This window comes from Balaenoptera musculus, chromosome 6 (assembly GCF_009873245.2).
Source record: "Balaenoptera musculus isolate JJ_BM4_2016_0621 chromosome 6, mBalMus1.pri.v3, whole genome shotgun sequence".
NCBI classification, from domain to species: Eukaryota; Metazoa; Chordata; class Mammalia; order Artiodactyla; family Balaenopteridae; genus Balaenoptera; species Balaenoptera musculus.
This window is the reverse complement of record NC_045790.1, coordinates 113,099,154-113,169,573: the sequence shown is the minus strand read 5'-3', so window position 1 is coordinate 113,169,573 and position 70,420 is coordinate 113,099,154. Positions and strand designations below refer to the sequence as shown.

At 55.2% G+C, this 70,420-nt stretch overlaps 1 protein-coding gene across 2 annotated transcripts; it reads left to right on the top strand.

The window, feature by feature from the left end:
• The first annotated feature begins 30,314 nt into the window (after positions 1-30,314).
• OLFM1 (olfactomedin 1) lies at positions 30,315-68,481 on the top strand. Of its 2 annotated transcripts, none has more exons than XM_036856725.1 (6): positions 30,315-30,768; positions 42,833-42,982; positions 48,872-49,027; positions 51,596-51,815; positions 60,276-60,382; positions 66,790-68,481. In XM_036856725.1, the coding sequence occupies exons 1-6, from the start codon at positions 30,703-30,705 to the stop codon at positions 67,462-67,464; spliced, it is 1,374 nt and encodes a 457-aa protein (XP_036712620.1). In that variant the 5' UTR covers positions 30,315-30,702; the 3' UTR covers positions 67,465-68,481. The 2 variants fall into 2 exon arrangements, with proteins under 2 accessions (XP_036712620.1, XP_036712619.1); XM_036856724.1 differs by lacking the exon at positions 30,315-30,768 and adding an exon at positions 40,652-40,862.
• Positions 68,482-70,420: the final 1,939 nt, after the last annotated feature.

Below are 70,420 nucleotides of genomic sequence, written 5' to 3'. Positions count from 1 at the left end.
CTCCCTCGCCCTCCCGTTTGCAGCAGCTTCCTGGCTGCCCTGGCTAATTGGGGCCCGTTGTCCCTGAGGGAAAGGGAACCCCCCCTGCCCTTGCTGGCCATGGTCAGGGCCTGGGATCTGCTGTCCAGGCCCCGCACTTAATAACAGGCAGACTGACAGCTGCCGCCTTGAAATGGAAATAGCGATCTACATGCTCCATGCAAGCAGGGAGACGGGGTTTGCCAGGCCACCTTCCCTGCCACTGCCTTTGCCATCATAAAGAACCGTGAGGGCTTCCCTGGTGGCGCGGTGGTTGAGAATCCGCCTGCCAATGCAGGGGACGCGGGTTTGAACCCTGGTCTGGGAGGATCCCACATGCCGCGGAGCGGCTGGGCCCGTGAGCCACAATTACTGAGCCTGCGCGTCTGGAGCCTGTGCTCCGCAACAAGAGAGGCCCGCGCACCGTGATGAAGAGTGGTCCCCGCTCGCCGCAACTGGAGAAAGCCCTCGCACGGAAACGAAGACCCAACACAGCCAAAAATACGTAAATAAATACATAAATTTTTTAAAAAAATTAAAAAAATAAATGAACCGTGAAGGGCACTTGTTCCCAGAATGTCTGACAAATTGATGCCAAGTCCCATCTTCATGCCCACTGCCCCGGCCGAGGGTCCAGGAAAGGTTCTCATGGTGGTGCTATGGTGGTGGCTCCGGCAGCAAGGGGGCGGACTCTAAGGATGAAGTGGGACAAGTGTTCCCAGGAGAGGAGCGGCACCCCAGAGCCTCAGAATGTTGGGGTGGCCTCAGCATGGACCAGAAGGAGAGCTTCCCAGTCGTGGGAGCAAAGGCAGGAAGCAGGAGGAGGCTGGAGAGTCTGGGACGCTCGCCCAGATTCCGTGGGAACGGGGGCTGCAGGACTGGAGGTGATGGCAGGGCATCAGTCCTGAGGTCTCCGTCCCTACGTCGCGTCTGTGCCCCAGGGCCTGTCCCGCGAGGCTCAGCAGAGACGAGCTGCCTCTGCTCAGTGTGGTCCTCAAACCTAGAAAGAATGTAAACTCAGCTGGTGAGTGTTGGCCTCGAGATTCCTGGCCCAGAGCTTCCCGTTTGGAGGGGCCCGTGGGGCCTGGGAACCTGTAGTCAACAGGCACCCTGGAGATGCTGATGCTGGAGGCCCCTGGGTCACACGCTGAGAAGCACCACCTCGGGGGTCACGTCCCTGCTGGGTGTTTTGTCTGCTGTGAGCCAGGTGTCCGGTCTGTACCCAACCGTGCGCTGGGAGCTGCAGCAACACAGAGATCACTGTCGTCCGTGGGTGTTCTTTTATGCAAAATTATTTGCATAATTAATGTGATGCAAAATTCTGCAAAAGGCAGAATTACAGGGATGAGAAGAGATTAGAGGTGGTCAGGGTTGACTACAAAAAGGCAGCGTAAGAGAGTTTTCGAGGGGTGGGACGGTTCTTGATGGTTCTGTGCTGGGGGATACAGAAATCTCTCAGTTACTTGCAGACTCATTTGCCTCCAGCCTTCTGCGGGTCACCCCAGGGATGTTCTGCTCATCTGGTATCTTGGACCAGAGTGAATCCAGCTGAACTCGTCACCCAGCCCCGACACACACCCCTCATCCTTCTGTCACCCTCAACTTGGAGAGTGGTGCCAGCTCGCTTCAGGCCCCCAGATCTCTCCAGGATCATCCCGCCCAGCTCCGCATCCCATGCCTCCCCCCACCACTCCCAGACCTTGTCCTCTCTGGTTCCCAGACACCCGTGAGCCCCACCCACTTCCTGTCTCCCCCACTGTAAATGCTAAGTTCAGATCACCTCCTTTCTCCCCCAGGTGAAGGTCATAATCCTCTCACTGGTCTCCCTGGATCCAACCCCACTCTCCTTGTCCATTCTCTACCCGGCTGCCAGGGTTCTCATCTTACTGTGTTCACTCCTGCCATTTTCCCCGAGTGCCTTCAGAGCACAGATGACCATGTCTAAAAATGTTTATAGACATGTGAGCATACATGGGTTAGTGTACAGACACCTATCTCCTTGTTCTCACAGCTGAAAGGGCCTGGAAGCAACAACACCCCAAGGGCAACAAGCACACCCAGATCCCAGATCTTGGTTTCTAACACCATTCTCTTCTCTAACTAAAGGCTCTGGGGCTCCTTGTAGAAATGGCTGATTCTAGACTGGGCAAGCCAAGACTGGAGCATCTTGTAGTGCCAGGAAGTAACGCAGTGTTCTCACACACACACAGACACACACAAATACACAATGGCGGCCTGTCAAAGGGGCAAAGCCACCAACCCGAAAGACCTCCCAGTGGCCAAAGATGGAACTATTTGAACAACAAAATAAAGTAGCATCCAGTTATATCTCAAAGTTTAAAATACATGTGCGTGCGTTCATACTGATTTAGGAAATGGTGGAGCCAGTCACTAAATGGAGTGGAAGAGGCACAGCTGCCCTGCAGAGGAGTCCCAGGTCGTGTGTGCAGCGACCCCGCCCTCAAGGAGGTGAAGGGTAACTCCCACTCCTGCAAGTGTGGACTGCACATCGTGACTTCCTTGCATGGAATACGGGGCCGGTCCCTGATCCACGGGGGCCACAAGGACAGCCCCGTGACCACGGAAGCTGCTGCTATTCCACGGCCCTTAAACCCCTACACGTGGGGCTGGGCAGAGCACGGGGCTCTGGGTCAGTGGTCAGCAAGTGTCACACTGTCACACTGTGACGATGTGACCACCACAGCCCAGCTGTCCTGGTGTGTCCTTCACGCGCTTGCCAAATCCTCCTGCGGACTCAGAGGGAAGTGGGGTGTATCCGCCAGCCACTCACTGGCCTTGACAAGAGTTGAGCAAACAAGACCCCATTTGAACATGTCTTTGGCTGGAACCTCCATCCTCCATCTTCTGGGCCGCAGCTCCTGGAGCAGCGGAAGGAGACGCTTCCCACAGTGTTTCTCTGGGAGAAGGTCACGGGGGCTGCTTGGCCCAAATGGGACACAAAAGTGGGATGGGCTGTGCTTGGAAAGGCACGACAAGGTCTTTTCCAAGTACAACACTCTCTGCGCTCCACCCCAAGAGCAGTGCCATTAAATCACACTTGGGCACAAACAGTGTCTCCAGAAGGTTCCCACAGGAAGTCCCATATGTCGACCCAGGAGCCCAGGTTGCTCTGTAATTCCCCACCGCGGCCTTTACTGGTGGAACCTGATCTCTCTGCGGGGACCACCCCACACCCCACTTCTCAGTACCCACGTCCCCAAACCCTGGTGGTGGCCCTCCCCCACCCTCTGCCTTTCCCCTGCATGCCATCACCCAGGGAATGTGACCGTGTGCCACCCTGATGATCCCTCCTCCTGACCCCTGACCCACTCTCCCAGGAGAAGGTCACCTCTGTTCCCAGGGCTGAGCCCAAGGCTGGATGTGGGGTGGAAGGCGCATCCTTTATGACAGTCACTAAGTACAGGCAGGGAGAGTGGGACGGGGTGGGTGAGTTCTGACAAGTGTTAAGCGAGGGAAGGACCCCTAACCTGCCGCCCGAGAACCCGGGGCTGGCTCTGGGGGGCGGCCCCCGTGCCGAACTCTGCTGTGCCCGCCCCCAGTGCCCGTGCCCTTGCTTGGCTCAGAATCTTCTCGCTGTGTTTGCAAGACGCCCCGAGCGCCTGGACCTGAGATGCTGCCACACAGCGCTCGGCGGCCAGCAGCCGACTTCACGCTGCAAATGAGTACGAAATATGACAACCAGAACGAAGCTCGAATCTGCGCCTCTGTCCTCGTGAATATGCAGGCCGGATGCCTTGGTGGGCTCCGCAGCTCTCGGGGGCAGGGGGCCACATGGCGGGGGTAGGGGGGCGGAGGGAGGGTGGGAGGTCAGGTCTGAGGCCAGGCCTGCGGGCAATGCAGGCACCACAGGCCCTCCTGATCCCCTCTTCTGGGCCATTCCCTTTGGGGACTGTCTCGGGAGGGAATAGGAGCCTTCCCTGGCTGGCTGCCCTTCTTCTCCTGCAGACACCGTCCTCAGCGGGAGGTGCAGAGCCAGACCCCCAAGGAGCCCTGGCTGCCCCGAGGGCCTGCCGCCGGCCGAGCAGGTCGTGGCGGACACGTGCCCACCACCCAGCACACAGCTGCACCTCACGGCATCCACGTTGCAACGAAAAAGGTGGAAGTGGCCTAAACACCCAATGACAAGGGGCTGTGGGCCCTGCAGCCCCTAAGAACTGTTTCCCCCTCAAACCCCCGCTGGGACCTCAAAGGATGTGCGTCCACAAAATGACATTCACTTTGGCCCCAAGAGGGCTGCCCTGGATGGTTCTGAGAGGGTGGAGGTCCAGGAACACTTTCTCCCCGTCCCCGCCCCAGGCCTGGGTTCCTGCTTCACAGCCCGACGCCTGGGTGGAGGCGGTGGCAGAGCCTGGACCTTGAGGCTCCTCGGTCTCCAGTTTTGGCTCCGCTGCTCCTGACCTCAAATCAGCAAACCCCCAGCCGCACCTTGACTGCCCCCGCCTGCCAGGCCTGTGCGGGTGAGCGTGTGTTTGTGTATGTGTGTGTGCGCATGCGTGCTCATGCATGTAGGTGGGCGTGGGTGCATGGACATGCATGTAGATGCTGTCTCCAACCCCCTGTAGGAGACCACCTTCACCCCCAGCTCCCCCCAGGACCCGCCAGGGACAGGACGCTGACCCAGCCCAGACCCCAGGGGTGCAGGCAGGCGGTGCTCCCAGCCCCCTGGGCCCCTCGTGGTCCCCGCCTCTCCCCACTTGCTGTGCTTTTGCTCCAAAGACCTGCGCCCATCACTCTTACTTGGGCCACTGGAGCCGATTTGCCCCCTTGTGCAGAGAACAAGGCCCAACTCTCATCACCTTAAACTCTTCTGCCAGAAGCTTCTAGAAGACACAGGGCCATGTCCCTGATTCCCTTCTCCAAAGCCCTCCTGCCAGGAACGGACACCTGGTAGGTGATAGCGCTTTGGAAACTGTGGGCGCGGAAGGGCTGTCACGATTTGGTGAGCAGGATCTCCCACCCTGACTGCAGGCGCAAACCCACACAGGTGGGAAGAGGCCTCTCGGGGGCCAGAGGAACCAAGCGAGGGGGAGCGAGGGGGACGCCAGGTCACCCTGCCTGGAGCAGCCCCACCCACCCCATGGGCTTAGAGGTGCCCCAGCCCTCAGGCCACCTGGGCGGGGCCGGGCACATGGCAGGCAGGCCGGGTTTGCTGAGTGAATTAACAAGGAAGAAGAGGGCAGCACAGGCCATTTCGGTGTGAAACCTGGCCAGAAAAGAACAAAATCCTTGTAAAAAAGGATAGGCTACTTGGGAACTGGGTTATTAACACATTAGCATCTTTATTTGTGTGAAATGAAGGTGACGATAAACAGGCATTTATTTCTCCAAGTGGTTTTGGCAGACACACAAGGTGCATCTCCCATGGCGGCCAGGCCTCCCTCGCACATGTGTACACATCCTACTTCTCTTGGTGGCCTTCCCTGGGCTGCCCCACAGAGGTGACCCCTTCCTCCTCCTCGCCGATGCCAAGAGCAATGATGGGTCCGGTGCTTACACGTATGGACTCACCAGTACCCTGGTTACCCCATCTGCAGACAAGGAAACCGAAGCCCAGGGTGGGAGGAAACTTTCCAAGGTCACCAGATAAACGCCTGACTCAGCGTTCCCACCTCACCCCCTCATCTCATGGTCTTTCAGAGTTCCTCTCCGTGGCTTGCGGGAGACTTCTCTGAACACAAGTCCGGTCACCGCTTCTGGCAAGAATTATCCAAGATCTCATTCACAGGCAAGAACGGATAACCTCACTGAGATCCAGCCTCCATCACGCTCTCAGTACTTTGATTGTCGTAAAAGACACCTAATGTAAAATCCACCACTGTAACCATGTTTAAATGCACAGCTCAAGGGCATCAAGCACATTCACATTGTTGTGTAACCATCACCACATCTGTCGCCAGGACTTTCTCATCTTCCCAAACTGACACTCCGTCCCCATTAAGCACTAACTCCCCATCCCCTCCCCCAGCCCCTGGACCCCACCACCTACTTCCTGTCTCTGTGGATTTCCCTCTTCTGGGTGCTTCATATAAGTGGATCCTACAATCTTTGTTATTTTGAGACTGACTTATTTCACTCAGCATGATGGCCTCAGGGCTCATCCATGTTGTGATCTGTGTCGGGATTTCCTTCCCTTTTATGGCTGAATAATATTCCAGTGTACGGATGGACCACATCTTGTTTACCCGCTCATTCCTTGACGGACTCTTGAGTTGCTTCCACCTTTTAGCTGCTGTGAATAACGCTGCTGTGGACATGGGTCTGCAAATATTTGCTCAAGACCCTGCTGCAGTTTTTTGGGTGCACACTCTGAAGCGGGATTACAGGACTGTGAGGTAGTTTTAATTCTCATTTTTTGAGGAAGCCTCGTGCTGTTCTCCACAGCAGATCTGCAACATGACATCTACACAGCGCACCAAGGTTCTACTTTCTCCACGTGCTGGCCGACACTTGTTGTTTACTGCTTTTATTGGATAATAGTTACCCAAATGCCTATGTGAGCATTTTACACATTATTGCATTGACTATTTTATTCCCGAAAATGGGAAAATAATAACTTTCTATTTTGCAATGATCCCCATTTGAGGATGAGGAAATTTGGGGCAGAGGGGCTAAGCTCTATGTTCTGTGGCTGGTAAGTGGCCCGAGTGCCCTAAGCAAGGTCCCACTCTGGTCCGGTGGGGACGCCTCACTTCTCACCAAGGACACCCTCAATCTTATCTTGTCAAATGATCACATCTGTGAGTGAATGAATGAATGATGGATGAATGAACGATGAATGAATGAATGAGCGGCAGCATGTGTGCGAGACTAACCAGAGTGGCAGATGGTTCCTCCTGGGGAGGCTCAGTTGATGAAAGGGGTCCAGGGAGGACCCTTGGGAGCCCTGGGAAGCAGGGGTGCAGACGAAGTTGAGAAGGGAAACAAATCCACCTCTGGAGCTTTGGGCAGCCGGAGCCAGGCCATGGCAAAGCCAGGCTAGAACCACAGGGCCAGAGGCCAGGGGGAGTCAGCCCCAGGTGGGCAGGGGGGCAGTTGGAAGAGTGTAATTCACTTTTCCCCAGGGACCCCGGTCTGACTTTTTAGGACAAGGGAAGGGAAGGCTCTTTGACAGGAGGGAAAGTAAAAGGCAGCTCTTTGATCAATAAATGAATTAGTCTACCCTGATTTGCAAATCACCCGGCCTCTTTTTGCCTGGCCACGCTGCAGGGTCTGGAATTACTCAGCACGGCTGGCCTGCCTCGCCCTGCTGGGGGCTGGGTAGGTGGAGGGCGAGATACTCTCGTGAGAGAAGGTGAGATGTTACCTGTCTCCAGAGAGGGTTGCACCCCACAGCCCCAGGGTGGCTCTGTGGCTAAGAGCTTGGTGTATCCATCCCACACTTTATGCGTCACCTGGGAGCCTGTCCCACTGACCACAGGGAAAGGATGGGGTGACAAGGACCAGAGAATCTCCACCTGGTCCAGCGTGGGAACCAGCACTACCAGGAAGCAAGGGCCTACGGCTGGGGGCATCCTGCACCCTCCTTTCTCCCCAGGAGATGCACACACACATTCATGCACACATATGCACACTGGCACACACATGGCGTGTGACACATGTGCTTATACACATGCACAGTTGTGTCATGCACCATGAACTAGGCACACACTCATGCCCACACACGTGCATGCACGCACACGTGCCTGTACACATGCATGCACACGTGCCTGTACACATGTATGCACACGTGCCTGTACACATGCATGCACACGTGCCTGTACACATGCATGCACACACACGTGCCTGTACACATGCATGCACACGTGCCTGTACACATGCATGCACACACACGTGCCTGTACACATGCATGCACACGTGCCTGTACACATGCATGCACACACACGTGCACACAAAGTATTCTGAATCATCTGGCTGCATCCCCATGGCGTGTCTGGTCTTTTCACACCCTCAGGGCTGGGGCTCCCGCAACCTTCGGAGCCGGGCAGTCTTTGGCAGCCCTGACAGTTGGCCGAAGCCTCCAACAATAACGCCCTTCAGCCTCTGCGTCATGTCCCTCCATCTGTCCTCGTAAGGACCCTGGGGCCATGCAATGCTGCACCCCCTTCTTGGGAAGGCCCACTGAGGGGCAGGGCGCTGCAGAGGGGATTCTAGCCAGGCGGTAGAGGAGGGGTCTGGTGACCCTGGGAGCCTGGCCAGCTCTCAGGATTCTGAGATTCTAACTTAAACGTGGACCCCAGACCTGCTAGCATAAACCTCAAAGGTTCCATCCCACCCCAGACCACACCAGGCAGATGTCTCCTGCCTGAGGCCAGCAGGTCTGGGAGGGAGAGGGGACAGGGGAGGATGGCAACCAGAGCTACACACACGCATATGCGCGTGCACACACACACATATACTCACACACACACATGCACACATACACACATGTGCATGTGCACATACACACGCACACACATGTGTGCGCACACAATACACACATATGCACACATACTTATACACATACATACACTCACGCACATATACACATACACACTCATGCACGCACACACACATACAAACATGCACACACACATGTACACATGCTCACATACACACACGTACATGTACACATGTGTGCACACACATACATACACACACATACACATACACACACATACATACACACAGATCCGCAACACATACGCAGGTACACACACACACACACACATACACACACACACATATACACACACACGTACAGACACATTCTCGTGTGGTCTCTGTAGGGTCTCAGTGGTTAATCCTCGTGAGTGCCAACTCTGTGCCAGGCACTGTTCCAGGTGCTTCGTAAGCCTTAACTCACCGAGCAGCTCTGAGTGATGAACAGGTGACCCTCAGGTGGCATCGTGGCTCAAGGTCAAGGTACAGTCAGCGGTTGGGGCCTGAACTCAGCCGCCTGGCTCAGAGCTGCTGGAGAGTGGAGGGCCCGTGTTCTCTGCTGGCCTGGGAGGGGGAAGCGGGCAGTGGGGCTCGCCTCCAGGTGCGCATCTCGGGACCAGGTGTCGGATCCCTTCCAGGGCACAGGGGACGGTGGGAGGTGAGCCAGACTCTCAGGCCAGTGGATGGAAAATGTATGAGAAACTGATAAAGTCATTCATTCAAGACTTGTATTTATTCATTTTAAACAGATTTTTCATACACGTCCAATAGAAATAGTTTGATGAACCTCCATGTACCGATGACCCGGGGGCAGCAGTTGTCAACACACGGCCGTGCTCGCTGTATTCAAAGCCCTGCTCCTTGGGGAGTGGGCACTTCCTACCACACTGCATGCGGGTGTGGCACACGTGAAGCCTCCATGCTCCTTCCCAGGGGGTGAGATGGTGTCGGCCTCATCTACTCCTACAAATCCTCCTGAGGGTCCCAGCTGCACTGACCAGTGGGGTCTCAGTCCGTCTGCTGCTTCACAGGGGTTTATACAGGGGCTGACCTCACCCCCAACCCTGAGCTTCTGGACTGGGGGACCCCCACAAGGAAGAGCTTCCCACGGAGTGGCGTCCACAGGGAGGGAAAGAGAGGCACTTGACTGTCCCCGGTATCCGCCCATCTCCAGAAGGACGAGATGGCGCCCTGTGTCCTCCTGGCCCCCAGGATGGATTTCCTTAGCTTAGTGCTGAGCTCGTGATTTTTCAACACACTTGATGTGTTTCCATCCACTATAGTTGTTATTTTTACGCCCAGATTGTCCCATCACCGACTTAGAGGGAGCATCTACAAGCTGTGTCCTTTTAAAAACGCTTTGCTTTTAAAGCATCTTTATCCATCTCTCACGAATCAGTTTTAAGTTTGCACAAAACCGGTCTCCAACGGGGACCCGGGAGTGAGGATTCCCATGCGCCCTCCATCTGATCCGTGGACACTGCGTCCCTCTGAATGTCTCTGGCTCCTTGGTCCTCCTTCTCCTGCGGCCTTTGCAGGTGACACAGTCTTCACTGTGTTCTCAAGGGTGAGTCCAAGAAGATCCGACCCGGGCTCTCCCAGAAACAGCTCTGTGGTCCCGTGGATGTGGCCTCCAGGAAACAGAGAAGGAGAGGAAACAGCCCGCACATGAGCTGGGGCCGTGGGCCTGGCCCACCTCCATCCCTGCAATGCCTGGTGGTTAGAATTAAGTCAGGTCTTAATGAATGACTTATATGTGCGTATATATACATATAACTGTTTTTATTCTAGGGTTTTACTATCAGAACGAGAGACGCATAGTCCTCTCAGCCTTACGAGGTGAGTTCTGGGGTGCGATCCAGCCGTCTCCGCCCTCCTGCCCTTCTCTGTGGACAGATCACAGGGGACTGTGGTCAAATCGCAGTGTTTGTAGCTTTCTCGGGAAAGGTCTCCAGAGGCCCACATTCTCACCCTCTCCTGGGATCCCCGGGAAGAAGCGGGGACACACGGTGAGTACACGCAGATGGGAGCCACCAGTGCCACCGAAAGGCCACAGTCCAGGGACGTCCCACCTGCCAGCTCGGGTTCCCACGGAGAAGGTAGACGCTCCCCTGAGACTCACAACCCAGAGCTAAGGTCGGAAGATTCTGGAAGGTCCTTGAGTGTGGGCTCCCACTCCGCCTCCCCAGGTGGCAGCCAGAGGAGAAGGGCGGGGAACCCAGGACACACTGTGGGGTGCGTGTCTTGGGGTCCCCGATGGGCTCTGGATGCCCCCACCCCCAACTCGCCCTGGGTCGCTGGGCAACGTGCGGAAGCCACTGGCCATGGCCGGACCAGACTCTAGCCTCCAGAAGCACATGCTCACAGCCCAGTCAGAATCACTTTGACCAAGGCTTCCAGCCTCCCCTGGTCACAGAGCCTTCACCATCCAGGGGGACGCCCACATTCGGGCTTGGCTCTTAATTGCCCAGAGCTGGATTTGCCCAGATGTGCTTCTTCCAGGAGAACTGACAGCAGGCGGGCAGATGACAGCACTTGGAGGTGATGGGTCTGGGACAGAAGCCAAGTGCACGGCTCACAGGAGGGTCCTGAGAGCCCCCGAGACAGACAACTGTCATCGAGTTCCAGGGTCAGCCCTGCATGCTTTTGGCTTAAGGTCCTACCCCCAGGGAGCCAGTTCTGAAGGTACCTGGACCCCAGGCTGACCTTTCATTTAGAAAGATGAGATCACATCTTCCACCCAGCTCACCTACTCTCTCCTTTGATTGGATTTCCACTAAAATTCACTCAAAATAAGGCTGACCATTCACCCAGGTATGCAAGACTCCAGAATTTCTGAAGGTATTTTTCAGGTTACATGCCTATTCACTCAAATTTTACTTGGTACCTGCTTTGTGTAGGAAGCACGCAGGGGCTATGCACGCTCACTAGTGAGCAGGAAAGGCGTGTGTGTGCAGTGCCAGCTAACATCTTTTCTTTAAAGATGAAAAGCATTGGAAGCTATTTCCTTCCATTTGTGGTGCAGCATTTCACCTTAAGTGTAATAAAAAATACATGCAAAAGGGAACTATGAATATGCAAACCTTTAAAAGTCTGTGGCCTATACCAACAAAAACGATTGTAAAAGGAGGACAAACCAGGAAATAGTTTCATCGCGTAAAACTGGAAAAGTCGACATTAATTATTCGTAACCAATTCCTTCAAAAAGTCTGCCTGCACTGTGCAGCTCCAGAAATACATGGGGCCCTTTCTCCTGGCCCGTATATCACTGAGTTGAAATAGCTTATTCACCATCTGTATCCCCTGATGCTCATGGGTGCCACTTCTTTCCCCTGGAAGCCTCTCCTAGGCTGAGCTGGTCCTTCCCAGCTCATAGGAAAATTACACTGAATCTCGTCTCTCCACTGGGCCAGCATCTCTCTCCCAGGAAACTTCCCTAAAGGCACCGGCTCTGTTCCCTTCTCAGCATCCGGCCCCAGCGTCAAGGTGGCACATCCGTGAAGGGTGGGTGGAGAAACGTGCTACACACAGAGGATTTATAAAGAAAGGACAGTTGCAGTTAAAGTTTTTCCTTTTCTCTGTGTGACTCAAGGCCCTTTGAACAGAAACCCAGATGTCTTGATGCATCCCTTGCTTTTGGCTTCATAAGATACTCCAGGGTCAACTTGTGTGGTTCTTGACCCCAAACTGGACCAGTCCTTTCTCCAAAGAACCCTGGGTCCTATTAGTGGGAAAATGGTACATATGGATCATAATCTGCGTGCAAGGGATGGTCATTGTTTCTAGGCCTTTTCTCACACACACACACACACCCCCCCCCCCCACACACACACACACACACGGGAAAATACATCACAATGTCATAATGATATTTCCAAATATAGGATTACTGGCTTTTATGTAATTTATTTCATTGGATATTTGTGTTTCTTTTTTTTTTTTTTTGGTCGCATTGGGTCTTCATTGCTGCACGAGGGCTTTCTCTAGTTGTGGCGAGCGGGGGCTTCTCTTCCTTGTGGTGCGCGGGCTTCTTATTGCGGTGGCTTCTCTTGTTGCAGAGCACGGGCTCCAGGTGCACAGGTTCAGTAGTTGTGGCTCGCAGGCTCAGTAGTTGCGACACGCGGGCTCTAGAGCACAGGCTTCAGTAGTTGTGGCGCATGGGCTTAGTCACTCCGCGGCATGTGGGATCTTCCCGGACCAGAGATTGAACCCATGTCCCCTGCATTGGCAGGCAGATTCTTAACCACTGTGCCACCAGGGAAGTCCCCGGATATTTGTGTTTCTTTTCTCTTGCATTCATCATCTTCATCCTAATTGCTTATCCCACTGTGTGTGCTCTTCCAACACACATACCTAATATTTTCAGAATAACAATGTCAATATTCTCACTGACAACACAGGTGCCAAAAAGCGTTTGATCGCTTTCCCTCTCTTCTTCAGAAGGACATACAAGGTACAGCTCACTAGGTACATACAGTGTTCTAAAGTTTCCTGAACTAACTCACAAGAGGGCACTTGCAGAGAAGACCAGCTCCCCTCCACTGCCCCCTCCCTGTTTCCTCCCACCAGAGACAATTATTTCACCAGGTTTTAAAATTCACCCTTCCACATTTTACAATATAAGTTACAATAAGTGTGTGTATTTGCATATATTATCTGTATTCACAGCCCTTTTCCTAGGTTAAAGGTGGCCTCCACACACTTTTTTTCTACATCTGTCCTTTTTGCTTCCGACGTGTCCCAGTGGTCCTGCCAGGTCAGGATGTAGGGAGGCCTTGATTTATTTTTACAGCTGCCTAGAACAACTGAGCACGTTCTGTATTTTATTCCCCTGTTCCTAACTGGTAGTCTGGTACCCACAGCATTTTATATTCTTGCTAGTGGACTTTTACTACATCTTGCCAGATTTCGCTCCACAGGGATTCTGTTATTTTGCATTCTATATTAGTTTCCCGGGGTGGCCATAAGAAAGTACCACAAACTGGGCAGCTTAAGACAACAGAAGTAGCTTCTCTTCCAGTTCCGGAGGCTAGAAGTACAAAATCAAGGTGTCAGCAGGGCCCTGCTCCCTCTGAAATGTGTAGGGGAGAATCTTGCCTTACCTCTTCCAGATTCTGGTGTTGCCAGCAACCCTTGGCGTTCCTTGGCTTGTAGACACGTGACTCCAATCTCTGCTTCCATCATCAAATGGCAACTTCTTCCCAGGGTCTCCCTCCTCTTCTTATAAGGACAACAGTCATATTGGATTGCGGCCACCCTAAGGACCTCATCTTAACTCGACTACATCTGTGAAGACCCTGTTCCCAATTAGGGTCATGTCCACGGGGATCAGGAGTCAGGACTGCAGCCTATCTTTGGGGGACACAATGCAACACCAAACACATTCCTACCAACAAATCATTCAGGTGCCAGCTCACCCACGGTCCCACCAGGAGAGGAGGCTGTCACACATTCAGATTTTTTCAATCTGGTGACTGAGAAAGGGTGTCTTCTTTTCACTGTAATTGGCATTTCTCGGACGAAGTGTGTGGTTCAGCATCTCATGTGTTTAAGGGACATTCCCATTTCACTTTTCTTTGAAGGACAAAAAGATTTTACTGAGTACTTACCATGAGCCAGGGCTTCTAGTCAGTCACCAGGCACATAACCAGGAACAAGACAGACCCAAGCTCCTGTCTTTATTAAGCTCACTCTGTTGGGGAGAAAAGATGATACATCAATAGGCAAGTAAAACACACAGTCTGCCAGAGTTTCCTGTTGCTGCTGTAACAATTACCACTACATCGGTGGCTTGTAACCACACAAGTTTATTCTCTTATGGTCCTGGGGGTCAGGAAGTCTGCACTCCATCTCACTGGACTAAAGCCCAGGTGTGGGCAGGGCTGGGTCTTTATGGAAGCTCCAGGGAGAGTCATTTCCTGCCTTTTCGGAGTCTAGTGACCCCTTCGTCCACTCTCAAAGTGCATCCCTCCAACCTCAGTCACTTTGTCACATCAACCCGACTCCTCTTAGGGGGGTGATTGTGTTCACTTCGGGACAATCTGCCACCTCAAGATCGTTCCCACATCTGCAAAGTCCCTTTTGCTATAAGAGGTGGCATTCATGGGTTCCAGGGATTAGGACATAGGCAGATTTGGGACGGTTTTCCAGCCCAGCAAGCACACCAGATTGTGACTGATGTCCTGGATACAGTGCATCAGCTGGGGAGACAGGCATAACTTTTAAGTAAGCTTCATGATGAGGTGACATTTGATTGGAGCACAGGTGTGGGGGGAGGGCAATGCCAGGGGAAGGGCGTTCTGGGCAGAGGACGCAGCAGGGCAAAGCCTGGGGGGGGGGGCAGCGAAGCACCTCTGAGGGGAAGAGGGAGGGGGAGGGCCTGGGGTGAAAGGAGGGCCGTGTCAACCACTGAGGGAATTTGGCGTTTTCCCTCAGTGACGGGAAAAGCAGGGGACGGGCTGGGCAGACGGGGGCCAGTATGACATGGGCTTTTAATGACCATTTTGACCACTTCATGGGGACCGAATGATAAAGGGCTAGATAGCAAGAGGCTCTAAATGATTCACGAAGGAGGAGGTCGCTTCTCTCTGGGCACGTGGGACCACCTACACAGCTTGGGGGGCCCAGTGCAAGTGAAAAGGCAGGAGGGCCCCTCAGAAATCACGCGGAACCTCAAAACTCCAACAACAGAGCAGTAAGACGAGTGCAGGACCCTGGGGGGTTGCACAGGCCCCATGCCCACCCGTGGAGCCGTCCTGGCCATGTGGGCCATGGTACCACCAAGCCGTGGATCCTGATACATTGTGACGGTAGAGCCACTGCATCTGCTCCTGGGTTGGATGTAGGAAAAGAAGCATCGAGAACAAGGCCACGGTTTGAGCCTGAACAGCTGGGGCACAGAGCAGGGCCCCCTGAGAGGGGCCGGGTCAGGAGGTGGAGCTGGGCGGGGCGTCCCGGGAGACAAGCCCGGGAGTGGTGACCACAGTGGTGGCGTCAATGGCCTGGAGACAGTAGAGGCCACAGAGAGAGATGCTCGAGCAGAGGACAGGATGGGGGAGAAAGAAAGAGAACAGGTGGGGAGAACCCCGTCAGGAGGGTCCCGGGAGCCGCAGAAGAGAGTGCTTCCAGAAGTTGCCGTCTGCAGTTCTAAATGCTGCCAAATGGAGTGAGATGCCAATGGGAACTGACCAAAGGGCTGGCCAGGGGTGGGGCCGCTGGACAGAGTGCTGGGGCGGTTTGGGCGCAGGGTGGGGGAAACGGGGAGGGAGCTGGGCCAGGGAGTCAGATGCTCTTCGGAGTTGGTTTGGGGTAAAAGAAGGCAAAGACATGGAGTGGGGTCTGCAGCACCCAGAGACTGGACAGCTTTGGTTTCTCATTTTTGGAGAACGTGCTGGCGGGAGAGACCCAGTCATCGTTTTGGGGCGGGGGGTGTCAGAAGCAGAAGCCAGCAGGCATGGAGGCTGCCCAGGGCCCAGGCTGTGGTGCGGGTGGGCGAGTGGGAGGGAGAGACTGGGGCTGTGTTTTGTTCGCTGCTGCCTGCCCTGCCGCGCTGAGAGCCAAGGATACAGGCGCCATTCAGCATCTGTCAGCTGCCATCCAGGACCATCACAGCAAGCTGGATGTCCTGCGCTGTATAAACACGGGGCCGCCTATGGGATTCTGAATCCTCAGGCTTTCCCATAGCTGCTGGGCTGGGATCTCAGCACCAGCATCCTGGGGATAATGGTGGCCTGGACCCTGGGTGAAGGGGGTGGGGCGAGGGACCATCCCTGTTGTGTCTCAAGTGAGACCCACCCACTTGTGTTCTGGGCAAGCTGAAGGGACAAGCCAGAGCGTGAGAAAGGGGTGCACCCCACCCCACAGAGCTGCTTCCCCTCCTGCCCCGGGCCAGCAGAGGATGCGCTCAAGGGTCAGGGAAGAGAGAAGGGGACTGAGCTTCTGCCACCGTGCCGTGAGGGCTGAGCAGCCCTGGACTTGAAGGGGTCTTCGGGCTCCCCGGCCAGGTGGTTCTTACTCTGGCTCAGAACGACCCTTGAAGCCAGCCCCCCTCAAAGCCTGCCAGTCCCACACTCCAGGCCCCCAAGTGACCTGAAAGCTCCATTAAAGGCACAGCGGTCGCTGGGCAGGAGGACAGGAGCGCCTCTGGGCCCCATGGGAGGTCACCCTGTCTTGTTCTCTGGATTCTCGGTCCCCAGATCCCAAACAGAGGGCCACCCGGAGAGATGCAAGTGGCCAGTAAGCCAGCCTGAGCTGTGCTTTGCGTCCTTACTTCTCCCCGCTTCTGAATAACGGCATTTCCACAGCTCTGGACCCCGTGCTGAGTGAGCTCTGAAAATCAATTTCAACAGGAACATGACTAGGTATGGAATGTTTTTGTTTCATCTATCTTCACACTCTCAAATTTGCCTGGATGGGTAATTAATGGGCCTATTTTCTTCTGCTCTTTGGAGAGCAGGAGGCTGCCTGAGGAGGAAGTGCCACGGGAAATGATGGGGAGAAAAGCCCGCTGACCTCAAGATGCCCACGTCTCCCACAGCAGCTCCCTGGCCAGTGGTGAGGGGCCCCATACAGATGGCCGTCTGTTTAAAGACTAAATCCCCCATGTCGCAGCTAATGCGGATGGAGGGCCCTGCACCTGCTAAGAGAATTGAGCTGTTCAATCAATACTTTTCGTCTGTGACAAAACAGTGTGTTACACAAATGCACCATCGCTCCCTGAATACGGCCTTGGAAACTGGATGCTGGGGAGATGCTCATCTGAAAGCCAGTCTGGCAGCACTGTTTGCAGAACAGAGATTTGGCCACCCCACCCCCCACCTCCATCCCCTCCACCACACCCATCTCCCCCCCACTTCCCTCTCCTGCACCCCACCTCCCCCCACTTCCCTCATCTCCACCTCCCCCACCCCTCCCCCACCTCCACCCCTCCCCCACCCCCCCTCCCCTTCCTTCACCCCACCCCCGCCCCCTCCTCTCCCCCACCCCACACCCACCTCCATCCCCTCCCCCACCCCCACCTCCATCTCCATCTCAACTCAGCTCAGCTCACCTCAGGCTTGGGAGGATTCCTGGGGGGATTTTGTGCAAACTCCATTCCCATTTCCAGGAGTAATGTCAGCTCCTTCCAAAAATGTCTCCTCCCCATCTTGTCCATAACACACCGGCTGGAAAAAAAAGTCTTCATGGGGCTGCCTTCCATTCATTCCAAGACAGGAGGGTCAGGGGTCAGGGGCCGGACGTGGAGGTTGACCCTCCACAGCTGGTGGACGCCTCGACTCACAGTGGACACGCAAAGAGCCAGGCTCTCTCGTTCTGAATCACAGCAGCATTCCAGAGCTGGAAAGACTCATCAGATGCGTTAGGCTAGGTGACTGCCTGACACCCCGGCTCTGCCTGCCCACTGACCCCTGCTCCGCCTGCTGTGTGCCCTCTGACCTTGTGTCACAAGCTTTAGACAGGGCTGAGCCCAAGACACCTCTCCCCCACTCCTGCTATAACACTGGACCTGTTGCACTGAGTCCAGAGTGCTCAGGGTCCTCAGGCCGCCCAGGGGACCAGATGTCAGGACAGTGAGGAGGAAAGGAGCGCTGCGGACCAGACAGAGTGGGGAAGAGACAAACCTCCAGGTCCGTGAGGCTAGCGGAAGGCTCTGGGGAGTGGACGTAAGCAGGCAGATATAGGATGGGAATAAGAACGGGGAGGCAGTGAGTGTGCGTGGAGAGTCTTAGGTTTCCGCAGCTGTGTCCGCAGGGCGGCCCTGGTCACAGGGGCAGTGCCGGGCAGCTGGCACTCCTATGGGAAAACCTGCTGTCCTTCTGGTGGGAACGAACCTCAGGAAGGAGCCCAGGCAAGAGTGAGGGGGACCCAGAAAAGGAGAGAGCCAAGAAGGGGAGCCCATATTCTATACAAAGGCTCAATCTGGGACTCTGGCTGGACCCTGAAGCACACGCCCATGCAGCAGACGAAGAGCAGGTGAATTGGGATTTAGGCTCAGTCATCCACAGGTGTGACAGAGTTCACAGTTTGGGTCTAACCAAGTAAACTGCCTTAAAAATACCAATCTTTTGGAGCCATACAACAGAATCCAAAGTCTCAGAACAAAGCAGTAATAGTTTCCAAGGGTATTCAACGATTGAAGAGTCAGGAAAATGTGGTATGTTTACAAGGAAAAGATCCAGAGATGGACCAAATGTGAAATCAGTGGAAAAGGGCAGCCATTTTTAACTATGTCAGTGAGGGAAGGAAAATACCCTCACAATGAATGGAGAGACAGAAAATCAAGCAGAGAAATAGAAAATGTAAAAATATCCAAATGGAAATTTTAGAATGGAAAAATAAAACATTATAAATTTAAAAATTTTCCAGATGGGCTTAATTAGCAGATTGGAGATGATGGATGAGAGAACCAGTGAACTTGAATATATTGATAGAAATCACCCAACGTGAAGAAGAGTAAGAAAAACCACTAAGAAAATGAATGGCATCTTAGAGGGCATCCTTAAAGAAAACCCTCTCAACCAAGACGTTTACATCCAATTAGAGTAACTTCAACAATGAAGAATAAAGACATGTTTTGTTACAAGACAGCAAAGAGCACCCTTCTACAGATGCTACACTACATGGAATGCTAGGGTGTTCCTCGGGCAGAATGTAACGATGCCAGGTGGAAATGTGGACCTTCAGGAATGAATGAAGGGTATCAGAAATGGCAAGTATCTAGGTCAATAGAAAGTGACCACTTTCCCCTTAATTTCTTTAAACTACATGTGACTGGTTAAAGGAACACGTAGACACTGTCTTTGGGGTCTATAATGCATGTGAAGTAATACATTTGACGATGATAGCATGAAGGATGAAGGTGTGACTGGATCTATGGAGTTGTAAAGTGGCACAATATTAACCCACACAGACTGTGAAAAGTTAGGGAGTGTATATTGTAATTGCTAAATAATCACTAACATAACAATGCAAAGATATACAACTCAAAAGTCCCAAGGTAAATTATAATGGAATTATTTTTAAAACAGTCAAATAATCCAAAATGAAGTAAGAAAGTAGGAAAGGAACAACAATAACAAACAACAAAAAACAGAGGAAAAACCAGAAAACAAATATAAAATAATACACCTGAATATTAACAGAATAAGTACTCCTATTAGAAGTATCAGAATGGATTTTTTTTGAAAAGCAAGACCCAACTCTATACCGTCTACAAGAGAAGCACTTTAGTAAGACAAAAACAGGTTGAAAGTAAATGGATGAAAACATATATACCATGCAAAGAATACAAGTAAGAAGTTGCAGTAGCTTTATTAATATCAGATAAAATAGACACCAAGACAAAGAATGTTGTCAAAGGCAGAGATGGACATTTCATAAAGATAAAAGGGCCAATTCATCAGGAAGACAAAACAATCATGAATGTGTGTGCACCTAATAACAGAGCCTCAAAATACATGGAACAAACATTGACAGAACTGAAGGAAGAGATAAAAGATTGTAGTAAAATATTTTAATGCCCCTCTCCCGACAATTGACAGAAGAGCTGGAGACCAAAACAATCAATAAAAACTTGGAGGACCTGAACAACACTATCTATCACCATGACATAGTCGATATGTATCAAACACTACACCCAACAAAGGAAAATGCATGTTTTTTCTAAGTGCACATGGTCTGCTCACCAAGACAGACCATATTCTGAGCCACACAGCAAGTAAAATAAATTTAAAAGAATTGATGTCAGACACAGCATGTTTCCTGACCACAGTGGAATTGACTTAGAAATCAAGGACAGTAAGATATGTAGGAAACTCTCAAACATATGGAGATCAACAACATCCAAATAATCCATGCTCAGGGAAGAAATCACAATGAAAAGTAGAAAATACTTCAAACTGAATGGTAATGAAAGGACAACTTATGACAATTTATGGGATGCAGTTAAAGCAGTGCTTCGAGGGAAATGTATAGCTTTAAATGGCTTGTATCAGAGATGAATAAAGGTCTACAATCAATAACTTAATGTTCTACCTCAAAACTGAAAGAAGAGCAAAATCAACCCAGAGTAAATAGAAGGGAGAAAAGCTAAAGATAAGGAAAGAAATCAAAGAAATAAGAAACCAACAATAAAACAGAGACAATAAACAAAACCAAAAGCTGATTTGTCAAAAAGCTCAAATGATTGGCAAAACCTTAGTAAGACTAACTCCCCAAAATGAGAAAAACCACAAATCATCAATATCAGGAATAAAAGAATGGTTGCTATTTCAGATCTTAACAAGATAATAAGAAGATAGTATGAATAACTTAATGCTGATAAATTCACTAACATTAAAAATTAATAAAAGAATATCATGAGTAACTTTATGCTAAAAAATCTGACAACTTTGGTTAAAAGGACAACTTCCTCAAAAAATTACCCAAATTCACACTAGATGAAGGAGAAAAGCTGAATATTTCTATAGCTATTCTTTAAAATGAGTTTTTTAAAAATAAAAACGAACAAACCTTCCCTCCAAGAAAATTCCAGGCCTAGATGGTTTCACTGGTGAATTCTATCAAATATTCAAAAAGATATAACATCAAATTTACACAAACCCTTTCAGATAACAGAAGAGCAGGGAAAACTTCTCAACTTGTTTTATGAGGCCAGCATAATTCTAATATAAAAACAGACAAAGGCATTGCAAAAAATGAAAAGAACAACTATGAATATTTCTTATGATTGTAAACAAGAAAGTCCTTAACAAAATACTAGCAACTCAGGAAATCTAGCAACATTTAAAAAGGATAACGCATTACCATTAAGTAGGGTTTATCTCAGAATACAAGGATGGTTTAACATTAGAAAATCAATCAACATAATTTACCGTATTAACAGAATAAAGAAGAAAACCCACATGATCATGGTAATAGGTACAGAGAAAAAGCATTTGACAAAATTTGACAAAATTAGATACAGAAAAAAAACATTTGACAAAATTTGATAAAACTCTCAGGGACCTCAGAATAGAGCTATTCAGGGTAGGTATGTGAAATCTAAGCTAACATCATACTTAATGGTGGCGAAGGTTTTCCCCGTAAGATTGGGAACAGGCAGGGATTCCTGCTCTCCTGGCTCCTGAAGAGTCTAGCCATCGCAGAAGGAAAACAAAGAAGTAAAAGCATACAGATGTGAAAAGAAGTAACCCAGTCTCTCTTTGGGGTTGAAATAATTGCTTGTACTGTCTCCATAGGAACAAGGACCAGAGCCCTTCACCTCTGGGGCCCAGGTTGTGCCAGCCCCTCCTGCACTTCTCCCGAATCTGTGCCCTCTGAGCAAACCCCAAAAGGAAGCATGATGCTGGTGCCGTGGATTCATTACTTATGAGACAGAAGCTCTGTGGAAGCCTCTGATTAACCCTCTGCTGGGGCCATCGCCTCACAAGCCCCGAAAGTGCCCCCTGTTGGGTCTTAGTTCCCACCAGGACCTGCGGCAGCCCCGCGTTTCTTAACCAAAACAAAGACTTTCAGAAGTAACCCAGAAGTGGTTACCCGCTTCATCTCCATGCATCGGGATGGCCCAGAAGGCCCTCCGGGGGATCTTCCCTAAATAGCAGATTGGCTACAGAATTTCAGACTGTCTCCAATTTTTTTTTGTCATTGCTGACAAAACACTAGCGGGAGAACCCATGGAAGTTGATGTGCCTTATTTTATCTTCTTGCCTTTTTTCTCAACCACGACCTTCGCTAGGGCATTTCATGGCCTTTGCTTTCCTTGTTGTCTTTGTTCTCAAATTGCACCCGGGGGAACCAGACAATCAGGTGAAGCTGCAGACTCGAGAGTGTGTCTCTGCAGACGCGGTCGCGGGGCTGAGTGGGGCCTCGCATGGAGGAGGGGCAGCTGGGCAGGGGAAAGCCTGGCTCTGGATCCTGAGGGGCCTGGGTTTGAGACAGTGACTCCCCTGTCCCTGCCTCAGTCTCCCCACATGTAAAATGAGGCAACAGCAGGAGACAGACAACGGTTTCTAGCCTGGGCCTGGCTCAGGCTCATTGTTTAGCAAGTGGCAGCTCTCTGGCCTGTTTGTGTCCCCTGATGGCTCTTGGCTGCAAGCGTGGAATTTGGAAGGAGGTCTCCAGCCCTGGGATGGGGTGCAGGGTGGCACTGACCCTCATCCCAGCAGGGCAACGTGGTGGAGCGAGAAGATCACTGCTGGACGCCGCAGCCCTGCAGCTCTGCTGTGTATGGGGGCTCCATTTCCTCACTCTGAAAAAGTGGAAGCAGCGAGGCTTAAATATAGACGCAGTGAGAATAGACTTCACACGCATGCGGTTCCCAGCGCCGTGAAGCACAGCGGGTTTAACAATTGCACCGTCCCTCCCTCTCCCCCAACCAGGAAGAAAGCCAGGGGCTGGGTGGGCTACAGGATGGGAACCCCTCCACGGGAACCAGCCAGGCGCGGGCTGGGGAGCTGGGCTGGGCCCTCAGGTGAGAAGTAGGGGGCACTGAGTGGACCCAACCCCACAGCAGCAAAGGTTGGCGAGCCCTGGCCTCAGGGTCAGGGGCCTCCCGCCCGCGCTCACACCGGGTCATCCCGCCTGTCCCTGCAGCCCTGTCTCCTCTGACAACCCAGCTCGCAGAGCCCATCGGACCCCTGGGGGCTGCCCGCTCCCAGTAGCCCATCGCCACCTGTGGTCATGCCCCGGACGGCAGACGGCCTCCCCCTCGGCCCCTGGACACGGCATCTCCTCCCAGGCTACTCACCCACGACCACGCCCCACCCAGACCACCTGACTCCCCCCACCCACTTCTCTCTGCGTCTCCCCCTGCAGGGGAAGCCTGTTTCCTCACCCAGAGCCCCAAGCCAGCTTCTAGACCATTCTTGACTCCCCACACCCAGCCCTCAGCACGTCCCATCCCGTCTCAGGACAAAACACTGCATCAGCGCTCCTAAACGTCTCCACAGGCGGCTCACTCCCAGCCAAGTCCAGTCATCCCTCTTGGGACCCTTTCAGCTGCCCCAGGGCGACAGCCTCGGGTGGTCCCACTCTAACCACCCCCATCTCCCTTCTTCACAGAGAATCAGAGTTCTCAAAGTGCGAGTCACACCCTGTCACCTCCCTTCTCCAAACCCCATGGCAGCTTTGTCATTAGAACAGAATCTTTTTTTTTTTTAATATTTATTTATTTGGCTGCACAGGTCTTAGTTGCCGCATGCGGGATCTTTAGCTGCGGCATGCACACGGGATCTAGTTCCCCAACCAGGGATCGAACCCAGGCCCCCTGCATCGGGGGCACAGAGTCTTAGCTACTGGACCACCAGGGAGGTCCCAAGAACAGAATCTAAAAGCCTCTCTGTGGCTGCCGAGGTCCAGCTCCAACCTCCCATCTCCAGTCCCCGTCCCCTCTGCCCACGCCAGCCACGCTGGCCATCTCTGTCCCCCTCCCCCAAAGTCACCAAGTCTCCCCCTTCCCCAGCCTCCAGAGGGATGCTGCCTGCCCCGCTCGTGGTCTCCTCAGAGGGCTTGCCTGGCCACCTTCTCCCCAGAGCCATCCCGGCCCAGTACCCTCATCCTTATCCTCACACACCTTCCACAAGCAATATTTACACAGCCTTTTTACTTGCTTGCTTGTTTGTTTTCTGTCCCTGATCTAGGTTGGAAAATGATTCTCCAGAAGATGTCCGTATCCTGATCCCTGGTCCCCGCGAACATTACCTCTTACGGAAAAGGTGCCTTTGCAACTGGGGTCAAGTTAAGGATCTCGACGTGAGGAAATCATTCTGGATTATCCAGGCGGCCCTCAAGGCAATCTCAAGTGTCCTTATAAGAGGGTGCCAGAGGAGATTTACACCCACAGAGGAGAAGCGAGGTGAAGATGCAGCAGGGAGTTTGAAGATGCTGGCCTCGAAGATTGGAGTGTTGGAGCCACCAGCCAAGGAGCACTGACAGTCACCACCTCCCTAGAGCCTCCAGAGAGAGGCCGGCATAACTCCTGGGCAATAGGAAGGGTGGGATCGCTGTTCACCAGAACAGGGAAGAATGTGGCGGGAGCTGGACTGGCTTGGGTGGGGTACACAGAGCTGTGTACCAGCCAGGGAGCTGTCGGGCTGGAATTCGGCTACCAGTGTGGGGTTCAGGGCAGAGTCTGCACCAGATGCAAATGGGCGACAGCATAGGGATGTGGTTGGTGTCGGGGCCTAGAGGAAGCACCTGGCAGAGACCTTCAGGAGGCGGGAAGATGGTGAGGACCACAGAGGCCCTGGTGAAGGCCACGGGGAGTGGCCTGCCGGGTCCAAAGGAAGGGCTCCAGGGAGGAGGGGACATTAACCCGCTGGGGTGCTGCTGATTTTTTCAAGTGAGATCAAGACTCATCTTTGACAGCTGGGTTTGGCAATTTGAGCTGGACCACAGCAGTTCTAAGCAGTGGGCTCAGGAGAGGCCAGGCGCAGAGCAGACCTTGCTTCTGGAAAGGGGAGCAGAGAGGTGTGGCGACGGTGTAGGGAAGAAAGGGAAAGAGGTGTCCTTAATAAGAGGGGAGAAAACGGCCACCTTTCGTGGGAATGGTCCCACGGGGAGGAGCAGACACGTGTCGGGGAAGGGCCGTGCGAACGGGGCAGACAGTCTGCCGGGGCAGGGCAGGCATAGCGCCTGGGACTGCGGATCTCTGGTGGGAGCCCCGATGTGCTCAGTGCAGCGCGTGTGGGGAGGGGACCACGTGTGTAAGAGCAGCCAGGGAGTCGGAGCTGGGGAGGGGGCCGAGGCCGGACTCCTGGGAGCACAGGGCGCCCTTGGGGGGGAGTCATTAGTTCACGGGGACTGTTGGAGCCGGAGACATCATAGGAGTCATCTGCGGACAGGGAGGCTGGGGAAGGCCAGGGGGCTGAGGCCCGAGAGTGGCTCCAAGGATGGTTCCTGGGAGCCCAGCTGGACGGGGGGAGGGGAGGCTGCGGGGGAGGCTTAGGGGGGCTGCAAGCAAGGGAGTGGGGTCTCAGTGCCACTGGCTCCTGGATGAATACTTGCAGAGTGGACATCACCTCCCACAAGGCCTGGGGGGTCCGTGAGAGAAAACCTACAAGCCCTCAGCACAGGCCGGGCACACAGTGGGGATGAGAAAGGCGTCAGCGCTGTGGTCTCTGCTGCCCTGCTCGCCACTTGCACCGTGACAGTGCATTGTATCCAAAACCGGCCACCTTTCCTCCCCAGACGACTTCCCAAGGTACCAGCCCACACGCTGATGAGGGAAGGCAGCTGGGGTCCTGGGTCTGAGCCCATGGCCGTCGCCAGGCCGGTGCCCGCAGCCTGGAGAACGGCTTCTGTCTGGCCAGGCCTGTCATATAGGGGGTCTCAATCAACCCCTGCCATTCAGTTCAGCAAGGACAGTGGGCACCCAGGGAGGCTGAGAAGGGAGGGTGGAGGCCCCGGGGGATGGGGGCTGGGCACAGCGCCTGGAGGAAGGGGCAGCGCGTAGCCCACCGGCTCTGAGCACCGGAGGCCGGACAACTCAACTCACGTGGGTTGGGGCCCACTTGCCAGGAAATTTGCAGGGAGGAGAGGGGAGAGTTAGTGCCGTTGCCTTGGCAACTTCTCTGTCACATTCTAATGAGGCTGGCAGAGGAAGGCGGCCCGTCTTAAAGGAGAACGAAGCACAGAGATTTGGTGGCGTCCTGAGGAGTTTCAGCAGGAACTCAGCTCCTTCCGAGCTCTGGCCTGAGTTCCTCAGGACAGCAGTAGAGGGGCTGGGGTGACCGGGACCTGCTGTACCAGCTGAAGGGGCTCAAGGCTGGCATGAAGGGACAAGAGGCCACTGATGCTTAAACCAAGCCCCAAGCCCACTTCTACCTGGAGCCATTGCTCTGGGGGCTTCCTAGTCTCCCGGGTGGGAAAACCGGAGCGCGAGGAGAAAGACAGGAACCTCAACAGGTCAGCAGAGAGGTGAGGCCGCATCGGGGGCCGTGGCCACCCTGCACACCGACTTCAGCCAACCCCAAAGCGGTGAACGGGAGCAAAGAACTCAGGCAGGGCTGCTGGGGCCACGGAGGTGGGCACTTGGCCCAGAACAAGGACCAGAAACCGAGGGGACTTGGGTGGCAGGAGTGGATACGAATATGATAAACCCCGGTAATGTAAAATAATACAAGCCCTGAAAATGCAGAGAAGGGAGAGGGGAGGCCAGAGGAAGAGGAAGGGAACATGGTCCTGTCTCTCAAAGCAGATGTGGCCAATGTGGGCAGGATGGAAGCCCGGGGCAGAGGCGCGTCCACCTCCAGATGGGGAAGGTCCATGCAGACTTTTCTTCCTCCGTATTACAGGGTTCTTCCAGGAGATTGTAGCTTGTGCTGTGCGGATAAACGAGCTTTCAGTTAGCACCGTCTTCAGTTTGACTTCGTTTTCCCATCCTCTGTCAAGTTCAAGGGCAAGCTAGGATTTTCTTGCTTGTCGGAGTGATAGGCCCTCCCATCAGCGCCTGCCTATCTGTCCTCTGCCTCCAGCCTGTGAGCCTGGCACGTCCTGGGCATTTCCTGGGGCTGCGACCCTCCCCCACTGCTCACAGTTGGCAGGTAGAGGCTGCCTCATCCCGCAGAAGGGGCGGGCATGGGAGGGTGACCCCCGCACGCCAGGGATCAGGTTTGCTTTTAGGGGACATGATCTGACACTTCTTCCTGCTATTTCCTCTGCACCTACGCACGGAAAAAGTGTCTTATCACGACCACCCAGCCACAGTACCACTTATTCTGGGCAGTGGGCTTTTGCTGCTGTTGCTACATTCTTCTTTGTATGTTAATTTTTAAAGCAGTAAAATAATGAGTCTGTGTAACTGTTTAAAAGAACTTTCTTAAGATATAATTCACGGACCAGACAATTCACCCACTTAAAGTGTACAATTCAATGGTTTGGGTACATCACGTTATTATTTTAATTGTGGTAAAAATTAACTATAGTAAAATATATAAATATACTTAGTAAAATTTTAAGTATAATTCAGTGGCATTAATGACATTTCCCATCTTGTGCAAATGTCACTGCTATTTCCAAACTTTTTCGTCACCCCAAACAGAAATTCTGTACCATCAGGTGACTCCCTAACCATCCTCCCCTCCCTCAGTCCCTGGTAACTTCTAATCGACTATCAGTTCTGTCGAACTGAAATTTGCCTATTCTAGATACCTCATGTATGTGGAACGATACAACACTTGTCCTTTTGGGACTGGCTCATTTTACACAGCGTAATGTCCTCGAGGTTTATCCTTGAAGGCTGTGTCAGAATCTTCTTCCTTTTTAAGGCTGAATAATATTCCATTCTATGAACATACTACATTTTGTTTATTCATTCATCTATCAACAGACACGGGCTTCCATTTCTTTGCTGTTGTGGGTAACGCTGCTATGAGCAGGGGTGTGCAAATATCTCTGTGAGAATCCGCTGTCAACTCCTTTGGGTATCTGCCCAGACATGGAATTACTGGTTCACATACAGTCCCCTGCATACGAACCTTCCAGTTGTGAACTTTCAAAGACGCGAACGTGCATTCCATCAACGTCAGGCGTGAGTGAAATTGCAGCTTGCCCTCCGTCTCCTATTGCTGAGGACCCTTCAGCTCTACCATCTCCCACCTCCTTTCCCTCCTCTGGTCAGTAACTCTTCTTGCCTGTTCACTCGATTCCTGCCCCTGGATGCCAGCTGTTGTACTGTGCTACTTTACTTTTCAAGGGACTGTACTGTAAGATTAAAAATGTTTTCTTTATTCTTTGTGTTTGTTTGTTATGTATCGTTTGTGTGAAAAGTATTATAAACCTATTATAGTACAGTACTATCTAGCCGATTGTGTTAGTTGGGTACCTAGGCTAACTTTGTTGGACTTATAAACAAATTAGACTTACAAACGCGCTCTGGGAACGGAACTCGTTCGTATGTAGGGGACTTGCTGTAGTTGTATGATTTTTAAAACAAAAAGCAATTCTTGCTACTCTTACATCTTAGCTCTCAGCCCACCTGAGGAAATCAACACAGCCTTCCTCCCCCGTCCATAAAACAAAACCCCAAGACTGGGTCACATCCCAGCTCTGTGACCATGCCGCCCACCCTCCTGAGCCTCTGTCCCTTTCTGCGCCCCTGGCAGCTGCTGAGGGAGAGGCTGGGTGGAGTCTGGGGTGCTGCAAGGCTCAGTCAGCTCCTTCCTCATCGTTCTTTCAGGGGCTTATAAAACACTTTTACCCATTCCTGCCCTTCATCTTGTCAACAGCCTGTGAGACATGCAGCACTACATCATTCAACCCCATTCTACAGGAGTGGAAATGAGGCTCAGAGAGCCACTCCCAGGAAGGGCCAGGACCAGACACCAGCCCTTCCAGCTCCAAATGCAGCGTCTCTCATGGGTCACCAGGAGCCCAGAGGCCATGGGGCTGACAAACAGCTTTCTCTCACTGAGGAGAAGGAGAACACACGGGTAAATCAGACAGAGGAAGGGCAAAGAGAAAAGAGCCCCTGCAGCTGTACCTCGTCTTTCCTCCCATCTCATCTCACACCCTCAGGGTCCACTCAGGCTGGGGGCATCCCACAGGAACTCTCTCTGCTTAAACACCTCCAGGGCTGGGAAGCTCACTCCTTACCAGAAAGTCCAGCCCTGGACCAGAAAGTCCAACCAGGCTTCCTTGGTTGTAGCTCTGTCCCTTGGCTCAGAGGACAGAATTCCTCCGAGGCAGAGGCCCCTCAAGGCCAGGGTGGACGCTGACAGGGCAGGAGTTGGCATCCCATCCTTGCTCTGGGATGCCTGCTCTGGTGACCCCATGTGAGTTATGCCCCCAGGCTCCCGCTTCCCCATCTACAGTGTAAGAGGGCTGGGTCACATCACCCCCTGCTGCTCTGCATTCTGTAATTATCAGGTCTGGAGCCTCTTGTTGCTAGATATTTCCTGTATAGAGTTTATATTACGAAGAGTAAACGCTAAACACTGGAAAAGAGATAAGAGAGGTGTTTCTAAATACCTATTGCCATCTTAGCTTCTCAGAAAACAGAGGTGCTTAGGGACTTCTCCCCCCGGATTTAGATGGAAAATGTGGCCCCCAGGATAAGCTCCCTGGGGTCTAAGACTTGGATCTGGGCTGGGAGTACATGTGAAAGGAGAGCCTGGGGGTGACGCAGAGAGCAGGGGAAGGAAGAAAGCACATCTCCTCACCAGCTGGAGGGTGATCTCCAGGCCTGGGGGTATGACAACGGGCGGGGCTCGGTGGTCTGGAAGCCCACCGCACTCTCCTAGGCTCCTGGTTCAGCGAAGGCATCTTGGGTACGCAGAGTTGTGTCTGGCTTCCATCTGAACCCATGTGCACACAACCCAGGGCAGACCCACGGGCCTGTGCGTGCCCACCTCCATGTACGCATGCGGACCGTGAAAACAAGGACAGACCTTCACCCACACGCCCCACGTGGGGACAGAAGCCCCAGCACGCAATGTCTGTTCCCTCTTCGCCCTCTTGCTAGCCACCGCAGAAGGAGAGGACGGAGACCTGTCAGTGCCAGATGGCCCACTTTCTAGCTCCGAACACCCCCCTTAACCCCCCGCCCACCGCCAATCATCCTTCCTGGGTCTCAGCCTCAGTTTATCTCATTAAAGGGTGGCCTCTAAGGTCACCTCCCGCAGCCGCCATTCGCCATCCCCACTCCGCGTCCACTCGTTGAGTCCAGGGGGGCCCGGGTCTCCAACGCCGTCCGCCTGCGTCCCGATCCCGGCTGCCAGGGCCCTGGAGCGCCGCCGCCGAGGCCAGCCAGGGTGGAGTTTTCTCTCCGATTAAATTTCCCCCGCCTTTTTGATGTCACATCCTGTCCCGGTCTGCTTCCCCGCCGCCGCCGCCGCCCTCCCCGCTCCCGCGCGTGAGCGTGGCGCGCGGGGCCCTCTGCGCCCCCCCCCCGCCCCTCCCCTTCCCCGGCAAACTTTTGGCACCCGGGCCGCCCAGCTGCGCGCCCCAGCTTTGCGGGCGCGGGGCCGCTAGGAGGAGGGGCCGAGGAGGGGCCTAGGGGCGGCCCGCCCCGCCCGCCCGCAGCCCGCCGCCCAGCCGGGCGACCGCGGAGCCGCTCGAGATGCAGAGCAGAGGCTCCGCGCAGCAGACCCCGCGCGCCGCCTGCTCCGGGTGCTGAAGGCGCGGGGACACTGCCGGGCGCCGCCGCGGAGCCAGCAGAGCCGGGAGCGCGTCCGCGTCCACGCAGCCGCCGGCCGCCGAGCACCCAGGGCTCCCCGCACGCCAGGACGTTGGAGGTGTTCGCGAGACATGCAACCGGCCCGGAAGCTCCTCAGCCTCCTCTTCCTCATCCTGATGGGCACTGAACTCACTCAAGTACGTGCATCCAACGCCATTTTCCTCCCTGCCTGCGAGGCGCCCGGCCGGCCCCGGGGAGCCCGGCAAAGTCGGGGAGCAGCTACCGCGCGGCCCGGCACCCCTGCCCGGGCGCCCAGCCAAGGGGCTGGGGAGACGGCCGGAGTGCCAGGCGCACCTGGGGTGGAGGAAGGGGTGAAGGCTGACCCGAGAGTGCTGCCGTGCCCCCCACGACCCTCAGCCCTGTCCCTCCCTCCTGGACTCCCTGGCTGACCACTCCCTGCTGAGAAGTTCAAAGGGCAGCAGTGGGGTGGGGGTCATTTGTCTGCTCCTGTCACCTGGGAGGAAGACAGAGCAGGATGTCCAAGCCCCTGGCATTTTCAGAGGTGGATCTGACCTAACTCCCACCCCCTGCATCCCTCTTCTGGAGCATCCTGCATTGGCTATAATGCTGCCCTTGGGGCTCCCTGGGCTGGCGGTGGGAATGGTGCCGTGGAGACCAGACCGGGGAGGGCAGGCGGCGTGTCTGGGGCTGGGGTGCGTTGTGGGCCCCATGTGGAGGGTTGGGGGGCGGTTGTGGCCACATGCGCGGCATGAAGTGTGAGTGGCAAGCGTGTGTGGGGACCGCTGGGCATTTTAAGTGGGCTCGCCATCCCTGAACAATGTACCGTTAGAGAGCCTGTCTCCGGCTGGTATTCTCCATTTTAAAAATGCATTTCGGAGCTGGCACGTCTGGGAGGAGAAGGGCTGTCTGGGAGAGCCGGACTGGAGGTGTTGCTTTGGCACCAGGGTGCTGGGAAGAGCCTGCCAGCTTCGGGAGCCAGGCTGCTCAGAGTGACATTAAAATGCCCTTTGGATGGTGCCACTGTGCCACGGTCTGAGCTGGGAGAGGCTGCAAGTCCAGCAAGTGGGTGGGCTGCCAGCACCTTGGCCCCAAGAGCCAGCTGCCCCGACCCTCCTTCCCTCTCTCCCTCCGTGCCTCCCTCCCTCTCAGAATAAAAGAGGAAACAAAGGAGAGACGAGAGGGTGAGAGGTAGATCACAGGAGAGAAGGCTCTGGAATAAGCTTCCCTCGTTTTGCCTTGAAGCCCTTGCCGGCTCCCTGGCTCTGCCGGGAAGTGCAGCCTCAGCCCCAGCATCGGAAGGGTTTGTTGTCCCACTTAACCTCAGCGACCCTGCTGGTGCCATGCAGACAACCAGCCAGGCCCCCTGGAGAGGTTCTGCATGGTCTCTGGGAGTGAAGTTTTCTTGGCTGCAGGGAAGGCCTGGCCAAGGGGCAGACTCGTGCTCTGTGAATGGACACCGTATGGATGCATGTGCACACACACTCACACACACTCTTCCACAAGCACGCACCCCACAGACATAGCGCCAGGCAGCGTGCGCCTTATTTAGACATCTCGGGAAAGAGATGGCTGGTCTGGGTGGCCCTGGAAGTGGCTGCCCTTGGGCCCTCCAAGCCCTCCTGGCCTCCTCGCCTCCAGGCTCCCTGAGCCCTCGTTCCCCGCCCTCCTCCAGAGGTTCACTTCTCAGTCTTTTTAAAGGTCCCCTGTTCTTGGAAGAAACTTTTGGTTCAGCTTCAATTGGAAGCTTAGTCTTGGTGGTGAGAGCCCTCGCCTGGCCACGCTGGCGGCGCCAGCCGTCTGAACGTGGCCAGCCCCTGCCCACGCGGCTGCTCGCACCATCCCCTTCAGGACCCTGGTCAGCTCCCCGAGCCCAGGCCCTCCAGGGGCCAGGAAGGCAAACGATGTTGTTTTCTTTGGAAGGCGCCTCTTTCTGAAGCTGAGCTGTGGCATCTCTCAGGGGAATGCCTTCCTCAACACAGCCGGGAGGCAGGCCCTGCCCTCCCCGCGCCTGCCTCTGAGGCTGTGCTTTCAGAATCTTCCACTGGGAGCCCAGTATCCCTAATTGTGGTGGGATTTTGGAGCAAAGGCTCGCCTGGCGAAAATCTCTCCAATCAGCTCAAACCTGTGAAGGGGTCAGAGAGTGGCTCAGCCACCAGCTCCAGGGATCCCGGCTACCCTGGTCCTGCCCAGGTGGGCTTCGTCGGGGTCAGGCCAGGTGCCTCGCACCTTTATCAGTGACCTCTAAGGCAGGAACTGGGATTGGGGGTGGGTGTGGGTACAGGGCTGGGCTGCTCTGAATAATCTGAGAGCTCCTTGGGGACACCCCTACCTAAGAACCTTGCTTTCTTGATCCCGAAGTAATTCGATCCTAGGAAGCCACATTGCATGGTGTCAGGAGAAATGCAGCCTACATGGGTGATGAGTAAAATACCTTTGGGCTTCAGGAAAAGGAGAGCAGAGCAGTGGTGACTGAGTTGTGTCTGTGTCCCCTCCACCCTCTCCCTCTTCCACTTTAGGCAAATTGCTCCCACAGCGGCACCCTCAGTCTTAGGGCCCTTCCAAGGGACGTGGACACAAGGTTCCAGGGCCACCATGTTTATGGATTAGGACCCGTCCAAATGGGAACAAGTCAGAAACGTATGGGTTTTACCTGCACTTCACAGGCGCTGCTCGAAGGATTCAGGCAGACGGGCGGGGGGAGGGGGGGAGTGTAGAGCACATGGCCGGGCCATCTGTTCTCCCGACAGCGTGCTTACAATGAGCCACTCAGTCAAATGCCAGCTAGTGATGGATGGCCTACTACGTGCCAGGTTTGTGGGCCTAGATGAACTCTGTCCTCAGATGGAAAGATGCTTGACTGGGTCTTGTTCTGTGATTTTCAATAAAAGGCTGGTGTTTCAAGCTCCTTGAGAAGTGTCCTCGGAGCTTCCCAGCAGAATGCAGGAGAGGAGTTGACCTCTCATCTTGGGGGTGGTGGGGCAGCGCTGGGGCTGCCTGAGCCCCGCCCACCCCAGCCCAGCTCGCCTTCCCTTGAGAGAAGCACGTCATCCCCCGTGTGTGATGGCATGAAAGGGGTGGGCAGCTCTGTGACAATGACCTTGGACCCGGCTGCCCTTCCCCTTCCCCGTCCCACCAGCCACCGTCTGGTTGCCTTGAGAAAGGCTCTGAGCTTCAGCCTGAACGTCTACCATTTTAAAACAAGGAGAATGAAGCTAGCTGACGCTCGAAGATGGCTCCCCCCTACAAACCCGCACTCTGGTTCTGTCCTCCTTTCCTGCCACATGCAGCTCTCGGATGCCAGCTGGTCGGGCTTGACTCGGTCAAACCTGGGCTAGCGTTGCTGAGTACGGCTGTCTGTCATCCGGGCCGTGGTGCTTAGTGGGGAGACCTGAGGCTCTGCCGTATCTATTTGTTTAAGAGGCATGAGGGCTCTGGGATCAGAGTGGAGGGAGCTGAGAACGCTTTGGAGAAGGGGTGCCATTTGCGCGGGGTCCAAGGTTGCACCTGGGTGAGCCGGGGCAGGAAGATGGGAAGGAACAGGTGGGCAGAAGGGGGGCTGCACACAGACACCACAGCGTGGAGAAGGGCCCAGAACCTTGGCTCTTGTATCTGGAGTTCGACAAAGGAGTGTTGAGGGATTTGCTTTATCTCAGGAGTCAAGTGGATCTCTTCTCATTAGTCCCCAAGCCAGAAGTGGTCTTTCTTAACGACATGACGACCCCGACCCCTTGGGGTAGGGGGGGGGTTCCAGCTGTGAATGAGCACAGGGCATCCTCGAGCGCCAGCTGTTACCGGGGCTGTTGTGTGCCCTCAGGCTTTACGGGGCGACTGCTTTGGGCTCTTCTGGAGCTTGGTTAGCTGTGTGCAGGTCTCAGCACCTGAGAAGAGATGTGAGTGGACTCGGCGGCGGGCAGGTGGGGGTGGGTGATGGGTGTTGTGTCTGGACAGGCAGGTGGCACAGAGGGGCTGGCGTGGAGTTAGCCCCTCAGAATCCCATCACTTCAAATCTGTTCTCTCCTCCTCAGATTCAGCCAGAGTGGAAGAGCCCAACCCATTGCCCTGAACAAATTGAACAAGACTAAAACCGTCCATTCAGACGGAAGCATGAATTTTGTCACCTGCTTGAATCAAAACTTCGGCCCAATGATCCCACTGACGTCCTGTTCATGTGCCCCAGCCCCTCGTGTCCCCCAGATTTTAGGCCCACATGGGCCCTGGATGCTGGGGTGTTAGTGGTCCAGGGAGTTGGGGGGTTCAGGACCATTGGGGTCTTTTCCTAAACCAGTTAGTTCAGCATACATGGGATTGATCCCGTCTTTGCACTGAGGTTGGCCGCTGCCTTGGGGGCTGGCCAGAGACCATCTCCAGACACACAAACAGCCGGCACGAGAGAGTGGCTCCCGTTTTCAGTGAGAAGGCTCTGTAACACCAGGGGGGCGGGAGCTGTAAATCCTCAGCGTCAGGCAGCTGCTTCGTCTCTGGAAGCAATTTGCTCCCCGTCCCACTGACTTTAGCTTTCCGCACTAAAAAGAAAGGTAATTTTCTGCTCTGGGTTGTATTTATTACTAAAGTTATCAGGCCCTGTAGTCAGTATTTAACATCCCATGTAAAGTAATACAAAGCTAATTACTGGCTAAACTGAATTAGACACACGCCAGCTGTGACCGGTGCTGCTGGGGACAGGAGCCGCTTTTCGGCTCTGAGAGGTGCCCTGTAGATGCTCTCCCCCCCTTCCCCGGAAGCAGCAGCCGTGAGGTCATTCCCATGGCTCAGGTAAGGGGGGAGAGAATGGAACAGGAAAATCCACATCTCTTCATTTTTTCAGATTATTACCTATCAGAAACTGGCCAGGAGCTTAAAGCACTAGGGAGAAAACCAATCACGAGGGTTAATATTTTTGGAGTGTCAACAAGTGTCAAACATCCCCCCCACACACACACCAGGAGCTTAATCTGGGTCGGGTAGAAGCCGCCCCAGCGACCCTGTGTTATTGTCCTCGGTCTCGAAATGAGGAAACCGAGGCTCAAGGGGCAGAGGGGGGCGCGGGTGGTCAGTAACCTGCCCAGTGGCCCAGCAGGTAGGTGACAGACCCCAGATGCAGCTCCACGGTCTGTCTGACACCCGAGTTCATGTTCGTGTTAAGATGGGGAGAGAAGAATAAAAAGTAGAGAAACGGCTCAACACCACTGAGAACCAGTAAGAAAGGGGGCACCTGGTGCCGTCACGGCAGCTCATATGGCCTTTGGAAGAGGGTTTGAGAGCCGTGTCTCTAACCGTGTGGCCCATTGCTCGGCCTGCTTTGAACTTGGAGCTTGGCTTTTCGAAGGGGAAGAACCTGGGGGGTGGGGTGGGTGTCAAACCCCTTGGGGGTGGTCTGCTTCCTGCCACTGAGGCTGGGTGAGCCGGACAAGCCCCTTCACCCCAGGAGGTGGAGGGCACCTTCGAGGGTGCACTGGGTCCCCCGCCTCGGTTCTCTCCAGCCTAAAGGTTCATGCAGGGAGCCCCGCACCCCTCAAATCTCCCAGCATCTGCTTGACGACTGAGATCCAGGAATTAAGAAAGAGGACACAGACCTTCTTAGCTGATGTAACATCTGAATCTCCAAATCGCCCCACACGCCTGCGGTCCTGGTTACGCTGTTTGTGACATTTGGCGTAATTTATAATTATGGGGCAGCCGCAGAGAAGACGGCTCCTCCTTGCTGAAAGGGTCTCCCCTTCTTCTGCACCCAGGTTAAGTCCCATGACGAACACGTAGGTGACAGTGGGCAAGAGCGGCTTCCTCACTCTCGAGCAGTGTTTAGAAGACACGGGCTTCCCCATCTCCTCGCTCTAGTCTGGGCAGTGGGGACTTGGCCTGGGTGTTTGTGATGTACGGTTCGATGACATTTAAAATCGGATGGTCAGTAAGAGAGTGAGTGACTAGGAAGAGTCTGGATTGAAGAGCCCAGGGGAGAGAAGGGATGGAAGATGCCGGAGCCCCAGGCTTTGTCTCATCAGAAGCCCTCACCTGGAGACGCTCATCTAGGGCAATTCAGTTCCGTGCAACAGTGTAGAGCACGCAGGACACCCTCCGGGAGCTTAAACCTCCCAGCAATGATGTCCCCAGGGTGCACATGGCTCTCACAGGTGGCTCTGGAAGGAAAGTCACTCCCACTTGCTTCAAGTGATGCTTTGGGGGTCTGAGGGTCAAAGAAAGAACAGAGGTGTATTCATAAATGTTATCAATAACTTGACTCATCACCCCAGGATGCTGCTTGTAAATCTGACAGCATAGCAGGACTCAAAGAAGAGTTCTCAGGGTTGTAAACACTTCTGCTGTCCGATGGGTGGGTGCCTGTGCCCCACCCAGGCAGTCCAGCCCCCAAATCTGGTCATGGTGACTCTGCACAGGTGGAATCAGTGGTGCGTGGCCCCTGGGGAGAGGGCATTGGTTGAGTCACCCCGTAAGCAACTCGAGGGATTGCTCCAGAGTCAACACCAACCGTTGGTAGAGGGGCTGAGGTTTCTGAGGCCACGTCTGGGGTCCGCAGGCAGAGGGTCCTCGCTGGTCTGAGATGCTGGTGATGTGTTGAGGGCGGAGTGTGTGCTCCGGGGAGTGGCCACGTGTGGAAGCCTCTAAAATCCGGCAGCACCAAGTCCTCTGCTCTGAGCAAGTGTTACATTCTGGGGTGTTTCCTAACCCTAACCCAGCTGGACCCCAGAGCTGACTCTCAGATGTTTCTATAATGACACCACCTTCTAGTTCATGTCAGGATCGATTACTTACTCAATAGAAACCAGACCGTCCTCCACTAGTTATGATGAGTTCCCTTACCCGGAAAATAGGAAATGGTAATGTTTGTGGGGCCCCAAGAGCCATGCGTTCAGCCCGGAGGGCCAGGTGCCCACTGAACTCTCCTGTTCCCGTTCTTCAAAGTGCCTCTCCCGAACTGGACCCCATTTCTGTTGGAGCAAATAAGACAAGGTGGGGCTGTGGCCTCCCTCCCATTGTCTGGACGTGACAGTCTGAGGCAACATTTATGAAAGGAGCATGGAACTTTCTAGAGCGGGAGCAGAGGGTGTGAGAGGAGGCCAGGGTGGACCTCGGGCAGTCAGCTGGTGGGTGGGAGGGGCGAAAACAGTGCATCTATTCAATTCTCTATAGAGAACTAACAGGTAATGAGATGACGACTAGGATTTAAAGGCATGGGGGGGTGTGAGTCAGCTTTTCCTCCCATCCCTCTCAATGCTTTGACCTCCTGGAGTCAGCTGAGTTCCCAGGGAGCTGTAGGAATTCCAAGGTGCAGCCCACATTTGGCAAGCCCAGTGTGAGTAACCCAAATCTTTTTAAAAGACTGCTTCTCAGCCATGCCTCAGGGGATGCCATAAACCCTTTTAAGGCTCCCTATCAGGACTGCAAGCTCAGGAGAAATATGATAAGGGGGTTTCAGATCTCCAGGCTGGCCCTAATTGCCTGTCCCCTGGAGAGTCTGGGAGAGTCCCGGGCCAGGGGAGCTGAAGGCATTCCTCAACCCTTGGGTGGTCTAGTCTCCAGCAGGTCTTTGGAGCAGGACTTGGCTTCATCGGTGTAAATGACCTGGATTTCATTTCCTCCCCTGAACAAGCCAGCCAGGTTGGCACTCTTCTAATTTAGAGTACCCATTGTAAATCCCACGGGACATTACTGCCATGAAATCAGATCAGAAGTTCTTCAAGATCAGGAGAGGTTTTTTTTAATTCTCTGTATCTGCTCAATTGGAGCTCACCTTCCTAGAACATAGCTCTGGGTGTTGGGAGCTGTTTTCAGGTCCAGCAATACCTCCTCCGCATTTGTCTGTCTGTATCAACAGCATCTCTTGTGGGTGGTCTTTAGCCAAAAGCAGCTCTTTGGAGAGGTGGCAGAGGTGTCCAGGGGCACTGAATCCCAGCTCCATCACAGGTTCTCGCACCAGTCACTCAGCTGAGCGTCCCCTGTGAGCACCTCTGGTCTTCTGCAAAGCGGGGATGGCGAGGATGGGCCATCTGCTCCTGCACTGACTCACTGAATCCTTACACATCCTGCTATTATTAAACCCGTTTTACAGATGGGGAAACTGAGGCACAGAAGGGCTAATTACCTTGGCCAGGGTCTCACAACCAGTAAGGGGCAGAACCAGGGCTCAAACCCAGGCTGTCTGGCCCCAGAGTCTGTACACGGAGTGACCACTCTGAGATGCCTCTCTTGGCGATGCATGTGCTCGGTTGGTTGCAGGGAAGTTTTCGTTCACGCACCGTGCCCGGAGTCTGACCTATCGCGTTGCTGTTGCTTCTGTCCTGGGGTTTACAGCAGGCTGTACCTCGTGTCGTGGTTTTGATCTGGGGTCTACAGCACACTGCACCCCACATCTTGCACATAGTAGGCGATAAGTAAATACCTGCAGCTTCCGCGACGGACGGCGTGAGGTTTTGGAGATTGGATTGGGTTGGATTTGAAGTTGTTCCAACAAAATAAGTGGTCCATGTCCTTCTGCAGTGGGAAGCGGGTGTGAGTGATTTGGGTTGGCACAGCCCGTGGCCCTAAATCGGTGTTAAACATTCATTGAAGGAGAAAGGCGGAGAGTGGGGGACTGCTGCCCCCGCAGACCCAGCTGGCGGGACTCAGAGCAGCGCGGTTGCTGAGTAGAGCCTGCAGTTCTCGCTGGAGCTGGGAGATGGCGCCCTTCCCCAACTGTTGAAATTTGCTGCTTCCAACCCAGAGGCTGCCACAGCTCCGTGCATTAACCAGGAAAACAAACCGAAGGAGCCCCTTCAGCTCATGGGTCTCACACCAATGCTCAGGCCAGGACCATCCTGGCTGTAACTGAGTCCCCGCTACATAGGGGGACCGAGCAGAGAAAAGCTTAATGGGAGGCCTGGAGGAAGTGCCTTTCGTCTCCCCGTAGAAGTCTCCAGCAAATTCTAAAGCCCTATAAAGATGTTTGACCCAGTCAGGCCTGCGCTTCCGAGGAGACTTACATGTGTCCTGACACCGATGCTGCCGAGGGCTGGGGACTTGTGCCAGCTTGCCCTGCCCCTCTGCCCGGGCATCAGGATCCCCCCACCCCGGAGAGCCAGTGAGGACACCCCCCCCCCGCCCCCCAGCCACAGACCCCAGGCCCCTGACCAGGGCTCCACCTGCACCACACTCACCACGGATGGGGCCGCTTTAGCAACCCTGCGCGGAGGCCTGAGCCCCAAACCCACACGCAGCTTCTGCACCCCTGCTGCGTGCGCACCCCTTACACCCGGACCCAGGAGCCCACACTGGGCGGGTCCACGGCTGCCAGCAAAGGCCTTAGGGCTTCTGGCTGTCCCGGGCTCCAAGAAGGGCCTTTCCCCTAGCCCCCTCCCCCAGCGCTGGGGCTGGAGACCCCCCACCAGGGGCTGCTTTCGGAGCCCGCCAAGAGTTCGCCTTCCTGGCTGGGTTTCAGGGGGCTGCCGGGCTGGAGGAAGCCTGGAGCCACCGCCAAGCAGGTCCCCAGCAGCGGTGCGGAGGCCTTGGGCATGGGTGGGGTGGGTCTCAGAGGGGTGCCCGGGCCTCGCTGGCCGGCGGCCTTGAGGGTGGAAGGGCAGCGGCCAGCCCATGCGCTAGGGAGGCCGCCGTCTGCGCGGGCGGAGTTTGAAGACTTGAGAGGGGGTGCTCTGTCTTTCCTCCGGGGCCACCCCCTCCCTACTCCTTGGTTACGGGGCTCTGCAGGCCTCGCTGCCAGCAGCCAGGGGGCGGCGGGGAGCCGGAGTGGAGAGGAAAAATCCACCCATTTCCTGGGCAGATTGCGTCGGCCGCCGCCCGGACGTGTCCCCGCCTCCCGGCCGCGGCCCCCGCGCGCAGTCCGCGCGGCGCTCAGAGCCCGAGCCGGCGGCTCTTCCCGGCGGCGGGCGGGTGGCAGAGGACAGTGGGCAGCGGCGGGGCGGCCACTCTCCCGGGCGCCCGGGGCGGCGCGGCCATGGCCGGGGCTCGCGGGGCGGCGGCGGCGGCGGCGGCGGGCGGGCGGCGGCGGGCCGAGGGGGCGCGGGGACACGGCCAGGCGCCCCTGCCCGCCGCGGTGCCCGCCGCCTGAAGGCTGCCCGGGGCGCGGAGCCGGCGCCGGCGCGGCGCGGGCGCAGGAGGCATTCCAGGCGCGATGTCGGTGCCGCTGCTCAAGATCGGGGTTGTGCTCAGCACCATGGCCATGATCACCAACTGGATGTCCCAGACGCTGCCCTCGCTGGTGGGCCTCAACACCACCAAGCTCTCGGCGGCCAGCGGCGGGACGCTCGACCGCAGCACCGGCGTAAGTGCGCCCGCCGCCCGCCCTGGCGGGGCCTCCTTCCCCGCTCCCTCCCGGTCCCCAGCCCCGGGCGGGAGGGCGCCGCGCGGGGGAGCAGGGCGCAGGGGCAAGGGCACGCGCGGGGGCCGAGGCGGCTCCTGCGCGCTGCGGTGGCGACCCTGCTCCCCACACCCCAGCCTCGGCCACTCCTCCGACCGCGGTCCCCTCTGTGTGGCGCTTCCTGCCTCTGCCCGGTCCCCTCGCGGGGCCGCGGAGCCTGCCCAGGGACTCAGAGGCTTGGAGTCCTCATTCAACTAATAAGTCCCTTGATAAGGTTAGGAAACTGAAGCCGGGGTCTTGGGGACTTGTCCAAGGTCACTCAGCAAGTAAGGGGTGGAGACGCGGTGGACCCCAGTCTGGCTGGGTCCAGCCGGGGCTCGGAACTGAGCCCGCCCCACTTTGCAAAAGCCGGACTGGACCGGCCGGAGGGGGCCCGGGCGGGCGGGCTCCGGAGCTCTTGCCCTCAAAGTCCCAAGGCGTCTTTCTCTCCCCAACCCCATGCGGAGATCCACAAGGTCCCCGCCGGCGGAGGGTGCAGAGGGGCCGGGCGGGGCCCGGGGAGCCGCAGCTGCGGGGCTCGCCCCTCGCCTTCCGCGCCCTCCTCCCACCCTGCCTACCCAAAAGCTTCTCGATGCCTTGGGGGAGGGGGTGAGCGGCCAGGGCCGCCTCTGGACTGGACTGACTTAGGTGGTGGCGGGAGCCGAGGCTGAGCCGGAACCACCGGGGAACGGCCGCCGGCGGAGGAAGGGGCGCGCCTCAGGCTCGCCTCCTCTAAGCCAAAAGGAGAGGTGAAGGACACGCGGCTTCCTCTCACGCTCCCTTTGGGCTGTCAAGGGCGCAGTGCTCGGGGAGGAGGTCTCCTGGTGACCCCTTCTAAGACCGTCATCCGCTCACCTCACCTGCTCTTCCGAGAATTGCATGCAGCATTTTCTTCCTGATGACTTTGTTCCTGCCTCTGGGTCCTGAGCTCCTGGGGTTGGAAATGAATGAAATGAAATGTATCTAGTGTGGATTCCCTCCACCCAACTTCTCCCCATACCAACGCTAAAAATAGCAGGGAGGTGACCACCTGAGGCCACCGGGCAGGCTGCAGGGTCTGTACTCGGGGTGTTTTCGGACAGTGGTGTCTGTCTGCCCCATGGACATGGGCGGGACCACCTGAGCTGTGTTGTAAGGTGACACCAGCCATGTCACCATGTCAGCGGTCATGTGCAGCTCTGGTTTCGTGACGGTCCTTGGGCACACCTCAGGAGTGAGGTTGGGTGTGACCCCTGCCCAACATGTCACCAGCAACTTGGTGACATCTGCCCAGTGGCTAGTGGGTGGCAGCCTGTGCGGAGTTGAAGCGCAGCATCTTCGCGGGCAGCCTCCACCAGACTGCCAGCGGGAACACTGCTGGGGCTCGGGGTCATCGCAGCTCTGGGCTAAGAGGCTGCTGGATCCCGGCTAGTACCACTGGGGCTGCTTCTCCAGTACCAGGGAGCAGCAGAGAGGCTGCACCAGCCTGCCCTGCTCACCTTACGGGAGGAGATCTTACTTCTCAGTTACGTGCCGTTGTGAGTCAGCCAGCCACTTGCTTTCCTGCCTTGTTCCTCAACCAGCATGCCCTCTCCGGTCACCCCTCCCTTCCACCTAACCTATCAGTTGGGTCAGATGCCAAAACTCCAAACATCCCCTAAATTTAAAAATCCCTTGAATTAAAACAATTTTTTAAAGAGTCGTGCCTGTTTGACTCCCTTCCAGCCCTGGGGATCCTGATGGGAGACTGTCTGTGTTCCTCCCTGTTTGTACCTCCCCACAGTCGGCACATGTCTTTGGACCACTTCTTTCTGCCCTTTCCCGGGGGCTGGACGTGGACGGTCATCCCCGGTGCGCTGCTTTCTGGTCTCACTTTCTCTCCCTCCCTCTCCCTCGCCCCACCTTCTCCCCTCCAGGTGCTGCCCACCAACCCTGAGGAGAGCTGGCAGGTGTACAGCTCTGCCCAGGACAGTGAGGGCAGGTGTATCTGCACTGTGGTTGCCCCCCAGCAGACCATGTGTTCACGGGATGCCCGCACGAAACAGCTGAGGCAGCTGCTGGAGAAGGTGAGTCTACGCAGGGTGTGTGCATGTGTGTGTGCATTTGTGTGCCCACGCTGGCAGCAAGGTCCGTCCCAGCTCCAAGGCCTCACTCTTCCCTGGCATGGCCCACTGGGAATATTGGTGAATGAATGAAATGGATGGAGGGAGGGAGGGAGGGAGGAATGGAGACTCCCCCAGGGCTGCCCAGGAGGAGGCGAAAAGCTCCACTGGGAGCCACGTGGGCTTTAGCGAGGGAGCATTTGGGGCTCCTCTCCCACACCGCCATCTCCGGGTCACGCCCACAGCCTGTGGTCCAGAGGGCTCAGAGCTGTCGCCGAGCAGAACCTGGGAGAGCTCCCTTGGAGCCCGGAAGCAGGGCCGCTGGGTGGGATCTTTGTCCCGCTTCTGAGTGGTTGGACCCAGCGACAGCCAGACCAGGCGTTCACGCCCGTGGCTGCCTTCCCGGTGCAAAAGCAGATTAAATCGTCACCTTTGTAACCCACCTGGGCACAGCACTTGCGGTTTGAATCTGTTCTTTCACTTGATCGTCACAAGAGCCAGGTGAAGGTGGTGAGATTTTCACCCCGTTTTAAGAAGTGGAAATCTGGGTCCAGGCAGGTGGGCTGGCTCTCCCAAGGCAAACAGCCAGGGAGCAGGGGAGCCGGGCTGCCTCTCAAACCCGGGCCCGGCCTCCCACCTGGCCCGGCGACCTCTGCCCCCCGCGGACGCTGGCGCTCCCCATGGATCTTGGCAACCCGCTTCCTGGAACATTCCGCCCGGGAGCCCTGGGGTCTCAGGTAACCTGAGCGCCGGTTGTCCTGGGAGTTGCTGAGGGGAGAAGGAGAAACGGCGGCCCTACGGCTCCACTCACCACCCTCCCCAGGGAGAGGGTGCGTTTTACATCAGGCCCCTTCACACCCTGCGGGAGAGGGGTCACACCTCCCACACCACACACACGTGCTCACGTACGCACACGCACACAGACACACACACACATCACACACAGCACATGTAACTGAACACACAGATACACACAGAGACCACACACACATATACAGATGCAGAGTCACCACACACACCTCACGCTTACACACACCACACACAACACATGTACATACACCACATGTAACTGGACACACAGATACACACAGAGACCACACACACATATACAGATGCACAGTCACCACACCTCACGCTTACACGTCACACAACACATGTACATACACCACATGTAACTGGACACACAGATACACACAGAGACCACACACACATATACAGATGCACAGTCACCACACACACCTCACGCTTACACACACCACACACAACACATGTACATACACCACATGTAACTGGACACACAGATACACACAGAGACCACACACACATATACAGATGCACAGTCACCACACACACCTCACGCTTACACACACCACACACAACACATGTACATACACCACATGTAACTGAACACACAGAGACCACACACACATATACAGATGCACAGTCACCACACACACCTCACACGAACACACACCACACACAACACATGTACATACACCACATGTAACTGGACACACAGATACACACAGAGACCACACACACATATACAGATGCACAGTCACCACACACCTCACACGAACACACACCACACACAACACATGTACATACACCACATGTAACTGGACACACAGATACACACAGAGACCACACACACATATACAGATGCACAGTCACCACACACCTCACATGAACACACACCACACACAACACATGTACATACACCACATGTCACTGGACACACAGATACACACAGAGACCACACACACATATACAGATGCACAGTCACCACACACACCTCACGCTTACACACACCACACACAACACATGTACATACACCACATGTAACTGGACACACAGATACACACAGAGACCACACACACATATACAGATGCACAGTCACCACACACACCTCACGCTTACACACACCACACACAACACATGTACATACACCACATGTAACTGAACACACAGAGACCACACACACATATACAGATGCACAGTCACCACACACACCTCACACGAACACACACCACACACAACACATGTACATACACCACATGTAACTGGACACACAGATACACACAGAGACCACACACACATATACAGATGCACAGTCACCACACACACCTCACGCTTACACACACCACACACAACACATGTACATACACCACATGTAACTGAACACACAGAGACCACACACACATATACAGATGCACAGTCACCACACACCTCACACGTACACACGTCACACAAACACACACCCTCAGTAAAGCCGTGACTTCTCCATCAGCTGAGGAGCGCTGGGGGGCCCTGTGCTGGGAGGAGAGCCTCCACCCCGGGGGGAGGCCCGGAGGAGGCCCGGCAGCCGGCGGAGTCCGCCTAGCTCGGTTCAAGCCCGCCTCATGCACAGACCCTCACACGGGTTCTGGCAAAGCAGGTCCCTTTCTTCAAGTCAGTGTGGAGGGTGGGGGGTCCCTGAGGCTGTCGCGGCCCTGCTGTGTGGAAGGGGCCTGGGCAGGAGGAGGGCTTGGAGGAGCTGCCGCCTGGCTCCCCTGAGGACCTGTGCGTTTTTGTGCTGCCATCTTTGGCCACCGCAGTAAATCACTTTAAAAGAATTAAAGAAAAATGCATGTAACAGGTTCCACAAACATTCACTGACACCAGACTAGACCGAAGCCTAACTGGGCCTTTAATTATTCATTATTGTAGAGGAGGGAGGTGGAGCTCGGAGGGGCCTCGGGCGGCTGGGGGGTGGCCCCTCAAGCCCTTGGGAGGCCATGTTCAGTTCCAGAAAGCTCTGCGAGCCCCTGGGAACACAGGCCTTGGAGGCCTCCTTCCTGCCTGCGTACGCCACAGCGTTACTGCTTAAAAATTTAAAGCCCGCCTTTACACCCTCGTGGCACTGTGTTCTCAAGGCAGAAGCCGTCTGTTGTACAGAGGGCCTGCCTGCTGCACGAGAAGGGCAGGGCCGTGCGTCCCCCACTCCTTCCCCAGCCTCCTCCTTCTCGGTCCTTCTCGGTCCTTCTCGGTGGGCACCGTCTGAGCATCTGTTCTGTCCGTGGGCCTGTGGTCCCAGCTGTGCCTGTTTCTCCAGCCTGGCGTCCTGTTAAAACCCACCTGAGGAGCTTCCAAAGGTGGAGCCTTCGGTCCCGAGCCCAGAGGTGCTGCTTTGAACTGGCCTGCAGTCTTGAGCGGAGCCTAGCACCAGTGTCTCGTGAAAACCAGCCCCCTCACCCCGCCTTAGGGCCAAGGACCCAGGGCAAAAGGCGGGCAGGGGCCTCAGGCTCTGTTCTCTTTGAAGAAGCTCATGGCCCAGAGTTTCAAAGTGTGGGCTCTGGAGTCAGTCCGGGCCTTGCATGGTGGGTGTCTGCTGTGTGACAGTAGCCAAGGCACTTAACTTCTCTGAGCCTTTGGTCTCCTTCTGTGTACAATGAGACTTGAAATAGCGCCCACCTCCCAGAGTTTTGTAAGGATCAAATGAGATCCATGTGGCCTCAGCACAGCGCCTGGAACGTAGAAAACGTCCCATAAGTATTAGCGATCAGTGGTCGCCTCCAGGCCAGCTGTGTTTGCTGCGTGCGTGCGCAGGTTGCTGCCGCCCCTCCCCCCTCGGCACCTGCAGCCACCTTGGGCGGGGGTGGGGGGGTGGGGACTGTGCCTTTGGTAGCTGTGTGACCTTGAACTCCTCAGTTGGCTTCTCAGGGACACATCCTACAGGTAAGAGAATGGACACGCTCAGAGGCGGGGCCTCTAGACCAGGAGATCAGAGAGGATGCAGGAGTGTGATGGCTGCCTGGGGCTTGATTATCTGCTTTCTGATCAGCCGGAGAGGGAGGTGCTCATCCGGCCTGGGAAGGACTATAGGAGGGGTGTATTAAAGCGACTGAGTGACTTAGCATCTTTGAAATACGTTTTCTAAATTTAAAATTTAATTTAAAAACTTTTAAATTCGTTAAAAGCATCCTTCTCGGGCAGATGAACAGCCCAGAGGGCTGTGTGTGGCCCCAGCAGAAGAACCAGGCTGAAGCCAGCGAGGGTCCCGCGGCTTCTGCTCAGCAGGTTTTATCCGGCAACCTTGTGGGTTTTGCTGTCGCATCAAGAATCCCCCTAGGAGGAGGAGGAGGGGTCTTGACTGGAGCTGTCATTTTTGTTCCTTCCTCCCGCCCTACGGCTGTGCATTAGGTGCTGGGTCACAGGTGTGAACGAGGCCCGTCCACCTCCCCCCGTTGTCCAGCAAGGCAGTTGAGACAGGGGTGTGGGTCACTGCCATGCAGGCATGGTGCCAACAAGGTGATGGTGTTTCCAAGTGGTGTGCGGCCACTTCTGGCTTGGCTCATCAGGGAAGCCTCCCTGGAGGAGGTGGCGTTTGGGCTGGGCCTGGAAGGATAAAGGCTTGGCTCATCAGGGAAGCCTCCCTGGAGGAGGTGGCGTTTGGGCTGGGCCTGGAAGGATAGAGGGAAGTACAGCTTTTCGCAAAAGAAGTCCTCAGTTATTCAAAGTGACAGAACAAACTGTTGAGGGGGACAGGAAGACCTAAGGTAACAGAGCAAATATATTTCAGTTTCCCCTAAAACATCGAAACAGAAAGGATCAGAGCGAGTCAGAGTCACCCACATAACTGTATTTTACAAACTTGAATTTTTAAACTGAATATGTGTGCATTACTTTCAGATAACAAGCCGTAGAATCCCAGGCATTTTTAAGCGCTGAGTTGAGGGGTATCAGTTTTTCCCCCATTTGGTTGCTCTTTCTCATTTATTTTATTTGCGGGGGGTGAAGGACATACCTTAAGAAGTGCAAACCACACTATCATCTCTTCTTTTACTGACCAGGCAAAGCTAAGCCTCACACCCAAATGATTTAGTTCCAAAAAGGGAGGGTATTTGCAAATTCAGCAGAAAAACCAGAAATGAAGATTTGCGGTTATGGAGGTATCTTCCCACTGGTAATTGGATTCGATTCTGAGAAAATGACCCAAATAGCACTTCAGCCACCCTGAGCCTCTTTCCACCTCCCTGCCACCCCAAATGCCTTGGCACAGAAGCGCAAGCCAGTTTCCTGAAAATAAAATGCACTGGCAGGTGGCTGCACTAAAACTGTTTTTCTTTGAAGCTCTCTGGAACCCTGTTGCATATTAAAGTTTCATCTTGAGGCTAGACTCAATTCAGATCTGCCTGTAAAGATGTGGAACAGAGATTCTTCATTTGCTGGGTGATTGATTCCTGAATCTCTGTTCTGAATGTACATGTTTGCAGAACAGTCATCTACCTATGATACTGTGGGATGTGACGGATGACGTGCAAGATGCAGAATCCGGGAGCCCAGTCCCCTGCTTCCCGAGCACTGCGCTTATGCAATCAGCCCTCTCAGCGAGACACCCAGTGAGATTTAGGGGGAAAGAGATCTGTGCCTGGAGGTGGGGGAAGCCCAGCTATGCTGTTCATCTTTGTTGGTGTTTATGCCTGCCTGACCGATTTCATCCTGCAGAATAAAGAGACTAGAAACAATCACCTGCCCAACCCCCCCCAAAAAAAAGAAGAAAAAAATCACCCAAAGCCATATGCCTGGAGCTATGACCAACAGGGAACCAGAAGTCCCTGCACCCCTGGTTGTAAGAACACGTCCTGGAAGATGGCAGAAGAAATGTTGACCGAACCAATTTGCTCTGTTTGGGGGTTTCTTGGTCATAACAATCCCTGCTACTGGTGATTAACTAGTAAGTCACGCACGAGCCGCTTCTGGCTCCCAGGGGGCTGGCCACGTGGAAAAGGTCACTGTCGTTCGTTAGGAGGCAGATGAGGTCTTCGGGCACCTGCCGCAGCTCCGTCCTTGAATCTGTTGCCTTTTTGACAGGTGCAAAACATGTCTCAATCCATAGAGGTCCTGGACAGGCGGACTCAGAGGGACTTGCAGTACGTGGAGAAGATGGAGAACCAGATGAAAGGACTGGAGTCCAAGTTCAAACAGGTGGAGGAGAGTCATAAGCAACACCTGGCCAGGCAGTTCAAGGTATGTGCGCTGCTCCTCATCCTCCCCCTCTCCTCCTCCTCCCCCTCTCCTCCCCCTCCCCCTCCTCCCTGTCCTCCTCCTCTCCTCCCTCCTCCTCCTCCTCCCCCTCCTCCTCTCCTCCCCTCCCCTCCTCCTCTCCTTCGTCTCCCCGTCCTCCCTGTCCCCCTCCTCCTCTCCTCCCTTTCCCCCTCCTCCTCTCCTCCCCCTCCCCCTCCTCCTCTCCTTCCCCCTCTCCTCCCTCCCCCTCCTCCTCCTCCCCCCCCCCCTCCCCCCCCCCCCCCTCCCCCTCCTCCTCCCCCTCCCCTCCCCCTCCTCCTCCCTCTCCCCTCCCCCTCCTCCTCCCCCTCCCCCTCCTTCTCTCCTCCCCTCCCCCTCCGCCTGTCCTCCCCTCCCCCTCCCCCTCTCCTCCCCTCCCCCTCCTCCTCCACTCCCCCCCCCCCCCTCCTCCCCTCCCCCTCCTCCTCTCCTTCCTCTCCCCCCCCTCCCTCCCCCCCTCCTCCCCTCCCCCTCCCCCTCTCCTCCCCTCCCCCTCTCCTCCCCTCCCCCTCTCCTCCCCTCCCCCTCCTCCTCTCCTCCCCCTCTCCCTCCTCCTCTCCTTCCTCTCCCCCTCCTCCCTGTCCCCCTCCTCCTCTCCTCCCCCTCCCCCTCCTCCTCTCCTTCTCCTTCTCCTCCCTCCTCCCTCTCCGAGACTGCATGGTTCCCCTTCATGCTCCCACTCGCCCTCCAGAATAGCAGTTTGAGGCCAGGGAGGAGCCCAGCAAGGAAGCTCTCTTTCTTGCAAAGGGCAGCACTCCTTAGAAACAGAGAGGCCACCTGCCCTCACCCTGGTTTGACGAAACTCACCTTGAAAGGGGCAGAGTTGAGGTGCGGTTTTCACACCTATTAGCTTCTGAGGCCAGGGCCCCAGGTCCCAGCTTCTCCAGCCAAGTTGCAGATTAGCTAGGAAGGCACGTGATTGGTCCTTCCTGACTCAACAGCTGCTGCAGGTGAATCACATTAGCCAAGGATTAGCTTAATTGATTAGAGCCATTTCTGAGCAGGGATCACTCAGGGCAGTTCTTCACATCTGACCTAATTTAGCTGTGACAAGGCTCACTGTAGATTTGCAGGGAAGGAAGAGAGACGCCAACATCTTTCTCACTTCCCAGTAAGTGTTCCTTTTCTCCATGTAACTCTGGACATTAAAGCTGGAGTTGGTTTGACCTAAAATTATATATACATATGTACAAATATGTATATATACACCTAGAGTTTACTCAGCTTCAAAATGATTAAATTGACAAATTATATGCCCCTTAATTAAGGTACACATGCATGTTAATTAGAAACCTAGCCCAGATCTAAATGAATGGGTCAAATTACACAGCCCCACTGGACTGGAATCTGCTGATACTCCTAGGTCTTCCTGCCCTTTCTATCGTAATGTTTTCCTCTGATGTATGCTCCCCGCATGAAGCAAGAACCAGTTCGCTTGTGAAAGCAATACATTATATAGATGAAATGGCAAGCTAATGAAGTTATAAATCTATATTATAAATAAAATAATAGCAGGTTGATCCTGTTGAGGAGAAATGAGCCAGTCGCTCTTGGTGGGTGCAGGTGGACGTGTCCTTGCTTCAGACATGTCCTCAAGAATTATCTCGGAAAGAGATTTTGACCTGCCCGACCCCAAAGAGCTTGTGTCTCTCCTCGTAAGGCCAGCACTCCCTTCTCTGGGGTAGACTCAGATTCCTCTAAGGGTGTCTTCATCTGTGGGCTAGCTCCTCTTTGCAAGCACTCTGTCACAGTTCCCAAATCTGGGGCACTATGGCTCTGAGGGAAGAAAAGCAGCCCTTGCCTTTGACCACACTTTAATTGCCTTAAACACTTTCAGCAGAAATTGCTGTGAGGGCATCTACATAGCTGTTAAAGCAGTTTGTCTGGACTGACTCTAGCCTTGAAGTGTGATTTTTTTTTTTTTAAGTGACCGTGAAAATATTTGTCTGTTAATGGCTATCTGTTTAAGGCAGGCTAGTAAGCTAGTTCTTCAACAGTTTTCATTTTTTTGCTTGCAGGGCTAACTTAAAAGAGTTTTTTCAATGCTGCAGTGACTGAAGAAGCAGTCCACTCCCATGTAACCATGACAGAGGGCCAGAGAGCTTTTTTGCACCCTGCATTTTTACTATTATTTCCCGTTACTTAGCACCATACCCCTAAGGAACCTTGAATACAACCAGGATCTCTTTTGCATGCAACTGTAGATGCATCTCATGAATAGTTTGAACCCTTGTCAATGCATTTTTTGGAAAAAAAAAACCAAAAAAAAAAGAAACTTTGTGTATGTGACTTAAAGCATGTAACCTTCAGATGTTGCATTCTAAACTGACAATAAAGACCTTTCCCAAATATGTTGGTGTTCTGAAGACTGTTTAATATGCTCTTCTAACTCCTGTGGACCAGAATAAATCAATCTATAAATAAAGCGGGAGTGTGGACATTTTCCCTCACCTAGGGAGAAGCCAGGCCAAGGCAGGGTGTTACAAGTTTTTGCACGCATCGCACTGAACCCAGCTTATTTTAACCTTGCAGGCGATAAAAGCGAAAATGGATGAACTTAGGCCTTTGATACCTGTGTTGGAAGAGTACAAGGCCGATGCCAAATTGGTATTGCAGTTTAAAGAGGAAGTCCAGAATCTGACGTCAGTGCTTAACGAGCTGCAAGAAGAAATTGGCGCCTATGACTACGATGAACTTCAGAGCAGAGTGTCCAATCTTGAAGAAAGGCTCCGTGCATGCATGCAAAAACTAGGTAGGCCCGGCACCCTGCGGGGCGGGGCACTGCACCTCCCACCTCCCCGCTCAGCTCACTCAGGCTTAGGGAGTGGTGCTGAAGTGGACAGCGCCCGCCTGGCGTCAGCGAGCAATGGCTGGATTAGGGCTCCTGGGTAGGGCTACCTTGACAGATAGCCGAGGGAAGTAGGCACCACCTGTCCTAGGGCCTTGTCCAATCCTGTGCAGAGGCCAGCTCACAGACCCCATTGAGCTGCACATCTGGAAAAATGATGTTAGGTGTTACCTACCATCTGAAGAATGTGTGTGTGTGTGTGTGTGCGTGTGTATGTGTGTGTTGGGTGACTTTTTAAGACACAGGTTTTCATAGAGCGGGAAACATACATCTTAGATTCCCTCCAGCTTGCGAACGAGGGCTGATGGAGCTCCCTGAGATACTGAATCATGCAGAAAAATCCATCACGTCACAGTGGAAGACTTGCCATTCGCAACAAGCCAGGGAGTCCCTCCTGGTGCCTGGAAGGGGTGGGACTGGGGGCCGGCGGCCCCTGGGCTCCTTCGGAGTCTTATTTGTGGTTGATACCCACTCGCCTTATCAACTTTCGTGTTAACTGCTTTAGCAAGTCTTAACGTGTTGGCGTCGGAGTCCACTTTTAAATAGCACATTTTAAATCCCAATTCCATTTTCAGGTTTTCTTAGGAAAGATTGGCTGGCCCTTCCACCCACTGTTCTCTAACACAGAGGTTGTTCATTTTCATATGGTTTACTTTTAAGAGTAACTTAGGGTAGCTTTGAGGGTAATTCTGCTTTATGGAAAAGTTTCCTTTAGGTTTTATCTGATGTTTTCACTTGATTCCCTTTTCATCCCCCACCCCACACACACTACAAATGCCTTATTTTAAACTTAAAACATCCCAAAGGAACAAATACTTTAAAAAAAAAAATCCCCATTGCTATTAAGTGGGAGAGAGAGAACGTTCAAAGGGCAAGGAGCTCGAGTCAGCCAACCTTTTTGTTTGTTCCCACATCTAGTTTATTTTTAATGCCGTTCTAGGTGCCCTAGTAAAGCTCCCCAGTCCGGGAGAGGGCAGTGAGCGATGTTGGGGGCATTAGGACGAATCCTTTGTGATGTGTACACTTGCATCATGGGAAGGATTATCTGCTGCGGTTTTTCAGATGTGCTTGATGGCACCCATGTCCTGGTGTGTCCGGGACTGGGTGACCTGGGACAATCCCGGGGAGGGGGTCTGGGCTGGACGGTCTCTACCAGCTCTTCCCATTTCAGCATTCAGGAGGCAGCGGGAATGTTTGAAATGTTACTGGTTATCAGGCTTATCAGTGGTTATGGGACTACATGAATACTTCTGGTGGGCACTGTCCTTGGGTTTCTACCCATAAAGCTCCCTCTACCCTAAGCTCCCATCACCTCTCTCCAGACCCTCCAACGCTCCCCCTGAGGGCTCTCGGCCCCTGGGGGTTTCTTTGTTACTTATTTCTCCACAGCAGCATTTTTATTCCCCGGTAGACAGACCGTGTAGACCAGTGGTAAACCAAGATTAAACCTTCACGTTTTCCAATTAACGGATGAAGGAGCAAAATAGAAATTCAGAGGGCAAAGTTACAACTGATGAGAAGCTAAGGGTCTTTCCAGGAGGATTCTGCCCTTCCCAGACGAGCAGCCTTTGTGTCCGAACTCAGCCTATTTTTAGAAGCTGGGTGAATTCACTTTAGGGCTTGGGATCTTGTGGCTTTCACATGGTTCCCCTTGGGCCGCTGAAATGGCCAACTTGGGAGTAAGAAGAGAGGATAAAGAGGCCCTCGGAGCCCTGTTCTCCACCACTGAGTGCAGTCACTTCTGCGCTCAGAAAGACCTTGACCTGTAGATGGACCTGCTGAGTCTTCGGGCTGGTGGGCAGGGATCCGTCTTTCACCAGCCCTCGGGTGGGTGATGCGGGTGAACACTGAACTGAGAACCCCCATCTGGGGGAGGCAGTGTCCTGAAGTAGTAAGTGCCACTCGATGGCCCTGTGGCTCAACCAAGGCACTGACCACTTTGCGTGCCAGCTGCCTCTTCGTCTGTAAGATGAAGGCGTAGGAGTCCCTGTGCCCTGGGGTCACTGTGTGAGTCCACAGACACCATTCACATCACGGGCTGCACACTGTGCTCGGCACAGAGTAGGTGGTGATAGGACACGTAGGCAGGTGGGTAGGTAGTTCACGATAGCTAGACATGATTGCTAGGTAAAGAGACAGCTAGACCAATGATAGGTAGGTAGGTAGGTCAGTAGGTAGTTAGACAGACAGATGATAGATAAGTAGGTTAGTAGGAAGGTAGACAGATAATACGTAGATAGGTAGGTAGATAGATAGACAACAGATAATAGGTAAATAGGTAGGTAGGTAAGTCAGTAGGTAGGTAGTTGGATAGACAACAGATAATAGGTAGATAGGTAAGTAGGTAAGTCAGTAGGTAGGTAGGTAGGTAGATAGACAACAGATAATAAGTAGGTAGGTAGGTAGGTAGGTAGACAACAGATAAGTAGGTAGGTAGACAACAGATAATAGGTAGGTAGGTAGGTAGACAACAGATAATAAGTAGGTAGGTAGGTAGATAGACAACAGATAATCAGTAGGTAGGTAGGTAGGTAGGTAGACAACAGATAATAAGTAAGTAGGTAAGTAGGTAGGTAGACAACAGATAATAAGTAGGTAAGTAGGTAGACAACAGATAATAAGTAGGTAGGTAGGTAAGTAGACAACAGATAATAAGTAGGTAGGTAGGTAGTAGATAGACAACAGATAATAAGTAGGTAGGTAGGTAGACAACAGATAATAGGTAAATAGGTAGGTAGGTAGTGGGATAGACAACAGATAATAGGTCAATAAGTAAGTAGGTAAGTCAGTAGGTAGGTAGGTAATTAGACAACAGATAATAAGTAGGTAGGTAGGTAGGTAGTGGGATAGACAACAGATAATAGGTCGATAAGTAAGTAGGTAAGTCAGTAGGTAGGTAGGTAGTTAGACAACAGACAATAGGTAGGTAGGTAGGTAGACAACAGGTAATAAGTAGGTAGGTAGGTAGGTAGACAGACAACAGGTAATTAGGTAGGTAGGTAGGTAGACAACAGATAATAAGTAGGTAGGTAGGTAGGTAGACAACAGGTAATAAGTAGGTAGGTAGGTAGGTAGACAGACAACAGGTAATTAGGTAGGTAGGTAGGTAGGTAGGTAGACAACAGATAATAAGTAGGTAGGTAGGTAGGTAGGTAGGTAGACAACAGGTAATAAGTAGGTAGGTAGGTAGGTAGACAGACAACAGGTAATACGTAGATTTAGCTGCTGCTGCTTCTCCCACTTCCTAGGTTTTCATTCAAGTTCGGTAACTTAAAGACCCAACCAATATCCTGTGGCTGCTTATTTTAGTCTTTATTTTAGCCTTGCAAATAGGTACCGTCTTAGCAGCCTGTTTCTTTGCTGGGAGGTTGCCGGTAAGCATAGAACAGGGGAAGCCAGCACTGATGCTGTCCTGGGCGGGTAGGACTTCTGAAGATGCAGTGTCTCAGAGGTCGGCAGTTCCTTCCTCGGCCTCCCCCACCCACCCCCAGCCCCCCGCCACCTCCGCCTCTTGTCTCCTGGGTCTGAAGTCTGACTGTAGGTTCCTTGCTCTGGTGAACAGCATCTCGGTTACCTTCCTGGTGTAATTATGGGGAAGAGGGTCTCCCTGCAGTTTCCCAAAAGTGCTCTTAATTAGGTCTCTATTCTCTTCAAATTGATGTTGCTGACAATTCCGTACACAGGAAAAAAAAAAAACCAAGGACTGCAGGTTCCATTGGTTTTCTGTTTCTATTATTTTTAAACCCCTCTCTTGATGGGATTGTATGTTTTTCCTAATGGCCCAGCCAGAACGTGAATCTGAAAGTCTGATTTCTAGAACTGGAGGTTGGGCTCAGCATCTCTCGGGCATCATCCGGAAGGGAGGCGGGTCCCCACGGCTCCCCTGCAGTTCCTCTGGTTCCCGGGCAAGGCAAGGGAGAAGGCAGAGCTGCCCGGCGACCCCGTCCCCCGAGCTTTCACTGCCACTTGTGGAGAGCCTGCAGAATCAGATGCCCCAGCAGCTAAACCAGCCAAAAGCAGAGACTTAAGATCCAATGCAGAACGTCGCTCGTACTCATGCACGTGTCCCGGGCATGTCACGTGCCCGTTAGTGTCAGCCCTCAGTCCTGTCTGTAAAATGAGGAGAACTAGCTGACTTTAGGGCTTCCCCCAACTGGACCGTCCTGGTTCTCCGGTGCTAAAGGCCTCTGTAGGAGACAGAGAGAGGGGCCCTTACCTCCTCCCCAGAGGCCGGGATGGAGCCGGGTGAGTGAGCTGCTCCCAAGGACAGTGGATAAGTTAGCACATACGAATTTGCACTCGGGATTGAGAGGGAAGTTTAGGGTGTCTCAGTCTGCAGGGGACTGACTAGGACGGCGAGGTGGGAGGGAACCCGAGTCCAGGTGCCACTCACGGCAGTGACCTCAGTGGTCCCCACAGGCAGGCAGGTGTCCCCCCAGGTTCCTTCCGGGAAGTGCTCGGGAACCGCAAGAGGTCTCTCAGCGCCCCCGTCCCTGCCCAGGTGCGGAGGGGAGATGGGCGTCCAGGGCGGCCCTCGGGGCTCTGGGCCTGAGCTTGCAGGGAGGCTGCTCCCTCCCAGGTTAGCTCTTCTGCAAGGACGTGTGTCTGTCTGAGCTCCCAGCTTTGCCAGCTCAACTCTTCCCAGTCTTTAGGGATACAAGCTGGGGCCAAGGCAGATGGGCCTGGAGGCCAGGCGGCCCCAGGACCCGTCTGCCTGCTGTAGAGCAGTCAGCCCCCAGAGACCCTCGGGTCTCTGGCCCGATTCCTTGGCGGGCATGTCGCCCTGGGCCTGCTCAGGCTCCTGTCAGAGGTCATTCGGGCTGTTGTTCAGAAGTGGCCTCCTTCTAGGAATAGCGGGGGGCCAGAGGATTGCATCTGCGGAGGCTGCTTTGTCCAGGCTCCCAGCTTTGCAAGGCGGCCTCCCTCCTGAGACCCGTCCTGGGCCCTCAGGGCCCTCCCAGCTGAGGGTGCTGAGCCTGGAGCCCAGCCTCCTCTGAGATGGACCTGCTCGGCTTCCCTCCCCTCCCCATCCACGAAGCCCGAGCTCTCATGACAAGAGAGGGACACTTTTTCGTGAACGGAACGTGCCAAGACTCTGCCTTGCAGCTCTGCCGCGGGGCTTTTTTAGATCCTGTCAGTTCCCGAGGTCTTGGCAGAGCCAGTCTGGATGGAGAGCCAAAAATAACTCCGTGACTCAAGCAGGGCGGGCTGCCTCCATCCCCAGTGGAGAGCTGAGCCCACAGCCAGGAACTGGAAGAGCAGGCCTCCCGGGCCAGCTGGGCCCTTCTCTGCCGGCTCCTCATCCATGATCTTAAGGCTCCCTCCGAGAGGCTGGGGGAGCGTGGGCTCAGCCCCTCGGGCCAGGGTGCACTGGGGGAGACCTCAGCCCAGGGCAGGTCGGGGCTGGGGCTGGTCCAGACGCCCTCCTCCCGCCCCCCAGGCCCCCCGCAGACGGTCTCCCCTTCTCTGCAGCCACAGCCCTTCTCTGTGGGCCGGACGCAGTGGAACCATCCAGGGCAGCCCCGGGCCTGGACTTGGCCACAGTCTCAGTGTGAATCCATGGCTCCTGGCCTCACTGGGCACTTATGCGTGACGGGCATCCTTCTAGAAGCTCCCCACTGGTTAACTGCTTTAATTCCCACAACCGCCTCTGGGGTGGGTATCCTTCTGGCAGATGAGGAAGCCGCCCTCAGCAGAGGCGGCCCACCTTCACCCCCGTCCCCTCTGGCGGGTTACGTGGCAAAGCCGTGGGCTGACGAGGATTTTCTGGGAGATGGATAATTATACCTCTCGGTTCCTGAGAGGTGAGTCATTTGTTCGTTCATTCATTCACTTTGGACAGGTCCCCCAGGCTGAGCTTTGCGGGGGGCAGGGGCATCCTGCCTGGGGCCGTGAGACCTGGACGCCCGGGTCCACGCCCAGGGGGTGTGCAGGCCCAGCCTGGGTCGGGGAGGCAGGGTGGGTGCCGTCCGGAAGGGAGCGGGCTCTGCAGAGGCATCTGTGTGGGTCCAGCCACGGAAGACAGGAGGGCAGGAGCGGGGTGGGGGTCTGGCTCTCCTGATGCAGGTGGGCCTGAGCGAAGGTAGGGAGGCCGGAAGAGCTGGGCAGGCAGCCGAACTGAGCCGGGCGTCCACCTGCCATCTTCACCTTCTGAGTGTGATGTAAAGGATGGATGTCTGTCTCCTTCGGGGGAGGTCGTCCCAGGCCGGGTGTGGCCGCTGAACGCTGGGCAGGGCGTTGGCGTGAGTGGACATCCCACTGGGAAGTGTGCCCGCGATGGAGCTCCAGCAGGCATCCCCCCCGGGGCCCCCGATCCGTGACACCCTTGGGGCCACGGTGCCTTGGGACTTCTCCTTCCGGGCGGCAGACAGGACCACTGTCCCTGACTCAGCGGTGGGGAGGCCCTGCACGGGACATTCACACGGGGCACTTTGCTGGCCTCTGGGCAGCAGGGAGGAGGGCTGTTTCTGCTGTTCAATGGCCCCTGTTAGCATTTCCCACCCAGGTTGGAGGGTCTGCTGTCTCCCGGGGGCAGCCCAGAACCCCCCAGGGTCACAGAAACCAAGAGGGTGCTGGGGGGAGACCAGCCTAGTGTCCTGCTTCTCCCCTGCCCTCCCTCCTCCAGACGGAACCCTCAGGGAACCCCACCCCAAATTCTCAAAACCCTCGTGGGATGAGAACTTGGTCTGGGGCTCTGGTGGGCACACACGCTCTCGCGAGATTTCCAAGGACCCACTTTTTTCTTACTTCTGGTTGCTGTAGATGTTGGCTAACCTGGACGTAATGTCCAGTCCCTTTGTCCTCTGTCTGTCCTCCCTCAGATGGGGGGGTGTGGACAGGGCCGGGCAGACTTGCTGTCTGCAGGGACCCTCGCCTGTCTGCAGACTCACCTCCCTGCCCTGCAAGTGATGGCCTCGGGCCTTGAGGGGACAGTATTTCAGTGGGAAAGTATGCAATTCCTCCTGAAAGGGGAACAGGCAAAATATACACTGGGAAGGGATGGGCGAGTAAAAATAGTTGAGTTCCTTTTTCGAATCTGGGCCAGAGGCAGCAGCCTGGGGGGCAGCACCGCTGGGGCTTAGGAGGGGGCAGCATGACTTGATGGGAATTTGGGTGTAAAGCCGCCTTTCTTCTGCTTGCAGTCGGCTCTTAATCCCGGTCCAAGGCCTCCGCGTTGCCCAGATACAAGCTCTCCTGACAACACAAAGAGACAGCGGCACCAGGCGCTGGGCTGGGGGTCCGGGGAGTCCACTTCTCCAGTCTTGTTCAGTGATGCTGATGGATTTGCTTGCCCCACTTTAAGTTTGGGGAGAGAGTGGGAGGAACCCCAGACAGCGCAGAGGTGGCCATGGGCCCCTCCCCGAGGCCGGGCCCACCTCACTTGGCGGGATGACTCCCGGCTAAACCACGGTCCCTGGGTTAAGTCACTGGCAATCTTCTGAAAACGCGCAGGTCTCCTCTGAACTTCGCAGAGTGACCTCTACATCTGCTAATACAGTGGCAGTTTAGCAGAGCAGGCAGAGCTGGGGAGTTACACGCAGGCCTGGCCTGGAAGAAAGGGAGGGCGTCCCAGAAGACACACGTCCCCGCAGGGCAGGGCCCGCTGCCTACGTCGAGGGGCCACTCGGCTTCTGAGGCTCAGGAAACTTTAGCCCTTCTGAGGCTGGCTGACTTTATTGATTCCGGGAGGCTTCAGGGCTGCGCACACAGCTTGGCATCCAGGTGGCAGGAGGGGGATTTCTGCTGGGCATGGTAGCTGCCCGGGGCTATCAGGGGCAGTGGGAAGGGCGCTGGGCTGTCGGGAATGCCCGAGTGGCGGTGTGGCCCCGAGTGCATCCCAGCCTGTCTCCCGCCTCCATCTGTGCGACGGGAGGGCGCCGTCACCCCCGTGCTCTCTGCTCCGTCAGTGACTTCAAATCCCAGCCCTCCGGCCCCTGGGCACCTCCTCCGGGCAGTAGGGAGCCGTCACCCTGCAGGGAAGCTCACAGGCCCTCCAGGGGGAAGGAGCGCCCTTCCTCCTGCGCTGGACCGCGGATGCACTTTCTCCTTAGGAGGTCCAGCGGCTGCTGCCCCCCGCTTCCCAGAGGAGGAAACTGCGTCTGGGCGAGGCTGGCCGCCCCATCGGGAGGTGCGGCCCCGGCACCCCCGGCCCGAGGCCCAGGGGGCTGCGCTTCCCTCTCCCCACCCGCCCTGGCCTCCGTTGCTCTCTGCTTGGGGGGGGGGCATGGTGGCCTCCCTGGCCTTCGGGGCTGGGGGTGCCATGGGAAGAGCAGGGCAGGAGTAGCTGAGTGGCAGCCGAGGGAGGGGCAGGTATTGGGGCTGCGCCCAGGCAGTCACTCCCCTGCGCTGTGTCCTCTCTTCCAGCGTGTGGCAAGCTGACGGGCATAAGTGACCCCGTGACCATCAAGACCTCCGGCTCGAGGTTTGGGTCCTGGATGACGGACCCTCTGGCCCCAGAAGGTGATAACAGGGTGAGTGCTTCCTTCATTGGCTCTGGGTCTGGGGCCGGGGGGGCTGTGGACGAGCGAAACTTGGTGCCCCTGGGGCGGGGTTCCAGGGACTTTGGGGAGCGGCCCAGGTCCCTTGCCGAGGTCCCTGTACTAAGCCAGAGTCACAGACCGCGGGGCGGGTCCGATGTGAGGATGGCCGTGGCGGTGACGGGGCAGGAGGACGCCTGCGACCCCCTCCCCGGGCGTGGCTCCGCCCCTGGGAGCGGAGGGGCTGCCTCTGGGCTGAAACCTTCCCATGCTCACAGCCCTGGCCCTGCTCCGCTCAGGAACAGCATGGTCAGGCCTTCTTGTTTTAATGACTTCTCATTTGTGTTTCATTTGCCATTCCTTTCATGGCTGATGGAAACTCATGTTCTTTTTTGATTTAGGAAAAAAGCCATGTTCTTTTTTTTCTAGATTTTCCCCCCTGGGTAAAAACCTCATAAAAGGAGAGAGAGACGACCGAGCGGCACGTCTGTCTTGATCGGGATGGGGTGGGGGGCTGGGTTCTGTCGTTGGAGTCCCTTTGGGACGTGGGCAGCAGAGGGCTGGCTGGCTGGGAGGGTGGCACCTGGCCCACTGGGCCCGGGTAACATCCGTCCGTCACCACAGCATCCTTTGGGAGCGTTTCAGCGAAGGGAGGTTCCGAACGCCCAGGGTTCTGGCTCTCGGTGGAGGAAAGGAGCCGTGGGCATTCCTGTCCCTTGGTGGTCCACCAGCCTGACCGCTGGCACCCGGAGAGAACCGTCGCAACAGTCCAGGGCCTCTCTTACCCAGCCCCTTGCCTGCAGGACGTTTAGAAAATAAACACTTAAAAAAAAACTCAACTCTTCCTCTGGGCAGATTGAGAAAGGAGCTTAGGCATTTGAGAACCTCCGAGCCTTGTCTGGAGGATCTTCAGTGGGGAGGGGTCTTGAGACTTCTGATCTCTGCTGCTCCCCCGCCCCATTCCCACCCGTTAGACGGTGTGATCGCTTCTGTTTAGATCAGGAAGCGGCACACTGTCTCCTTCTGGGGGAGACGCCTGGGGGACCGTGACGGGCTTGCCAGCTATCTGGGCGTCTGTCTTTATCCCACAACCTCCAGTGGGAGGAACCCCCGTCTCTCCCCTTCCTTACCCACCCCCCAGCAGGCCAGCAGCCTCTTCCCAGACCTCATCCCCTGGTCTGCAGGCAGAGAGTTCTGGAAGGAGGGGGCCGGCTACAGGCTGCAAACCCGGGAAATGACCGGGTCCGGTATCTTGGGGGTGAAGTTTGTTTGTGTTTTATTTTCTGAATGGTGACAGCTAGCTGGTCCTTGGAAGTTTTCTAAGAATTTAATTGGCCAATTAATTACCAATGAAGCATTTAATTGGCCAATTGTTACCCTGACTACTCTTCAGTTTCACCTGCATCCCCCTGGAAAACACCACTTTGGTTCCGAGTTTGGTTAGGAGTGTGCTCTTGCCGCAGATGTCAGTGACAGTAACAGTAACGCAGACGTGAAAACAAGATGGTGATGCAGACCCTGAACACGTGATGTATATATTGAACTACAAGAGGAAGTACTGGTTTCTAGGACGCAGCGACACGTGCGCCCAGCCCTCAGCTGAGCGAACCTGTGCCTGGCCTGGTTTGGTCCCACGGCTGCCCTCCCACCGGAGATCACAGTTGTCTCTGCTGTGTTGATGAGAAAACGCAGGGCCAGGAGGGTCATGTGACTTGCCCAAGGTCTCAGGAAAGGCTGGCCCGTGGTCTTATTAACCATTTATTAACCGCGATGTTCCAGGTTGAGTCTCCCGAGTCACCCTCCTCTCCCTTGCCTTCTCCCCACCTCCTGCCTGCCCTCTGCCTGCCCCACCACTCACACCCCGCTGACCCAGCAGGCCTCTTGGGATCCGTGAGCTGGAACCAATGACCTTGGTGCTGCAGAGGACGATCCCCGGTCTAGAGGATTTCGCCCCATCTGACACCGCAGATGTGCCTCTGGGTCCCCATGTTGATGTCAATTTCCTTTGTTGTAGTGAGCGCTCGTCAAATTATCTTTTCTCAGAGATCACGTATCAGGGCTCCTGGAATGCCCCGTACCGTGAGGATGTGGATTCATTTGCGAAGCCGTTGAGGTGGTGATGGATGCTGTTGGACATTAGACATCTCTTTTCTGCTTGATGAGTTGATTACCCTCCAGGAAAGGGGGCCCTGGTGATGGACAGAGTGCAAGCAGGAAGGCGGAAGGGGGGGCCTTTGTGGGAGCTGACTGCATGGGGAGGGAGGGAGGGGACCAGCTCGCTGGCAGGAGACCCTGGGGGCCTGCTCCAAAGCTTTGGGCAGTCGGCAGTCCTCCCCCAAGCCGTGAGATCAGCACAGCCACCAACTCACAGCCTGCTAAGTGACACGTCCCCAGGTCCTGCCATTGATCTGGAAGGGTGCTGTTTTGTTTGCATCTTTTCCATTCTCCGTCCAATTTTGATCACACGCAGGAGACCAATAACTCTCTCCAAAAAAAATAAATCAGTGTCAGCTTCAGTGCAGGAGACCACAGAGGGCGAGGAAAGAGGGGTGTGGCCAACAGCCAGGGTGGGGAATTGCCTTGGGACCCCTGTCCGGGAGCCCTCAAAGGGGCTCTCGGGTCCCCCTGCCTTTGTGCTGAGCTGTTAGAACCAGGTTAGCTCATTCATTAAGCACCGCCTGTGTGCAGGCACTGTGCTGGGCTCCGGTGGTCCTCCACCCGGTCCAGAAGCTTCTGATGGCACCAGAGCTCCGGAAGCCATGCTCTCGTCCCTCCAGGCTGTGTCCCCCCCCCCACCGGGAGACCAAGACACTGAGGCGCGTACCTCTGACTGTGGACCCTTCTAAGGTCCAGCATCCACCATCCCTCTTACAGCCGTGCTTCCGCTGTAGAAGTCCCAGGCCCGCTCACATCAGACATTGGTAAGGGGACCAGCCAGCCTCTGGCCCCCAGGAAGTTCATGTTCAGAGGGGTGGTCTCACCACTAGAACACATCTCGTTTCCCAAACAGCAGTGAGCTCAGTTTAGTGTTTAGAAGTCCTTCCCTGTCATCTGAACAGTGTCACAGCCAGCCAGGTATTTTATTCCTACGGAATCTGTCTTCCTCAAGGTCATATTATCCGAACTGCACGGTCACACTGTTTTGTGTGGTCGGGGACGGTCTTGGGGCTGCTGACCTCGCCCCCCTTTCAACCCTCTCTCCCCAGTGAAGCCTCCCACCTCCCCACTCACCTGTTCAGCTAAGGGCTCCCTTTAGAGCATCTTTCCCACCCGCGCTGGCTCCTTGAGGTCAGGTCCTGCCAGGAGGACATGTGACAGATGCCTGCCCCACCAAAGGGAGGAGAGGACATGGTCACGTTACTAAGCCAGGCCTTTTGGGCGGCTTCCCTCCCCCCCTCCGCCCCTCCCGGGTCCATCCCTGCATCACATAAGATGGGGCCAGACTCGACACCATCGCCCTGCCCTGCCCTGCACCGAGATGGCCCTCTTCACTAAAAAGCACATGAAAATAATAGGGACAATTAGGAAAACCCCACGTTCTCCGTAAACTCCACCGTGTGGAACCAAAATGCAGTCAAGATGTGGGAATACCCAGGTTTTCTTACAGGGGAGCTGGTGTTGGGCGTTTTGATTCCAGTGAGCTGGTAGGCCACATCCACTCAAGGCATGGCATTTACAAAGAAAGAATCCGGAGGTGGCTTTGTTTTATCTTTTCTGGCAAAGGGACCCTCGTGGATGGGGGAGCTTGCACACTGGCCTCAGACCTGCCGAGGGGGCTCCTCTCGCCACTCGCCCGGGGGGCCTTCCTTCTGGTGACAGAAGCACCCGCAGCGGGGGCTCTGAGCCCTGCCGCCCCAAGGGCCCCTTGTTCCCTTGGGCTGCCCTGGCTTCTGTCCCCCGGTGTGTTCTCAGCTCTCCCCCTCCTCAGCCTGGAGCCCCGCGGTCCTTCCCGCAGGACGATGGCCACAGGGAGCTGCAGCCTGCATGGAGCGTGGCCCTGAGGTCACCAGCGCCCAGAGGGCAGGGAACGAGTTCCCATCACTTGGAGAACAGGAGGCGCATGGCCGCCTGGGCCACCCGAGCCATCCTGCCGGGCGGTGGTGGGTGAAGCGGGCATGGTGGTCAAGCCCAGGAATGAGCGAGTGGAAGGTCGCCGTCCCCTTCTGTCTGTGCCCGTGAACAGAACCTGCTTTATAGGGTCGGTTGGGCATTTCAGAGGACGGCCTCGGGAGTCTGGGAGGAAGTGGCCCAGCGAAGACAGGCAGTGGGTGTGTCCTGTGCGAGATGCAGTCTGCTTTCTGGTGAACAGACCGTGTGGCCCTGGGCGAGACCCTCACCCCTGGGCCTCTCCGAACTGGGAACTTGGAAGAGGTGGTCTCGGGGACCCTCCCAAACGTTAGAATCCCCTGGAAGCTTTAACCAGCCGATGCCCGACTCTACCCCCAAGGTCTGTGTCATTGTTCTGGGGTGTGAAAGCTCCCAGGGGACCCAGCCAGGTTGAGGACCCTGGTTCCAGGCCTCAGCGGTTCAGATGCAGCGGTTCTGGGCGGCATCCTGGAGGGGACGGGATTCCATCTGAGCCTTGGAACGTGGAGTAGGCGGGGAAGGACAAGGCATTTGAGGTGAGACCGGAGTGAACTCGTGGGGGTGGGAGGCAGTGCCCAAGGTGGGCCCTCATCGCAGGCCCTGGGGGTCCCGTGATGCGCTCCTCTTTTGCACAGAGGGGCTCACTGGTGGCTTAAACCCTCCAGGCCGAGAGCTGGTTGTTACACATTTAGCACCTGTGCTGATTTTCTCTCCCACCCTAAATTGCCTTTTCCAAGTGTTGCCCCCTGTGACCAACTTGCCAGTTTATCGGAGGAAAAGGCAGTTTAAAAATCCTTAGAAATTGGATGCTGACTTCACCCAGCTCTGCCCACAGGAAGGAGGTGCTGATCCCTGGGGGTTCAGGGATGCATCAACCCAACCGGGTCCCCACCATCAAAGACCCACTCGTGGGGGAGGCAGACAGAGCTGAGATGGGGGGTCAGGAGAGGATGCAGAGGGGGGCTGTCACTTGAGCGAAGTCTTGAGAGAAGCAGTGAGCTCCCTGTCTGGGAGGTAGCCAAGAGGAGGCGAGATGTCAGGGCGTCTGCACATCACCCTGCGGACCTCTGACACCTCCCACCCAGCCCTGCGCTTGCCCCGTTCTAATGCATGACCCTCATCGCTGAGGGCTCCTGTGACAGAGGCTAAGGATAAGGAGAAGCCTCAAATGAGACCCAGTCTTTAAAAAAAATGTTGTTAAAAACAAAAAGCACATCTGCCTCTAAACATCTGAATGGATGTCTCAGGAGCAAGGTTACAGGTTTATGGGGTTTTTAAAATTTTTTTAACGCATGCGCGATACCGTGTCTGAAAACTCCCACATCCTTAATCCCTCCTGCAGCCGGCAGAGCCCTTGACGGATAAAGCAGCTGCCTTCTTGCCAGACAGATGCACTGGGAACGGCATTAGCCCGGCAGATTTTCCTCTAACTGCATTGCTTTCTAATTTGCTCTCATGTTGGTTGAAAATGACTAAAGCGTCTTGTGCAAAGTCTAGACAGCTTTCGAGTCAACGGGCATTTAAGCAGTGATCGGAAAGCTCTTCTTCTTGTGACCCCAAACTTGGGCCTCTACTGGGTTTGTTATCTTGGTTGATTTGAGCAATCAGAGCCTTCTGGAAGCCCGGATTCCTCAGGGAGAGGCACTTTCCCAGGACTGGGCGTGACAGAGTGATTACAGTCGGAGCATCCCAAGTGCCAAATGAATGACGTCCCCCCGCCGGACTGGTGATTCAGTCCGACCTGCTGTGAGGGCCTGGACGAAAGGAGAGGCCTGACGCACGCACCCCCTGGGGTATCGGGCATCGCCCTTCCTGACGACCTTGATAATGGTCATCCCTGCAGACTGCCCGGTGTTGTGGGCACTTGTCCTCCTGCGGGCCCAGGCGGCTGTGCCCTCTGCCACAGCGTCCTGCTGGAGGGCGGTGTCACATGCTGCTGGAGGGCCGGCCTTCCCAGATGACCCACAGCCTGGGGGCAGCGCCACCCACTTGGCGGGAACAGCAGAGGGTGGGTGCCAGCCACGCCCCACGGCGCGGCTGCAGGTCCCAGGCTGTCGGTTCCCACACCCATGTGCGTGATGTCCTTTCTGCAGGCTGGACGCTTCCTCCCCTGGTGGGGAGGCAGCCCTGGCCCCTCGTGAAAGACACACCATGGGTTTGGAGGAAGGACATGACCCTGTTTAGTCTATTCTCTCCCGGTCCTTCCAGCTCCTTCTCTGGGTGCCGAATCACTAAATCCCAAGTCCAGGAGGGGATGCCTACCCGGGAGGGGTCCCCCCCCTTCAGCACCACTGACAGGTCCGCTGTGTCCGCAGGTCTGGTACATGGACGGCTACCACAACAACCGCTTTGTCCGCGAGTACAGATCGATGCTGGCCTTCATGACCACGGACAATTTCACGTCCCACCGCCTCCCGCACCCCTGGTCCGGCACGGGGCAGGTGGTCTACAACGGCTCCATCTACTTCAACAAGTTCCAGAGTCACATTGTCATCAGGTTCGACCTAAAGACAGAGACGATCCTCAAGACGCGCAGCCTGGACTATGCCGGCTATAACAACATGTACCACTACGCCTGGGGTGGCCACTCGGACATCGACCTCATGGTGGACGAGAACGGGCTGTGGGCTGTCTATGCCACCAACCAGAACGCCGGCAACATCGTCATCAGCAAGCTGGACCCCGTCTCCCTGCAGGTGCTGCAGACCTGGAACACCAGCTACCCCAAGCGCAGCGCCGGCGAGGCCTTCATCATCTGCGGGACCCTCTACGTCACCAACGGCTACTCGGGGGGCACCAAGGTCCACTACGCCTACCAAACCAACGCCTCTACCTACGAGTACATCGACATCCCCTTCCAGAACAAGTACTCGCACATCTCCATGCTGGATTACAACCCCAAGGACCGCGCCCTGTATGCCTGGAACAATGGCCACCAGATCCTCTACAACGTCACCCTCTTCCACGTCATCCGGTCTGATGAGTTGTAATCCCCTCGGCCTGGAAGCCGAGGGTCCGAGCCCTCACCCACCTGGAAATTCCTGTGGAACAGCTGCCAAGTTAACATTGGTGAGATGAACAAGGCTAATTTGGAAAAATCAGCAGCAGCGTGGACTCCGGCACCACGGGGTGGCGTTGCCCCCGTGTTTCTCCAGCTCCAGCCGGAGGGCGGCCGGTGTGGGAAGAAGCCCCCGTATTTACGGCTGGAACTGCAGCCCAGGGCTCCCCGGTTCCCCCGCCCTGGTCCCCTTTCTGGTCAATATACTCAAGAAGTAAGGCACTGACTGTTGGCCTATTCTCACCGAGAACAACCCACTGTTAGGCTCGCATGGACTTGTCCGTAGATCATGGTCAGCTCGACGGACCTGAGTGTCGTGTCTCATTGAAGCCCCCCCTCCCCCGGGCCTTGCTCGGCAGCCGAGGGGGCCGCGTAGGCTAGTGTAACTCGCATCTCATCACCGCTGCCATCCTTGACCACGTGTTGTGTCTTAGATGAACTGTGCTGAGACTCCAAGTAGCCCGTGGACCCGAGTTAGTCCCCGAGAGCGGTGGCCGGCGTGTGTGGCCTGGACAGGCCCAGTGCCACACCGTTCGAATCCGCGTACCCCGTAGATACATCGTGCAATGTCCGTCTGTTGTTTCCTCGAGGTGGTGAATTGTCTGTTTAGTTGATGCCATGAACGTTGTAAATGCAGTTCCGTAGTTTGGATTAGTAAGTGGATGGCTTTTGTTTCTAAAGAGAAATTAAAAAAACACATCAATGTTCGCCCTTATAGAGAGATGATCAAGTTCACATTGATAATCATGAAAGGAAATATCCTCTTCTTGTTAAATTATCTAAATAGTGTAACCACAGATGAGAAGGGCTCATCTAGGGAAACTTCTGTTTCCAACGGGAAAGAAATGCTCCTGAGGGTAACAGTGTGCAGAAAGTACCTTTTTTAAGTAAAAAAGAGGGAAACTTTGTACTATCCGGTTATCTGAGGAACAATAAAAATATTAGGAGATGTTTTTGCTTCGTTTGTCATTTCAGAAGGTTTTCAAAATGACCGAGACTTCCAGATCCTTGCAGATGTATTCCAGAGTGAGTGCCCCTCTCAGAAGAGGACAGGGCACGGTCTGGACACAAGCTCCATTGGGTCCCTAGGCACTCATCCCCCGCAAGGGCCGGAGCCCGAGAATCAGCTTGGAGGTCCCCACTCCTTGGGTGAATCTGAATCCGGGGACTACACCACTGGGAGTCCCACCCACCCCACCCCGCCAGGCTCCTCCTAGTCACAGCTGGAAGGAGCCTGGGACAAGCACCCGCTTCCGACGTGGTAGGGAGCATCCGCAGAAACACTGCCGAAAAGTGGGCAAAGGTAAACCCAGGCCCTCTCTGGCCAGTTGGCTTCCTAGGAGCACTGGGGATCCAAGAGGTGAGTGGCCAGCCCTGTCTGGGGTCTGGGTCCCTGAGCCTTGGAGACAGAGAACCTCGTGCATTGGGGGAGCCCAGACCACCACGGCCAGGCCTGCAGATACCAAGCCAGCCTCCGTCTCTAAGTGGGCCCTGAGGTCTCTGCAGGACAGAGCCGTTCTGGAGTGCCCTGGGGATTCACATGGCCAGAGAAGGCACAGGTCAAAGTCACTCTCCTTTCACAAGACAGTCCAGGACCCGCCTCGGCACTAGAGGCCAAGGCAGGGTGTGGCATGTGGTGACCACCCACTGCGTCCCCTGCCCTTCCCTCTGCTCTGGGGCGGCTGGCCTCCTTGGCAGGCTGGACAGCAGGGCTGTGATGTGGGCCTGGGGAGAAGCCAGCAGCCCCCGTGAGCTCAGCCCAGCTGGCACCGCACCCAAACCAGAGAGCAGAGGAGCTGATGTGTTTCCGAAACGGTCTCCTTCAGTTTCCATCACGTGTCCTGGAAAGAACCTGGGCGGGTCCCCAGGCAGGGGTGTAGGCGGCACTTAGAGGGGGTGTAGCTGGCGTTCACGGCGCTGGTACTCTCGGAGTCAGTCTGAGAACATCTAAGAACATCTGACTCCGTCCCCGGGGCCCCTCGGAGGCTGGAGCCACTGAGACGGCAAGCCGGTCAGGCCAGGAGGCAGCGGGGGCGTGGGGACCATGTCTGCTAGTCACAGCGGGCGCCCTTGGGATCCGGCCAATTGCTGGGAAGATATGGGATGAGAAGTAGGGTGGAGGCCCCGCTTGTCCTCTCCAACCCCTCCGGTGGAGTAACACACTGAAGCAGAAAGGAATGACCACTGGCCAGGGCTTGCCCGCTGTTGGGAGCCCTGGATCGCAGTCAGCTCGCCCATGAGAAATTGGGTGGGCCCTGGACCCCAAGGGAGGGAGATGCCAGAGGACCCTGGAAAAGTGCTGGGGGTGTGGGGGGTGTGGGCCGGCAGGGCAGCCTGGGGGAGGGGCGGCGGCCTTGCATAGTCAAGGGCCACTCCTGGGACCCTTCCCCACCCCACCCACCCCCGCACCGGGGGCCAAGTCTCTGCTGCACGCTGGGGGCCGCCTAGACACTGCACTGCAAGGGGACGGTGCCACCTCGGGCCTGGCCCAGGCCACCTCTGACCCCAGCGCCCCTCAGCCTCTCGCCTCTGCCCACACGCTACTGCGGGGCTCACCAAGCAGGTCTCCACCTCCGGGCACAAGGCGCTCCGGAACCCCTTGGCCCCTTCACCTGTGCCCTCCCCACGTCCTTCCTCCCCTCCCAGCTCAGAGCTCCCGCCTTCTGGAAGCTTCCCGTTCCCCATATCCAAGGAGGAATCACTGCTTCTTTCCTGTTCCTTTAAATCCTTCCTCCATCACCCATGCTCCGGACTGCCCCATCTTCCCAGCATCTGTGATTCTCTTATGCCCAGCATATTCTTTAAGATCTGGGTTTTTTTTTTTTTAATTCACCAAGTCCAAGACAAAATAATCCAAAAAATCCTTTCTTGCTTTCTTGTTGCTACTG

Excerpts from the sequence above, each read along its gene's own strand:
- OLFM1 (XM_036856724.1), top strand. The coding sequence starts at position 40,713 with ATGTCGGTGCCGCTGCTCAAGATCGGGGTTGTGCTCAGCACCATGGCC. Across the intron at positions 42,983-48,871 it reads TGAGGCAGCTGCTGGAGAAG|GTGCAAAACATGTCTCAATC; the intron begins GTGAGTCTACGC and ends CCTTTTTGACAG. Across the intron at positions 60,383-66,789 it reads CCCCAGAAGGTGATAACAGG|GTCTGGTACATGGACGGCTA; the intron begins GTGAGTGCTTCC and ends CTGTGTCCGCAG.